Source organism: Orcinus orca, chromosome 13 (genome assembly GCF_937001465.1).
Source record: "Orcinus orca chromosome 13, mOrcOrc1.1, whole genome shotgun sequence".
Lineage (NCBI taxonomy): Eukaryota > Metazoa > Chordata > Mammalia > Artiodactyla > Delphinidae > Orcinus > Orcinus orca.
The window spans coordinates 79,875,203-79,947,291 of record NC_064571.1 but is presented as its reverse complement, the minus strand read 5'-3'; positions in this window follow the sequence as shown (position 1 = coordinate 79,947,291).

Genomic DNA, 72,089 nt, shown 5'->3' with positions numbered 1-72,089 from the left:
GTCGGCTTTTTACAGTGTCTTGGGGATGAGACCCTGCGCCGCCCAGGTGCCAGATTTGCTTCTCCGTAAAAGTAGACACAGTGATACCCTTCTGAGGGTGGCCGCATTGATTAAATGAGACAAAGGAGAACGCTTGGCCCATGGAGGTGCTCAAGAAGAGAATGATCTGTCTCTCTCTTCTTCGAATGACAGCAAAACAAAATGGAAATGAGATCTAGGATCTTTTTGCGTGTATGTTCCCGTGGAATTAGCTAACATTGCAAAACCAAGACAAGACTGCTAGCTGCCTGAGGGCAGGGACAGCCCTGTCTGGTTCAGATTTATTTGCTTAGTGGCTGATAAGGAATCTGGTCTGGAACATGGAGAATGTTTTCAGTAAATGTTTGATGAACAAAATAGGGAGGAAAGCAAGGAAAGGTGGGAGGGAAATAAAGTCAGTTTTCCTCTGGACTCAGTCTAGTAGTAGGAACCCAGAGGAAAGAAGGAAGTGACATTTTGCTGGTTCCCACTGTGCGCTAATACATCATAAAACTCCCTTCTCACAACCACCAGTAGGACCCCGAGGATAACTGCCCAAGCACCGCCAAGCACTGCCGTTTACTTGTTGACCAATAGCTAAATTTGCGTTAGGGGCATGTTGTTTACTCTGGTACAAATAACTTCTCTGTCCCCTGTTTTCTCCTCTCAGATGGTGAGAATTAAATGAGATAATATGCGTAGAGCTGTGAACACAGTTATTGACAAACAGTAAGTGCTCGATAAATGTTGGATATTATTAGGCTCCAGGATGGAGAACTTGGCTCAGAGCAGTTAGGTAACTTGGCCAATTCACAAAGCTGAGAAGTGTCACAGCCTGGATTCCCACTTGGCTCCTAAAGCTCCCGCCCTGGATTCTGCCAAGTTCTGGAGCTGATGAGACACCATAACGGGTGATGAAAGGAATCCCCACAACTAGGTGGCCTCAGACTTTTTTTATCAGATGTAACTACCGAAAAGAATTCTTTAGAGATGTAATGTATATGCTGCGGTCCTGAAAATAGTTGGGCCATTGGGATCCTTATCTTGGCGGGAGGAATACCTTCATTCATTAAGTAGCCACCAAACAGGTAAATAAACAAACAAGCCAAAAGGAGGCAAGATGTCAGGCAAACATTTCCAGAGCTCTTGCTGGGCCCGGGCCTGAACCAGGAAGTGCGGGGAGCTCCATGCTCCAAGACCTGGTCCTTCACCTCCTGCCTCCCAGGGGTCAGCGTTTGCTAATCACTGACTGTGGGAAGTGGATCGTCCTCAGTGTTGTGTGTTGGGGCGACATTAGTCTCACAAGATGCTTGACTCGAAGGGACTCTGGGTTCAGATAAATTTGGGACAAGCTGTGTTACACACACAATGACTTATGTCCTGTGGGATTTCCCTGAGCTTTTATAGTTGTCTGCATTGGAGACTCCAGTGGGGCTGAGCCAGCCTACGCAGCGCCCAAAGCGCAGATGACCAGGGAGGCCTTTTATTCTATTTTTTTCAGGAAGAACATATTAACATGCCACAGCCCTGGGCAGAAGTGGGGGGAGACCCAGCAGGAGGGAAAGATGGGGACACAGGCTTTCTGGGGTTCCCTCCTGCAGGCTGCATCCCTTTGGAATTGCCTGGAAGACAGTTTTCTTTCAGAAAACTCTTGAGGCCACCTGGGATGCCATACTGCCTTCCATCTCTGGGCACCCGTTTCTCATGTGTGTAACTGGGAGACAGGATGACATGTGACATTTCCCATCATCTGTAATTCTTTAATGATCCACAGTGAAAGGGATCTCAACCCAGGAATTACCAGGGTGCCTCTGCGTCTGAGAGCCTAGTCTGATTTTTGCTGTGGCTTTAGTGTTTTAAATGATTTGGGGATTTATCACATGCGTACATAGCTCTTACCACGTGCAATGTTTACAAATATTAACTCATTTGATCATCGCCCCAATGCCAGTATAGGAAGTCACCTATATATACTCATTCGCTTTTTACAGATGAGGAACTGAAACCCAGAAAGATTGGAGAATTTGAATCTGAGCAGCCTGCCTCCAGCACTGGCCCCAAGCGTTGTTGTCTCCCCTCAAAAACTGATCAAAGCAAAATGGGTTTCAGTTTCCCAAATGGCTTTCCATCTCCTGCGGAGGGATGGAATAAAGGAGGTAGAGAGGAAAGAAGGCTAATGTGGAGAAAAAGGAGGTGTGTCAGAGAGAAAGTGGGCTGGTGGATCTGGGGATCTCGGCTCTCTTTTTGTTTGGGCAAAAAAGAGGGTGTTTGCGCACCTTTGCTATGATGGGCCCAGTCCCTGAATCACCGATGATGCTGGTTTCTCCCTGCCTGCGGCGCTTTCCAGTACTCACCTGCCACCGCCCACGACTTCCTAGCGATCCATCTAACAATTGCACGCACCTCTCATTCTGTTCGTCTTGGGAAATATCGGGCAGAGGCACACACCCCGGACTCCTGTTCTGGGTCTCACATCAGCAGAGAAAACTTCAGGGAGATGCTCTCACCTGTGCCTGGGCCGTACCTGCCACATTCCATTCTTCAGGTCTTAAAAGCCGCCTATTCTTTTACAAATCACTGGTTCAGGCCTAAATTATCCAGATAATGGAGCCTCCTGGCCCTTCATTTTGTTGGCATAGACAATATTTATGTGTAATCTGAGGATATTCTATCTGCCGCGCGCGGAGTTTCTTCCAAAGACATTATTTCTACCTTCTTTAAGAAACAAATTTCCTGTTGCCATGGAGATCACTTTTCGGCTAATTTGCTCGGGCTCAGAAGCCAGGGCTGGAAGCTGGTCTCTCCTGTTCCCAGGTTGTCTACCCTGGAGAGTCCTGGAACATCTTCATCCAAGAGGCGCCCAGACCTCAGCGTCCTTTGAACAAGACAATTCAGGTGATGGTCCCATTTTGGTTTTGAATTTTAAAAGCCTTGACATCATCTCTATAGATGCTGTTGATTTGTCTTAACTTCATTAGGGATGGTGCCTTCTGGAAACTGTTTGTGAAGGAACTGCTAAAATGAGAGATTTCCCAGCTAGAAAAGACTAGAACATTCCGCAAGCAGAAAAGATGTTTCTTGGGCATAAACCTGGCCGCCTCTGAGGTGGACCAGGGAAGGCAGAGGAACAGAACACACACCTTACCTCCAGGGAGGTTGCAATCTGGTGAGAATTAAATTGCTTCAGAGCTCAGAGGGATCTCAGCGATCATCGCTTGTAATACTCTAATTTTACAAATTGGAAAATTAATCTAAATTCTTGGAGCTGATACTCAGGAGAGGTTTTAAAACCAGAGTCTCTTAGCTCGCAGTCACTTGTGACGAAGCCTTCTTTGAGCCGGACCGCACGTCTCACCCTCCAGCACGCTCTGCTCGCTCTGTGTCCCCTCAACACTCTATGCTCTCTGCAGACCCTCTGTGCCCTGTTTCTCACCTCTGTGTCTTTGCACCTTGAGGTCCTGCTCCCTGAAATGTACTTTTACCCCTCTGGGCATTTTTGCTATCCTTCAAGCCTCACCTCAAGTGTTGCCTTTTCTGGAATTCTCTAGGCTGGGTCAGGCTCTCTTCTGGAGGCCATCACACTGCTCCAATTACTTGTGTGTTTGTACCCTCTTGTCCAGTGGAGATCGTGTTCTATTCACCTCTGTGTTACAATGCCTCGGGCAGAACCCAGAACGGAGGAAGCACTTATGAGTGATTGAAGAAATCAGTAATCCCAACAGCCAACTTATGTGAGCCTCCCATGTACCAGGCACTGTGTTTATGTATTCGCTCTGTCTTAGCCCATTTAGACTCTATAACAAACTGCAACAAAGTGAGTGGCTTATAAACAGCAGAAATCAATTGCTCAGTTCTGGAGGCTGAAGGTTGATCAGCCTGACAGCATGGTCGGGTGAGGGCCCTCTTCCAGGTTGCAGACTGCTGACTTCTGGCTGTATCCTCACATGGTTAAAGGGACAAGGGCACTCTGTGGGGTCTCTTTTATAAGGGCACTAATCCCCTTCATGAGGGCTCCATCCACCCTCATTGGCTTAAGCACCTCCCAAAGGCCCCAATTACTAATACCATCAACTTCGGGGGTTAGGATTTCAACATATAAGTGCTGGGGGAACATAGGCATTCAGACCACAGCAGATTCACTTAATACTCTCCCTGATCCTAGAAGGCGGTACGCTTATCACTCTGTTTTGTTGTGGAGGACACTGACACTGTGAAACGACCTGCCTAAGCTGCCCAGCTGGAGAGTGCTGGAGTCAGGATCCAAACCCTGGCAAGTCGCCTCCAGATATTTTATTTAGCAGCTACTCTGGATGCCTTTCTGATCAATGCACAGCCCTCTGCTGTAGGTATAAACCTCATTTTGTAGCTGAGGAAATGGACTCTTAACAACTGATAAAAGACTCTTCCAAGGTCACGCAAGTGTGGAATGGTGAACCTGAGATTGAAGTTGGGACGTCTGGCTTTGAAGCCAATGTTATTGTCGCTTCATTATACTGCATCTAAATTTAAGTGTGAAAGGACATGGCACTGACCATAAGTATTTTATTTTATTATTGTTTTATTTTTTTGAAATCAGTAATGCATTTTTTTTACATCTTTATTGGAGTATAATTGCTTCACAATGGTGTGTTAGTTTCTGCTTTATAACAAAGTGAATCAGTTATACATATACATATGTTCCCATATCTCTTCCCTCTTGCATCTCCCTCCCTCCCACCCTCCCTATCCCACCCCTCCAGGCGGTTACAAAGCACCGAGCTGATCTCCCTGTGCTATGCTGCTGCTTCCCACTAGCTATCTACCTTACGTCTGGTAGTGTATATATGTCCATGCCTCTCTCTCGCTTTGTCACAGCTTACCCTTCCCCCTCCCCATATCCTCAAGTCCATTCTCTAGTAGGTCTGTGTCTTTATTCCCGTCTTGCCCCTAGGTTCTTCATGACCTTTTTTTCCCCCCTAAATTCCATATATATGTGTTAGCATACGGTATTTGTCTTTCTCTTTCTGACTTACTTCACTCTGTATGACAGACTCTAGGTCCATCCACCTCATTACAAATAGCTCAATTTCGTTTCTTTTTATGGCTGAGTAATATTCCACTGTATATATGTGCCACATCTTCTTTATCCATTCATCCGATGATGGACACTTAGGTTGCTTCCATGTCCTGGCTATTGTAAATAGAGCTGCAATGAACATTTTGGTACATGACTCTTTCTGAATTATGGTTTTTTCAGGGTATATGCCCAGTAGTGAGATTGCTGGGTCATATGGTAGTTCTATTTGTAGTTTTTTAAGGAACCTCCATACTGTTCTCCATGGTTGCTTTACCAATTCACATTCCCACCAGCAGTGCAAGAGGGTTCCCTTTTCTCCACACCCTCTCCAGCATTTATTGTTTCTAGATTTTTTGATGATGGCCATTCTGACCGGTGTGAGATGATACCTCACTGTAGTTTTGATGACCATAAGTATTTTAGAGGCAAATTTAGATAATTTTCTCTAACAATCTCTGCTTTAAGTACTTCAATTCAGAGCTAGTTTGTACTCTATAGTACAGCAAACCCCAAGGCTTTTCTATTCTTTGTGTGTCTGAGATACAGAACTAGCGTGAGTGAGAGGGAGGTCAGCTCTTTCCGTTAGAGGGGAACTTCCCTAGTACCAAGATCAAGAACACGTGGTTTTATCTTGGTTCTGTTACTGCTATTTAAATAATACCCGAATGTGGTCCTTTAACTTGAACTTTTCAATCAAAGGCATGAATGGAAAGGAATCAATCATCTCCACTTGAGAGAGGAAGATGCTGGTACCTGTCTGTGTGGCGGTCCCTATGAAGACCCAGCTACCTGCAGTATGTCCTGGGTGTGTGATATTCATTTTAATTGTCTTTCTTCCTCACTTGGGGATTAGGAAATTCCTCTAGCTTAGGAGAGGGGTGCTGGCCAGAGGAGCTGTTAACCTGGTCTTGCTGTGGGTGCCACCCTCTCCTGGGGGCTCTGCTTGTCCAGGTCAGGCTGGTCACCAGGTGTGGCAATAATGGCTTCAGAAGAGAGCTGGCCATCAGGAATCTCCCACTCTGCTGCTCTCACTTTGTGAATATACAGCTGCAACATTAAGGAAATATCAACATGCTGATGACCTTGGAGCTACAATGACCAGCGGGTCTTCCTGGAAAGCCCTTGCTTTGCCTTGATGGTCACATTTGGCCCTGTTTGTTTCAGCCTTCAGCCCTCCTTATTGGGCTCCTGGAGGCCCATCAATTTATTAGTTCAAATCGTCACATAACCACCGGCACTGCCTGCAGTGGGCTTCAGGTGGCCTCTAGTTAATGCCCACAAGTCCTTTCTGAGCAAAGTGGCCCCAATCCATGCTATAACATAGTACCCGGCAGATGGTTTCACCGGTGCTGGTCTAGGCCTAGACGAATCAGGAGACCGCAAATGGTCACCATAATAGTTTATCAGAGCATCGCCGCAGACCACACAGACAGCTGCCCAGAAACTCGCTGCTGTCTGCTTTGCTACCTAATCAGTCACCGTGACCTCCCTCAGCTGTTCTGACATTCCATTCTCAAGGCCTAAGGAATGCTTCATGGTCAAGCCAGATGTTACATCGTCCAGTGGCTTCCTTGTACATGAAATGGAAACACACACGGTGCTGTAGCCTCCGTCTCAGGGATGCAGGGAGCGCAGTCCTGTTTGCGGCGAGACTTGGCATTTGCAAAGGAGGCAGGGGGGAGGTGGTGTGAGAGGAGGGCGCAGCACCACCCCCAAAGCATCAACAAAACTACTATTTAGAGGTTACTTGAAGCCAGCAACTGTGGAATAGTCATTTCTTTCGTTCCCTCATTCCCAATGAACAGATGAAGAAACTGAGATCCAGGGAGCCTGCCGCCTCACGATGAGCGACAGGATGAGCTAAGTCGGATTCCCAAGCCAGGATTCTTTCCACTGTACAATCCCATCAGAATCAGCCCCTAAACAAGGTTCACGTTCCCAGTCGTTCATTATACATGGAAAGAACTTCTGAGGCCTGTTGAGGTTGATTTGCATAATTCATTTTTAGAACATTAATTAGCCGGGATGTGTAATAGTTCTTGTGCCAATTTGTGTTTCAATTTCAAATGCAAATACAAATTAACAAATGTTATTCCTGTGGTACCTTAAGGATGAAACATTTGCTGCTCCTTGTATTAAGTTTTACGTTTCTGAAACTATGGATGATAGAAGCAATAGTAGCCTTTCGTTTGCAGGATTGAGAAAAAAAATCTAGTCCGGTTGGGGGTGAGATGGGTAAGAAGTCATTCTTTTTCAGCAAAACTGCAGTTAGGCATCCATCCATCCACCCATTCATCCATCCATCCACGCATGTATTTAATAGTATTGAGCACCAACTTTGTGGAAGGAGACAGAAATTGTACCAGGAAGTGCACACTTAGTGGGAGAGAGATTTAGGTAAATAAACAAGTGCACTATATTGTCATAGGTTTTAGAATTGAGCTACGCTGTTCGGAATGGAAAGATTGGAAGGTCCCAGAAATGCTTTCCAGGGATTGGGACACTGAGCAAGATGAGTCTTGACGTGGAAGTTGGAGAAAGCCAGATAGAGGTGGACTGGTGGTGGTAGGGGTGATGGTGGCAGTGAGAATACGGTGAGAGGAGACCTTTATGTGAGAGCTGGTGTATTCGGGGAACTCCAAGCCATTCTGCCCAGCTGGAACTTAGGGGTATTCGGGGTGTGATAGCAGGGGTAATATTACCAAACTTGTCTGCAGGCTAAGTTGTTTGGAATTCACCCTGCTGACCTTTGAGAGCCATTGACTGAAGGAGTTGGTCAGACTGACATTTGAGAAAGCTTGCCCTGGAGCCCGTGTGGAGAATGTTTCTGGGAAGGAGGCTTTAGACGCGGAGTTAAGAGACCATTGGAATAACCCTTCAGAAGGGAAGTGATGCTTATGTCTTTGCAAAAATTAAATCATACTTAGGACCATTTGTGTAGCTGTTATGTGCCAGCCTCTTCAGTAAGACCTTATCTACACGATTTCATCCTTGCAACAACCCTTCAAGGCAGGTGTTGCCATCCCTCCAAGGAAACTGAGGTTCTATAAGTAGATCGTGGCCACAGAGTTAGTAAATGGTCTAAACCAGATGTGAATATAGATCCTTTGACCATAAAGCTAATACTTTCCTTACCCGGAAGGCCACTTTCGTGACTGATCCTGTAAACTATCCTTAGAAGCCCAGGGGATAGCACCTAGCCCCGTTTAGTGGCAAGTAGGTGTATTTCACGGTTGTGGTGACACTTCATCTCTAAGCTTCCTCCCAGACCTAATACAGACCTAATATTTCAAGTAAGTCATTTATAGTCTAGTGTAAATGAGGTTCCCTTGGGCGTTAGCTTTCCGAAGGATAAGGCAAAATTACTTTGGGGCTCTGGGACCCAGGCTAGAACTACAGGCTTTTATGACTGACCAAAAATGTTCTTCATACTTAAATAGTGCATAGCTGGAAACCATTATACAACACATCATGCATGCAAAGTGTGCTATACCAACCTCCAGGCTTCTGATATGGAGGCATGAAACGCCAGCAGCCCCTTGGTACAGGAAGCTTGTTCGTAAGTGAGGGATGTCAAGTTCAGCAGTGGCTAAAATTCCTACCTCATATTGCCATGGAAAATATACTGAGTCTGAGAAAATCAAAGAAGAAGTGAAGCTTTAGCATCCTGTGGAGGGATGATGTGCCAGGGAGATAGTTGAGAAAACATATGCTTTTGTCCAAGTAACAGCTACTCAGTTCCTGAAACATCTGCATGGTCAAGGCCAACCTTCCCTGAGAAAATTCAAGTTGAATGATGTAATTCTCCACAGAGAGTGTTTGTCTGCCTTCTAAGGTCATATACACAAGGCTTGCGGGATCTTCGTTCCCCAACCAGGCATTGATCCTGTGCCCTCTGCAGTGGAAGCTTGGAGTCCTAACCACTGGACGGCCAGGGAATTCTTTATATCAGAATTTATAACCATCTTTAGAAAGCCACACTGGCGTATATGTTAGTAAACTGCAGCAGTTACTAATGCCTTTTGACAAGCTAACGTCACATTCCTATGGAATATTTTGTAGGGAGGACTCTCTGAGAAATGAACATCAGAGAACCTGCCTTGAGGAGACCCAGTACAGTAACCTCAGCTTGAGCTTGCAAACGTTCAGCTTCCCTTTCATTTGGAGAGCACGATGGGAAGGGATTAGGCTTCGGATCATAGCTTCCCCGGGATTCAGATTACATACCTGTAACTAAGGAGGTTAGATGGGATGACTTTTTTAAGGCCCAGTCTGCTTTCTCTACAATTTCTTTGAGTCTTTTCTTGTGAAGATTCTATTAGTTAAAAATTATTTTATGTATTATCTCGTGATAGTCATTTTGCATTACAGGGTTTGCTCACAGATGGAAGGACAGGGTGCTTATACCAAAAAAAAAAAAAGTCCCAAGAGTATTTGCTGGATATAGATTCTCACATTTATCTAAAGCCATCTAAATTTACTTGTTCTAATGTTCAGAATTCCACTTGTTCCCAATCAATGTCATATACCTGGCAAGGCTGTGAATTCAATTTATATTGTTATTCTGCAATTTGTAGGATTAAATTTTGGTTCTGACTTTCATCTGTATTCACCCTGAGGATGTAAGAAATTGGAGATTCTTTTAGGGCTGACATAGGAGTTTTCTGGTTTTCAGGTTGTGTCTTAAGCTAAGTATTTAAGTATGATCTTGTCATTATCATGGAAACTCTCTAGTAGAGTCAGAAACAGCATCTCTCCACCCATCCAACTTTCCCTAATCATTCTTCTCCCCCTTTCCTCCCTCTTTCCTTCTTTCCTACCTTCCTTCCTTTCCTCCTTCCCTCCTTCCTTGCTTCCCTCCCTCCTTCCCCCCTTCCCTCTCTCCTTCCCTTCCTTCCACTGACTGCAACATTATTTATTTATTTAAAATTATTTTTCAGTTTTATTGTGATATAACTGACATACGGCACAGTGTAAGTTTAAGGTATACAGCATCCTGACTTGATGTACATATGTTGCAAAATGTCATAATCATTTCCAGCACCACCCATAGCTTCATCTCTGAGCACTTCATCACAGACAATTGCAGGTAATAACTTAAATAACTGTTTTATCCCTATGCAGCTACTAGTCATTGTCTACTAGATCCAGATAACCAAACTTGGGTTGCCGATTTTGAGAGTTAGCTGCCCGGAGCCCATGACTATTTGTGTCACTGAGCTGCCGGAGTGACCGCTGCCACTGATGCAGAAGTGCTGCTTTCCCGGAAGCCAGGAGACAATGGCACCACAGGATCTTGGAGGCCACCATCTCCTGCTTCTCTTCTGTTCTTCCAGAGTCATAACCCTCAGGTTCCACGCCACCGAGGCAGCTGACACGCTGCTGCCACTCCCAAAGCCAGGTCCCATGAGTGCTGCGCGGCTAGCACATACCCTACCACCGGTAATGACCAATGGAGTTGTGTGTCCTGAGCAGAGACCCTGTACCCCATATCGCCTGCTGCTTCTCTTGCTGCCGCTGGAAGCAAAAGTAGCAAAACCAAAGTGGTTTCTCTCTTCTTCCCGGCTTTCAATCTCCTGGCAGTGCCTCCCATTGGCAGAACTAAATCTGAAGCCATCTGGCAAGAGAATCTGGGCTTGCATATAGTTTCCAGGCTTCCAACCTCCTGCGATTCAGAACAGAGCAAAAAAAGTGGGGCTGGAACTGTTAGCAATCAGCAAAATGGTTGGTGCACATGTTACACACGAGACAAGTCACTAGGCACAATATAGAACTGAAAAAAATGGAATCTCCATGGCAACAATGGTCCCAATTATTTCCCTATATCCATGTGATTTAACTTTTTAGCTCTTCTCATTAAGAAATGGGGTCTGTTTCTCCATCTCTTGAATCTAGCCTTGCCTTGCGATTTGCTTTGGCCAATAAAATATAGCAGAAGTGACAATATGCAAATTCTGAGCCCGGGCCTCAAAAGGCCCTGAGTACTGCCACGTGCTATCTTTGAACCTTGCCTCCTCCATGAGCAAAAGCCCAGGTTAACCTGTGGGAGGGTAAGAGATGACATGGAGCTGAGACCAGGTGTGACAACTGAGACCTCTCTAGACCAGTTAGTCAACCTGGCAGCTAACCATAGATACATGAGTGAACCCAGCCAAGAACAACCAATTCCAGCCTCCCAGGCAAATCACAGATTTGTGATTCTGAGTCACTAAGTTTTAAGAGTGGTTTGTTATGCAGTTATAGCTAGCTGATACATCTGCTCCCAGGAGTTCAAAATCTAGCGAAGGGAGGAAGTATGCACACACACACACAGAATGGAGACAAAAATGACAGGGCATCATTGAATTGTATGGTATGTCACACCCAAAAGGTTTGCAAGGAGGATGCAGATTCTTTGGACTGAGTTTTCATGGAGTCTTCCAGCAAGAGGTGAAACCTGAGCTGGGCCTTGAAAAATAAGCAATATTTTGGTTGACCCTGATTCAGCACCATTTAGAAAGATGGTGATGCCAATCAACAATTTAATACAAAGAAGTCTGGTATATTGAGTGCAAATGTGAAGGAGTCATCACTGTCTTCTCTTCTACCTACATACATATTCTTTTGGCTTATAACAGAGTCCTGTCAGAGTATTTAAACATATTAACATACATGTATATATCTTAAAATAAGTTAAAGGACTACAGATATTTTGCAAAGTAGAGCAATAACCTATAGTTTCTGAAGAAAATTTGGAAATTATAGAAAAGAAAAAATTTTCGTCTAATCTATAATCCCACCCACATACTGTCACTGCTATTGTTCTAGTGTGTTTATTTCCAGTCTTTTAAAAATCCATATTTACATAGTTAATGTCAAATGGGAGATGTAGTTTTATGCTATTCTTTTCACTTTCTCTTTTAACATAAATATTTTCTCATTTAATAAATTGCCTCAAAATGTAATTTTTAATGGCTTTATATTTCATTTTCTGAAGATACCATTATTTATTTATTTTTTCCCATTTTGTTGGACATTTATGTTGTTTCCTATTTTGTTCTGTTTTAGGTAGCTCTACGCGTACCACCTTTCTATACAAAACACATTTGAATTGTTTCTATAAGATAGCTTGCTAGAGGTGAGACAAAGCTTTACATTTTTGAAGGGTTTTGGTATATATTGCCAAATTTCTTCTTTTGCCAGAGAGAGTGATCTAACTTTTTCTCATTCCATTGCATCTTTCTTGCATTGAGTATCATCATACATTTTTTGCTATTTTAATAAATACAAATTGTTAACCCATTGCTGCTTTAAATTACATTTCCTTGAGTTTGAGATAGATTGAACATTTTTCATGCACTTATTGGCTCTTTGTTTCCCATTTTGTGAACTGACTGTTCATGGTCTAGAGAATTGATATTGACATCAAAGTCCTTTTGTGGTTGACCAGCTGCTCCTTGCCTCCCATGGGATACGGGCTGTGCAGTAGGAAAGCTGTCATCTTCTATAAAAATGCCTATAGGATGGGCTGCCGCACATGACCATTGCTACAGCTGTCACCTGGGTGGCATTGCCAGGGCTCTGCTCTATGTGGTCCTTCCCTACAGGGTGATATGGAATCTCAAACCTGAGGCTCCATTTTATATAGTCACCTCCAGGGTCCTGCAGTCTTGTGCCCTGGGGGTGGTTTGCTCTGAATAATAGAGGGGTTTTCAGAGCTTTCAATTTCTTAGTGGTACCCGGACCTGCTGTGACCAAGAGGGAAGAGGACACCATAAGGCTGTGTTGCTTGGGTGGTTTTCAGGGCCACCATAGGCTGCTTGGCTGGACTCTTCCCTTTCATCTCTGGCTCCATGGTGTGAAAAGCTGAAGGCTCTGGTAGAGAGCTTTCCAGCCTCATTACCCATCCGGAGTACCATACGATTCCTCAGTAAGCCACCTGTTATTGCCAAATGAAAACTCAGATTTGCATGTGTTTACTGGAGGCAATACATCTATTTCGGGTGGATGGAGAGCTTGGTAAGGTGAATGATAAAGGTGACTTGGAGATCAGCTTGTTGCTCTTTTGTACCCTGTGGCATCCAGGACACCGTTTATTACAACATTTATCACTTGAGGGTGTGACTATCCATTTACTCAAATGCTTTGCCTCTGGAGTTTGAGCTCTACGTGGGAGTGGACAGCATCTTATTAATTCCTGTATCTCCAGGGCTCCACTGAGGGGCTGACACAGAGTAGTTGCTCAGTAAATACTTACTGTATCAAAAGAATGTCATCATTTGGATTCTGAGGAAAAGAAAACCTTATAAAACCTTGTGTGAGTAAGGTATTTGCCAACAAGGTTCTCCAAAGCAGCTGGTGATGGGATGGGTTTTGTCCTGTGCTTGCTGCAGACTCTGCCTGCTGTTCTTTCTTTCTCCCTCACTCCTCAGCCCAAGGGCTGTTGCTACAAAGAGGCTACCATGGTCCCTGGCGGTGGGAAGAGGAGACCTGGGTAAATTGATTCTTTTTTTTTTTTTAAATAAATTTATTTATTTATGGCTGTGTTGGGTCTTTGTTGCTGTGCGCGGGCTTTCTCTAGTTGCGGTGAGCAGGGGCTACTCTTCGTTGCAGAGCGTGGGCTTCTCATTGTCGTGGTTTCTCTTGTTGCAAAGCACGGGCTGTAGGCATGCAGGCTTCAGTAGTTGTGGCACGTGGGCTCAGTAGTTGTGGTGCACGGGCTTAATTGCTCCATGGCATGTGGGATCTTCCCGGACCAGGGCTCGAACCTGTGTCCCCTGCATTGGCAGGTGGATTCTTAACCACTGTGCCACCGGGGCAGCCCCATGTTAATTGATTCTTGTGCAACCCTTATAATCAACATTTTCCCACCTGGTGTGGTGTTACAGGTTAAATTATTTTGCTCAGAAAGATATATTAAAGCCCAAACCCCCAGCACACTAGAGTGTGGTCTTCCTCGTGACAGAGTCATTGCTGATGTCATTAGCTAAGTTGAGGTCATGCAGGTGTAGGTGGGCCCCTAATCCATATATAATGCCCTTATCAGAAGAGGGAAATTTGGACACAGAGACACACAGAGAAGATGGCCACAGGAAGATGAGGTACAGATTGGAGTTTCACTGAAGACGAGGTAGAGATTGGAGTTTCACTGAAGATGAGGTAGAGATTGGAGTTGCACTGCCATAAACGAAGGAACGCCTGTGGCTACTAGAAGCTGGGGTGAGGCCAGGAAAAGCCTCCTAGAGGCTTCGAAGTGAGCATGGCCAGCTGACACGTTGATTTTGAACCTCCTACCTTCAGAACGACGAGATGATAATTTCCATTGTTTCCAGGCCCACCACTTGTGGTCCTTGGCTAAGCAAACCTAGAAACTAACACGTGAGGTTTGGGGGAGCTGAGCCTCCTGAGACAGCGTGCAGGGTGAGCGCACATGAGCACACACCCCAACATTCTCCTCCAGCGCTGACCTAGTTTCTGAGACATGATCGATAAACCTGGGGCGTGTCTTTGTAGCCTGCACTCGCCTGCATCTACCCTGGAGCTGCATTTTATTTCCCTTGTGTGGGTCGGACAGAGAGCTTGCTTTTCAGCTGGAGCTGTATTTTTATCATCCAACTCAGTGCGGGGGCATCTGGGACTGCCCCTGCTGCACTGGTTTTGCGTGGGGCACTGGGGGGGATATTCTTGGGCTCCTTGGAGGCACAGAGGTCCTAGCCATTGATCCTTTGGGCAGAAGCATGACCAACTGTCCTTCCAAATTGGGTGTTTTAGATATCAGCCCCAAGGCCGTGCCTGGTGTCTGACACCAGAGGCAGCATCTGAAAAAGGAAGGGAGCTGGAATCTAAAGTCCTGGCTGCTGGATTCCATTCTCTTTCTTTCCATGGGATCTTGGGCATGTCCTCCTTTTCTCGGGAACTCAGGCTGTCCATGGGCACAACTGGTTACAACCTGCGAACTCTTAGTGTTTTAACAACTGCGTCCCAATAGGCTACAGCCCCTCCAGTGGATCCAGACAAGGCAGGAATACCTGGGCCCAGGTACAGACGGCTGCACGAAGGTAGAAGCAAAGGATCTGGTCTCATGCAGGAATCTGCCCGAGAATAATAAGAATTGAGAAAAAGGAACCAGGCTCTTGATTTCTTAGTGAAATCCCTCTGCTTAAAAGATGTACTCACTATCAGAAGACCAGGCCTGAGCTGTGATTTGAATGCAATTCAAATTCAAATGCAGTGCAGCCTGTGGTGAGTTCCTCACCCTTTCTGAGCCTCGTTTTCCTCACCTGGAAAATGCAAGTAACCATGAAGAGCCTGTGGGGCCGTGGTGAACTCAGATGAGAGGCGGGCATGAGCGCACCTGGCAACCCTGAAGCCATGGGAGGCCGGGGACGCTTGTTCGTCCGTATGTGTTTCCCTTCCGTGTCCCCTTCCCCCATCAGCAGGGCCTCTAATGGCTTTGGCATCTCCACGGTCCATTTCCTGGAGTGTGTAAATTATTTAGTGGATGCACACATCTGCCAGCAGGCAGAGGGCTGGCCTCGGTGCGTGCCCACCAGGGAGGCTGCGAGGTGGCCCGGCCGCTGCCTGCTGGGGCTGTGTCCCCAGGCTTCCTTTCCTGGCCTGGCCACTGCGCTCTGAGCCCTGGGTCCCTCCTTTGGAAGGAAGTTAGGCCTCTTAATGGCCATGAATAATCGATGAGCTCTTAGTAGAAGGTTCTGGTGAGAAACACTCCTCCCCATTAGTGACCCCGCTGTAACCCCTCTGACGTCCCTGCCCAGCACACAGCCTCTGCCTGAGCTGGGCCTGGCAAGCAGGGTTCGCTCGGAGAGTTGATAGAAGGGGCAAAAGGAGGCTCTGAGAGCAGTCTGGCTGCTCCTTCCACAAGGGAGGGGCCAGAGTGCCCTGTTTACCCGTCTGGGGATAGTGGTGGATAGTTACCCAGCCTTGGATGTGTGCAAATATCCGAGTGAGTTGTTCTTGACTTTGGGGGTTGTGGTCCTTCTAGTGTCCAGGAGACCTCACACATGCACAAACACAGAGACTCGAGAAACCATCTTGGTTGGTCCCCAGGGGCTGCCTGCTCTCCCCACTAGTGGCCCCTTGTACTGGATGAGCTCAGGTTCTGAATTCAGACAGCTGTCCATCTGCCGGAAACATTTCCCTCCTTTCTAGGCCTCTTTCCGGCACAACCCTCATCCTTCAAATGCCCCAAGATGAGTTTAGGTCCAGGTGTTCTGTACCTTGTTTCCCTGACGTTTGTCACACTGGTTCTTGTGGTGCCATTGCCGGTCTTCTCCATGAGGGTAGCAGTGACTGTTTTCTCCTCCATGACATCCCATGTGCTCAGTACCAGTCCTAGCACGTAGTGATCTTGGGTAAGTCACTCAACCTTTCATACTACTCTACTCGTGGAAGGACAGATCAGAATCTACTTCCTAAAATACAGCTAGGTTATACACGAGGAGGAGATTTCCTTTTATCCTGTAATTATTTAGGGTTTTAGGTGTGCACTGATATTTTTTTCTGGGCTTCTAAGCCTGGGGGCTTAAGGACCAGATGGGACTTGTAATGTCTTAACCTCTGGTGTAAGACTGTAGAAAGATCCCTCTCAAGTCACTTACCAGCTGGGTATTTCAGCTTTTGTATAGGAGCAGGAGAACAGTTTCTAGCCATAGCTTTTTACCAGTTGGGACAGGATTAAATCCTAGATAAAGGAGATTGAAGAACTTTGTCAGGTGGACTTTTAGTTTACCAAGGATTTGGGGAAGCCAGTTAAGGACTGAAAGCATCCTGGGGGCAGAGTAGGGGACAGGACTGAGAGCGGAGAGAGAAGGAAGTCACGACTTAAAAAACACCCACCACACGGCAGAGATGGGCTGAGCCCTCGTTTATCCGTTTATTTGTTTCTTATGTGGCTGCAAAGCATTAAGTACTTCCAATATCCACGTATGGAAGGTGAAACTGAGGCTCAGAGTGGTCACAACTCGCCTGAGTGCACGTGGTTCATAGGGGAGCCTGGGCCAGGGGTCATGTTCTAACATGTGATGTGTGCTAGGCACGCGTGCATCTTCTGAAAGGTCATGGCCACAACCTCCCTGGTGGACAGAACCGACATAGTGGGCCTCTTTATATAGGTGGGGAGAGGGGTGCTCAGAGACTTACTCAAGATCACATGTCTGGGAACGTGGTGGAGACACAGAATGCCTGGGCGGCTAGGGAGGGAGGGGCAACGTGGGGCCAGGACCACTGGAATTCCAGCCCTCCTCTCCCTCAATGCGCCAGCCCTGGACAGTTTAGTGGGGGGCAGGGGAACCACTACTAAAAGGCTAGTATTCCAAAGAGCCAGTTGTCATCAAGGTAAGGTCTCTTGTAGGGGCAACATTTTAAAATTTCCAAAGCACATTTTTTTTTAAACATCTTTATTGGAGTATAATTGCCCTACAATGGTGTGTTAGTTTCTGCTTGGTAACGAAGTGAATCAGCTATACATATTCATATATCCCCGTATCTCCTCCGTCTTTCATCTCCCTCCCACCCTCCCTATCCCACCCCTCTAGGTGGTCACAAAGCACCGAGCTGATCTCCCTGTCCAAATCACTTTTTTTTTTTTCGGTACGTGGACCTCTCACTGTTGCGGCCTCTCCTGTTGCGGAGCACAGGCTCCGGACGCGCAGGCTCAGCGGCCATGGCTCACAGGACCAGCCGCTCCGTGGCATGTGGAATCTTCCCGGACCGGGGCACGAACCCGCGTCCCCTGCATCGGCAGGCGGACTCTCAACGACTGCGCCACTAGGGAAGCCCCAAAACACTTTTGAATCTACTATTTCCTTTAATCTTCCAAACAGCCCTTGAGGAGGTACTATCATGCCCATTTTTCAGATGAGGAAACTGAGGCTCTGCAATGTGGTACAACCTGCTCAAGATCACGCTATTAAGAGGCTGAGGAGCTAAGATTCCCATCTGTCCAGCTTCTGATTGTTCACACCCAAGGTCAGCCCTTGGCCTTCCAAGCCAGTGACCTCGGTTGCCCTTTGATTTCCTGCTGCCACCATGCATATTTTCCTGGGTGGAGGGACTGCCCTGTTATTTTGTAAGCCTGGCTGACAAAAGAGAGCTCTTTCTTGACAAACTGAGAGACCCCCTCGGGGTCCTACGAAGGAAACATCGATTCCCCGGGACATCTCAAGGAGCCTGTGGGACTGGGTGGCTGCCCTGTGTCTGAATAGCGGCTGTCTGGAAGTGTCTAGCTGGCTGCCTGCATCATGCCGGGGCATGGCGTCAGCAGCTAGTCACAGTGACGAAAACACGTTCAAGCCACTGGTCCCTCACATGGTACGTAAGATCTTCAACCCAGAACAGATTTGTTCCTAGCATATTTTTTTCAGTTTTCTTTCTGCCACAAGATCCAACAGGAGTAAGTTCGGAATGTAAATGACTCCTAGATTCTGTTACCTTTTGATTCGTTCTCTTCAAGATTTGCTAACGAGAATCTGCATTTGGTATGCAACAGAAGGCGTGTCATCCAGGCTTGGAAACGCAAAGGCAGGAGGGTGATTGCTGAACCCACCAACACACCTAGTCGTACACCTTTGGGCAAAGATATTCCCCTCCTAGTTTTCCCATTTGTGAAAAGAGAGGGAAGAGAGCTCGCAGGCATGGGCGCTGTTCTGAGTGAAACACAAAATTGCTTTTAATCCTCACAACAAGCGACAACCCTAGGGGCTCAGAGACTTTGCCCAAAGTCCCATGAATAGCAATGGCGGCAAATGGGGAAGGAAGCATTGGGGTCCGTCTGATTTTGCAGCCGTGTTCTCATGGGGGACGCCACCACACTCTCTCTGGTAGATGCTGGGTTTTAGCACCACGCACAACTATCTCTTGCCTCTCTGATCCCTCTTCCCTGCCCTGGGTCAGGACTTCAACAGCTGCCGCTTGCAAATTGGTCTCATGTCTCCCCAGTCCACCCACCACCGGGCCTCCAGAAGGTCCCTCCCAAGCCATAGTGTGACCTCGCCCAGCCTCCTGCTGGAGCCCTGAGATGGCTCCTAATTGACCAGGGATACACTTCTGAGTCGGGCACTTGAAGCTTCTCTCTTGGCCCCTGCTGGCCTTTCCAGCCTTTAAACAACACCTACCAGTTGCAAAATTAATGCCCTTTATAAAGAAGATTTCACATATGTTAACCCCAACAGCTTATCATACTTCTTACTTTCTAGCCAGTAGGTCTAAGCAGCATCCTCTAAAAATATTTTATGTGTGTTCCTGTCTCATGGCTTTTCTCCCTGAGCTTTCTTCTGCCTGGAATGTATTTTTACTCATGTTCACACGTTCTTTTTCCTTTCATGTCCGTTTTATTATTATTTTTATTATTTATTTTTTTGCATTACTTGGGCCTCTCACTGTTGTGGCCTCTCCCGTTGCGGAGCACAGGCTCCAGACGCGCAGGCTCAGCGGCCATGGCTCACGGGCCCAGCCGCTCCGCGGCATGTGGGATCCTCCCGGACCGGGGCACGAACCCGTGTCCCCTGCATCGGCAGGCGGACTCTCAACCACTGCGCCACCAGGGAAGCCCTCATGTCCATTTTAAAGGCTACCTCCCTCAGAAGTATTTTATGATCCTGCGTCAGACCAGAGTCCACTGTTGAATTTCCACAGAATCATAGAACGCTGAGCTTTTAGAGGTGAAGATCCGTGTCTAAGCCATCGCTCTGCTCCACAAGACTCAGAAATGCCTCACGACAGGTTTGTTCAACAAAAACACTAAACGACACTGAATTAATCACTACCGATCAATGAATGTTACTGCCTTCTGAATGAATGTCAGTTGGATTTGTTGAATTATTATTAATAATCCAAGGCTGCAAAATACAAAGGAAAACAAAGGGATAGGATCCTGGGAAAAAGAGGGCCATGGAGAGGTCCCACCTGGGCGGACCCTTGGTGAGGTGTGGGGCAGGGGTGGCCATGCTCTCTATTTGAACCATGCGTTTCCAGGGGCAGTTCTCAGGCTTACTTCCCAGAGCCAGCCCTGCTTCTCCCGCAAGAACCTCCCAGAATACCCATTAGCCCATATCGTTCCCCCATTCAAAATGTATACTCGTGCTCGTTGAAATTAACAGCAGAAGAATCACTGGGATAATAGTAGGAAGAGTAGAAATTCTTGCTGCTCGTGGGTGACCATGATTTATAGTTGCTCTGTGTTTTCACCGACTGGGTGCTTCTGTGCGATCTGTTTTCTTTTTCACTTTCTGGTTAAACAATGGAGATGTTCCATGGTCTATCTTTGGCATCCTATGTGCCAGAGATTACAATGACTAAAGGACGGAGCCGCTCTATTTACAATAGCCAAGACATGGACACAACCTAAGTGTCCATCAACAAATGAATGGATAAAGAAGATATGCCGTACACACTCACACACGTGCACGCGTGCATGCGCGCGCACACACACACACACACACACACACACACACAGAGGAATACTACTCAGCCATAAAAAAGAATGGAATAATGCCATTTGCAGCAACATGGATGGATCTAGAGATTATCATACTACGTAAAGTAAGTCAGACGGAGATAGACAAATATCATATGATGTCACTGATACGTGGAATCTTAAAAAAATGATACAAATGAACTTATTTACGAAACAGACTCACAGACATAGAAAACAAACTTATGGTTACCAAAGGGGAAAGGGTAGGGGAGGGATAAATTGGCAGTATGGGGTTAACAGATACATATTACTATATTATAAAATAGATAAAAAACAAGGATCTACTGTATAGTACAGGAAACTATATTCAATATCTTGTAATAACCTATAATGGAAAAAATCTGAAAAAGAATATAAGTATATATATATAAAACTGGATCACTTTGCTGTATGCTAGAAACATTGTAGATCAACTATACTTCAAAAAAAAAAGATGGAGAAAGCAGTGGGGAAACAGGAAGATAAAAGGAATGGGAGGGGTGTTTGCACACACAAGCACATGTACAAGCGCACACACACACACACGCTCATCTGTCTGGTACCCTGCAGTCACCTGCAGGCTATCTTGGGAGATTATGCTGACAGGTAGGTGAAAAAATGAAAAACAATGCACTGCAATTAAGCAGGACATGCAAGGCTCGGTCACTGGGGCTTTGCACACACTGGGGGCTCCTCGGGGTTTAGGGTGGGATTTAGGCAAGCCAGTCACTGGCCATAGATCCCTTGAACAGCGGGGCTCCTGGCAGGCTTTCATTCTTGGATCATCAAGCCCAGCGCGCCTCTCCATCGGCCAATCGGCACAGCTCGGCTCTGCCAAGTCTGGGGTGTGAGCAAAGCCGAGCCCGTCCTCAGATGCTGGGCTGGCTGGACCCCATGCCTGCTTCGGACACATGGGGATACCGGGAGGGACTCTGGGTGCCTTCATGCAAAAACATAGGAGCAAAGCCTCCGGAAGAGACCTCTGTCCTTGTCATCCCCGCAGGTTTAGTTTGAGCCTCTGCTCTGAACTGCGTGTATGTGGTACTCGTGTGTCAGGGGCCCTGCTGGTGACGAGGGCTGTGAGCATGGGGACCCTTTTTCAACCTTATCTTCACAGATTTACTCTATTCAGGTCTCAGCTCAATTGTCACCTCCTCAGAAAGACCTTCACTGACCGTTCATCTACTAGAGCCCCATCTAAAATAGCTCACCTTGCTTGATTTTAAAATATTTAAAAATTGTCTCTCCATAATTGACAACATCTCCAGCATTAGGATATGTGTGTCATGGGGTCAGGGATTCTGTCTTGTTGTTCCCTGATGGGACCCTGGCCTATAGAATAGTACCTGACACTTAGTAGATCCGAGATGACAGATAATAATTATTCCATATTATAACTTATAATCAACAATTATAGGAAAGGGACAAGGCAGCTGTCTTCTTCTAACTACCCACTAAATGTTCGACATACACTTTTACATCTAATTATCAAGACAAAGTAGGATATTGGTGACTTTTTTTACAGATGAGAGGAATTTAAGGCTCAGTGAAGTTAAGTAACTTGCTCAAAGCCACACAGATAATATTTGGCGGAATGGATACAAGGGATTGGATTAACTCTTCAAATTCCCTGGGGAAGAAGACCCAACACATGCCTTCTTCTGAGACAGGGGATCTGGTTTATGGGATGAGGGGAGACAGAGGGACCGGAAAGAATCTGGGGTGCCGTGGAGTCTGGGAGGGAGGAGGGAGACAGCATTGTTTGCAGGGACAGCTCGAGACTGGGAGGCAAAGGCTCTGGTGGGAGACTTACCCCTCCTCCACCCCCCGTGTGACTTTGGTCAGGCCTTGTCCTCTCAGGGCTACCTGCGAGGTGTCTCATCTGTAAAAGAGGAGGGCAGGGTTAGACGGATTGTTCTCAGAGTGTTTTCTACATCCCCAGACTGTTTTTGAGGCCTCACGAGGGAGTGGGGATTCTCAGTATCCCTGAATACAAGGACCACCATCTGCGCTGGAAAGAGGATGTTAGCAGGAGACTGGCCTCGGGGATGCGGAAGGGCTGGAGCGTGGAGCCAGGGCACCTGAGTTGCCAGGAGTCCTTCACTGGCTTAGCCTCAGTTTCTTCATCTGCAAAATGGGGCCGACCATCTCTGGCCCCGTGTCCTTCATGGCTCTGCTGTGAGGCTCTGATGGCACGAGACAGTGACGGTACTTGGGAGCGGAGAGAGCTGGGCACTCGGATTCAGGCACTCTAGGAGGAGTGTGGGGCAGCTCTGGGAGCAGCTGGATGTGCGTGGCCTGGCGGAGGGGGATTCAAGGAGCCAGGCCCATAGTGTCCTGTGACAGCAGCCTGTGGATCCGCTCTCCTACCTGTAAAGTGGAATTATTATGACCGCCCTGCCTGTATAGATTCTAAAGAGAAAACTTACCAGGTATGGACACCGGCTTCACACATGCAGGGCTGATGGGGGTCATGCAATGTCAGAGGGACCTCGGATCTAATCCTGGCTCCACCACTCACGGACAGGGTGGCTCAGAGCCTCAGTGATCTCAGCTGTAAAACGGGGATGATAAGAATAATAACCGCCACGTGTAAGTGTTATGGCCACACATTCTATCTATATGCAGCCATTGTAGGGATGGGTGGATATGTATTCGTTTAATCCTCCCAAGAACTCAATGGATTCAGAGCTATTACATTTCCATTTTACAAATGGGGAAACCAAGGCACGCAGAGGTGGAGTAACTTGACACACGGCTAGAGAGGGGTGGGTGTGCGATTCAAACTGGGCAGTCTGGCTGTGCATGGCACCTGTCTCCCAGGGTTTGGGTTCAGAAAGGAGATAAGGTGTGGAAGACCGCAAGCACTGCTGGGGATCATAAATTTGACTGCCTTTATGCCACACTTGCCGATTTTGCTGTGGAGCTAGAGCTCATTTTAGAAAAGCGTGGACCCCCGAAGGCATGGTAGTGACCTGAGTTTCCAAATTACATTCCGTCTTCTCTTAAACCATCTTTCATGCTGACATTGTTCTTTACAGTTTTGGGGTAATTGTAATGCGCTTGAAATGGATGGATCACAAAGTTTAGTGTCTACTTCAACCTGGCCTCTCCTACATGACATTTAAAGACCCAGAGAAATGGATAGAACTCGACCAGGTACAGCAGTGACCACGCTGCCTTGGGATGCTGTGTGCACGTGGTGGGCTGTTATTAACTCCGCGCATATGTGGACGTGCCTTTCTTACTAAAAGTGCGATAGGATGGGGTGTTCTTTGCCTACCTCCATGGCTTACTCTACTCAACCCCGATGGGGACAGGTCTTTAGATGGTAACTTATTGGGGTGATTCAATGAGAAGGGGTCAATATTGTCAAGGAAATGAATGCTGGATGCTTCACTCGGAAGGGTCTGGAAGATGGGAGCCAGCTCTCAGGGCAGATGGAAGCAGGGTGGGATGGGGGAGGCAAGTGAGGTCCCTAGTGCTCCCCTAGGGTCTGGCTCTACCCTAAGAGTGATGTCTCCTTGAATTTCACACCCTAGATGCTTTCTGGCCTCACCCTAGTCCCTGGGTTTCAGCACCCACTGGTTATGGGACATGTGGTCACCTCTCAACACTGAAGATCTTTGTGACTTTGATTTCAGAGAACTCCGGGAGCGGGTGCTCCGTCAGGGAGGGCAGAGGAGACGAAAAACAAGAGGTCGTCTTTGTGTGGACTGTAGGGTGACTCAGTGGACAGGACACTGTTTGTCTATGAGACTCTGGTCTTTGTGAGTCTGCATGGGCCAGTAATTCTTCCTGATGATGTTATACTTGCATTCACTCTCAGACCTAGCAGGATATCATGGAAGGGTCTCTGACTAAAGTGAAACGAATGAAATAAAATGAAATGAAACAGAACAAAACAAAACAAAATGAAATAAAATATCCAAGCCACACTTGGCCCCGGCTGCCCGCTGCAATGGCAGCCTGGGCTCTGTGCAGGCCAGTCACCTCCGTAGGGTTGAGCATCACTTAGTGACCCCATGAGATGCTTAGTGGGGAGGGAACGAGAGAGGAAGAGAAGGTAAAAGTTGGACATCCCACTCCTGCTGGAACTCTAGTCCTTCAGTTTCATCAAGTTTTATATACACTGGAATTCAGAACGTTGGATTTAATTTTTCATGTGCTAAGAAAACAGGTTGAAAATCACTGCCTTAAGAGATACCTTCCAGTCCCCTTTGAGGACACCTCTTGGCCTACAGTTAGCCCATTTCTTCTTTATTTCTCTGACCTATTGAGGACAAACAACTTTTTCCCCAAGCTATCAGGGGACAAGGCTGTCACAATCAGACACTTTACTAAATGTCTCTGGGAGAACACTAAGGAAATAAACATTCAAAACTTGTATCAAGGTAGCCTGGTACATGAGACCCAGATCATTCCCTAGTACTAGAAAGTTCCATCTCTCCTCCTGGACACTGTCTCAGTGCCTACCCAGGAGCTCATCCCACTCAAAATATGGCCCTGAGAAATCAAGGCCTGGAGAAGTTTGAGCTTCATGGAAAGCAATTCCCTCTGCTTTGCACTCAGGACTTGGAGCCTGTGTCAGAGTGTCCTGCGTGAGGTCTGCCTCTTATTAGGATGAATGACGTGGGGATGTCCACCCCTTTCAACAGAGACCCTTTCTATCCATGGGGGAATGGCCTTAGAGACCCCTACAGGGTAATCCTCAGAATACAACCCAGCCAAGCCCACTTTCAAATAGGAGGTCCCCCTTTTACTAGTTAATCGTCACTAGGGTGAACATAAATCTGGTTTGCCTGGGACAGTCCTATTTTATGCTTGTTGCCCCGGTGCAATTATTAATCACTCCCCTTTCATTCTCAAAGAGTCCGACTTTGGGCGATAAATTATCTGGTCACCCTAATTACCATGATCACGATCAGAGTGCTTCCGGCCCCTCAGTGCTCAGCTGATACTGACTTCCTTCCAGAAGGCCCTCCTGCCGGGCTCACTCCAGCTGATCTCCCCTTCCAGGCAACTAGCTATCAGAATGCTTAGGTGCCTTCCCCACCCTGACCCTGCCATGCGCACTGCCAGTCTCTTCCCCACGTCATTCATTCCGTAAGTATTTCACGCCCACCTGCGATGAAACAGAGAGTATGAAAGACTCTGGGGAAAGAGGGGCCAAAGCAGACAGACAATATGTAGACAGAGATTTACGATGTTCCCTAATGACAAAGACTCCGGATCCCTTAGAGCCGGGCTGGGGTGGAGGTGGGGAGGGACGGGAATGCGTGTGTCCTGTGTTTTACAGGATGGGCAGAGCGTTCTCTAATAAGGTGATATTTATACAGAGGTCTTCGTGAAATGAGGGAGTGACCCCAGCGGGGAGAAAGAATTCCGGGCCAAAGGAACCACATGTGTAAAAACTCTAAGAGGAAGGAACAGCAAGGACGCCTAAGTAGTTGATGTCAGTGCCAGCGATGGTGGCAAGAGTGCCCATGGATTAGGAGTACCGAGGGCCATCTTCTTCTGTCTTCCCCACAGCTGGATCTGCACCGAGGCTCAGATCTCGACAGCCTTGGTGGGTGTTGATTGGTTAGGTCACACATCAGTGCGGTTTTCTTGGTCACAGTGGCTCTGGGTCAAAACTTCATAGGACAGCCTGGCTCCAGCCTTGGCAGTGTGGCCAGACTGCCAACCTTTTGCTATGAGCTTATGGGTTTCCCAAACAATCTGAAGCCCAAGCTACCTTTGCAGACAGCCACTGATTGCTCCAGCCTCTGAAGGGCTGCACGGCATCTCTCAGCGGCTCAGTTCGCTCCACAGAACTTGACCAAGTTGGATCTCCGGGCAATAACCTCTTCACTTGATACCATTCTGTATAATTTTATAAAGCCATTTCAGACGGTGTAACCAGAAGGCGAGGAGTTTGCCCTGCTCCCTGAGAGATGTCCCATATTAGCTGTTTGCTCCAGGTTATAATTGTTTATATTGTGTTCTTATTTTTAAGTTTATTTAAGTAGGTATTCTCCAGACGATATAGATTTTGCACTGATGCTGTTTCAATTTGCACTGGCAGCCAGGAAGGTCCTCATCAGCCCTGGGGAGCATCAGTTGTAACTGGGCAGGAATTCTCTGAATTAACTCACCCTAGGCATCAGCTTATCATTCGACTTTGCCTTTTCTTTCGTATTAATTTTTCATCTTAGTAAACCAGTTGGAATCTTTTTGAAGTGATCTGGGTCTTAAATTAATCCCTAAGCAAATCACTGTCTCAGACACCTTCCTGTATAAATAAGTTTTAAGCACCTACTACGTGAAAAGAAGCATGTTAAGATCATAGAGGATGGAGGGAACTGAAAACAGGGCTGCAGCGTCCCTGCCCTCCAGCTGAAGTCCCGACTCTATTTGCCCATCATTTTCTCATGGGTCAGATCTCAGTGAATGTCGGCATTCTATAGAACGAAGAAACTGACCCCCAAATTCCATCCCTCTAAAGGATTAATTATTTGCATAATTTACTTTGTTCATAATGGTGTTGGACCTAGTACCTACAGAGAGGAAATCAGTTTTTAAAAAAGAAGATGGTTGGGTCGTCATGACTTCACCGTGTCTGTGTTGGTGTCTTTGTCTTGAACGTAATTAAGAGCCTTGGTGTGAGTTTTTAAATGTCTGATCCACCATCCCTCACCCTTTCACCCAACATGGCTACAAAGGGAGGTTGAGACTCATTCAAACTAGAACTTAGCAGCCTCATACAGTCCTATGCATGAGGGGGGAGGGACGGGGCTTGGAGGGAGAATATATTGAGATCTGCCCTTTGATCGTGCTCAATGCGACTTTGCATTTACCTGAGGGATTAAAAGTTCTCATTGACCAAGGCTCCCGGTTTCCTACTCAGCCTTTGACGGGACAAGTGTTAATTGGACGATATAATGGGGACAATGTTAATTCCCCTCTTAGAGTTCCTTTTCTTGTTCAGTCAAATAGAAAGGCCCTTTTAAATGGCAGAAAGAGGAAGAAAGGAGCCTGTTTATAAGGGTAATAGACTGCACATCTTCCCCCTTGTCTCAGAACAAGTGCAATGGAGTCAGCATAAAGCGAGCCCTAAACAGCGACAGAAAGGGACCGACGTGGTGGTTTGCCTGGAATGTCACCCTGGATTTAGGAATGGGGAAATATGGTCAGGAGGCTCTGTCTCTGTAACAATGTGGGGGTTGGGAGCCTGGAAGGGTAGAAGCCATGAGACTCAGGGGTGAGAAAAGGGCAGGCTGCTGAGGGTAGGAAATGGGGGTGACAGGGGGTGATAAGGGCAATGGACCCTAGACAGTCAGGAAGCCTGGAGGGATCCTGAGCAATTGGACTGAGCCTGATATTCCCAAACCTGGAAGAGTTCATGACTGTACAGGGCGATGGGCAAGAAGAGGGGGTTCTAGAAGCAGCAGCCAGTTTTTAGGGGGTTCCTGTAATTAGAATATTCCTCCTGCCCCATCTTAAAATATGCTGACGTTCTTGGAGCCCCCTCCTCGCCTTCGCACCCGTAGAAACAAACATTATCCTCCCAAGTTCCATCTCCTCACACCTCCATTTGTTTCTCTCCTAAAAAACTCTTCCTCTTGTTGAACTAATACATCTTCCAGCCCTGCTTTTTATGAATGATGACCATGGTGCATTCAGATTCTCATTTGTTAACTTATTCAACAGGCATTTTCTGAGCATTGACTGGCTAGCAGGTCCTCCGCTGTGCGCTCTTGAATAAGTCACTTCACCTTGCTGTGCGTCACACATACAGAGATGAGAATAATTGCCCTGGATTTAAGTCTACAAGGTTCTCTTTGGGATCCGTGGAGATAAAAGAAGTAAAAATGCCTTATAAACTATACCATATGGAAAATGAATTCTTCTTACTTTTTATTCACTGGGGAGATGAAAAGGATGTGTAAGAAATGGCAAGGAACAAAGACAAGACCATCTCTTGTTTTTGTCATTGAAAGACAAGCTTGCCAGACACAGACAGGGTGCAATGCAGGGCACCTCCAGCCTGAGCAATCAGAGCGGGCTTCGGTGGTCTAAGTCGAGTCACCTGTGGGAAGTCCCAAGCCCTTTCTGGCATCTGGTCTTCCTATCAGCAAACCGATGGGTGGAGGTATCTTACCGATAGCTCAGCACCTTTATAGCTCAGGCTTCTATGATCCTACTTGGACTGGCCTCTTTCCAAGTTTTTTTTGTTTGTATGTTTGTTTTGCAAATTTTATAATCATACCGATTTGGGATAATTTGAGAACTCTCAACAAAAAAGGAATCTGCAACTTTTAACCCAATTAAACATTCTCTTGTTTTTAGAGTGGATTAAGAAAAGAGAAGTAGCTGACCATCCGTATTTAAGACCAACCCTGGAGAAACTCCTGGACTCATGAGGGTCTCATTTCATTGTGGAACAGCAGAGAAAGGTGGGGAGGCCAACCTTCGCTTGCATGACTCTGCAGTTCTTCCCCTCAGGCAGCAACGGGTCTGTGCCTGATATTTACTCTTGTTTCCTAGTTCTATACCCACCTGTTTAAAGCTGGAAACCTGCAAACTACATTTGTTAGTTTCCCTTGGAGGCGGGCTTTCTGTCTGCTTCTGCCAATAGGAGACGCTGGTGGGAGCCTGACCGGAGGGTGGAAAGAAGGGAGGATTCTGCTCCCCCTCGGACAAGGTGGCAGGTGGTGCTGACTCTCGTAGCGGCACAGGAGTGGAGCCGATTTTGGGCTCTAGCAGGCTGGCAGGAAGAAGAATTTTTTCGAGCAGCAGCAGCTCTAGTTGAGAAGACCCTTCTCTGGCGGATCCAGTACCAACCGAAACACGACCTCCAAGAACTCAGCAGCAGGAACAGACTTCCAAGTCTTGGTCTGGGAATGTGTGTGCAGCATCAGATCTCTAACTGTTACTCCCTGTTCTTTTCATTTTTTTTCCTTTTTAAAAAAATTATTTATTTATTTTTTTGTACTGCAGGTTCTCATTAGTTACGTATACATATTAGTGCATATATATCAATCCCAATCTCCCAATTCATCCCCCCCCCCGCACACTCTCCCCCCTTGGTGTCCATACATTTGTTCACCACATCTGTGTCTCTATTTCTGCCCTGCACACCAGTTCATCTGTACATTTTTCTAGATTCCACATATATGCGTTAAAATACGATATTAGTTTTTCTCTTTCTGACTTACTTTCTGTATGACAGTCTCTAGGTCCATCCACATCTCTACAAATGACCCAATTTTGTTCCTTTTTATGGCTGAGTAATATTCCATTGTATATATGTACCACATCTTCTTTATCCATTTGTCTGTCAATGGGCAGTTAGGTAGCTTCCATGACCTGGCTATTGTAAATAGTGCTGCAATGAATATTGGGGTGCATGTGTCTTTTTGAATTATGGGTTTTGCTGGGTATATGCCCAGTAGTGGGATTGCTGGGTCATATGGTAATTCTGTTTTTAGTTTTTTAAGGAACCTCCATACTGTTCTCCATAGTGGCTCTATCAATATACATTCCCACCAACAGTGCAAGAGGGTTCCCTTTTCTCCACACCCTCTCCAGCATTTGTTGTTTGTAGATTTTCTGATGATGCCCATTCTAGCCGGTGTGAGGTGAAACCTCACTGTAGTTTTGATTTGCATTTCTCTAATAGTTAATGATGTTGTGCATCTTTTCATGTGCCTCTTGGCCATCTGTATGTCTTCTTTGGAGAAATGGCTATTTAGGTCTTCTGCCCATTTTTGGATTGGGTTGCTTGTTTTTTTAATATTGAGCTGCATGAGCTGTTTATATATTTTGGAGATTAATCCTTTGTCCGTTGATTCATTGGCAAATATTTTCTCCCATTCTGAGTGTTGTCTTTTCGTTTTTTATAGTTTCCTTTGCTGTGCAAAAGCTTTTAAGTTTCATTAGGTCCCATTTGTTTATTTTTATTTCCATTACTCTAGTAGGTGGGTCAAAAAAGATCTTGCTGTGATTTATGTCAAAGAGGGTTCTTCCTCTGTTTTCCTCTAGGAGTTTTATAGTGTCCGGTCTTACATTTAGATCTTTAATCCACTTTGAGTTTATTTTTGTGTATGGTGTTAGGGAGTGTTCTAATTTCATTCTTTTACATGTAGCTGTCCAGTTTTCCCAGCACCACTTATTGAAGAAACTGTCCTTTCTCCATTGTGTATCCTTGTCTCCTTTGTCATAGATTAGTTGACCATAGGTGCATGGGTTTATCTCTGGGCTTTCTATCCTGTTCCATTGGTCTTCTGTTTTTGTGCCAGTACCATACTGTCTTGATTACTGTAGCTTTGTAGTATAGTCTGAAGTCAGGGAGTCTGATTCCTCCAGCTCTGTTTCTTTCCCTCAAGATTTCTTTGGCTATTTGGGGTCTTTTGTGCCTCCATAAAAATTTTAAGATTTTTTTGTTCTAGTTCTGTAAAAAATGTCATTAGTAATTTAGGGATTACTAGGGATAAGGATCACACTGAATCGGTAGATTGCTTTGGGTAGTATACTCATTTTCACAATATTGATAATTCCAGTCCAATAACATGGTATATCTCTCCATCTGTTTGTGTCATCTTTGATTTCTTTCATCAGTGCCTTATAGTTTTCTGAGTACAGATCTTTTACCTCCTTAGGTAGGTTTATTCCTAGGTATTTTATTCTTTTTGTTGCAATGGTGAATGGGAGTGTTTCCTTAATTTCTCTTTCTGATCTTTTGCTGTTAGCATATAGGAATGCAAGAGATTTCTGTGCATTAATTTTGTAGCCTACAACTTTACCAAATTCATTGATTAGCTCTAGTAGTTTTCTGATGGCATCTTTAGGATTATCTATGTATAGTATCATGGCATCCACAAACAGTGACAGTTTTACTTCTTCTTTTCCAATTTGTATTCCTTTGATTTCTTTTTCTTTTCTGATTGCCATGGCTAGGACTTCCAAAACTATGTTGAATAATAGTGGCGAGAGTGGACGTCCTTGTCTTGTTCCTGACCTTGGAGGAAATGCTTTCAGTTTTTCACCATTGAGAATGATGTTTGCTGTGGGTTTGTCATATATGGTCTTTATTATGTTGAGGTAGGTTCCCTCTATGCCCATTTTCTGGAGGGTTTTTACCATAAATGGGTGTTGAATTTTGTCAAAAGCTTTTTCTGCATCTATTGAGATGATCATATGGTTTTTGTTCTTCAATTTGTTAAGATGGTGTATCACATTGATTTACGTATATTAAAGATCCTGCAATCCTGAGGTAAATCCCACTTGATCATGGTGTATGATCCTTTTAATATGTTGTTGGATTCTGTTTGCTAGTATTTTGTTGAGGATTTTTGCATCTATATTCACCAATGATATTGGTCTGTGATTTTCTTTTTTTGTAGTATCTTTATTTGGCTTTGGTATCAGGGTGATGGTGGCCTTGTAGAATGAGTTTGGAAGTGTTCTTCCCTCTGCTATATTTTGGAAGAGTTGGAGAAGGATGGGTGTTAGCTCTTCTCTAAATGTTAGATAGAATTCACCTGTGAAGCCATCTGTCCTGGGCTTTTGTTAGTTGGAAGATTTTTAATCACAGTTTCAATGGCATTACTTGTGATTGGTCTGTTCATATTTTCTGTGTCTTCCTGGTTCAGTCTTGGAAGGTTATACCTTTCTAAGAATTTGTCCATTTCTTCCAGGTTGTCCATTTTATTGGCATAGAGTTGCTGATAGTAGTCTCTTATGAGGCTTTGTATTTCTGCAGTGTCCGTTGTAACTTCTCCTTTTTCATTTCTAATTTTATTGATTTGAGTTCTCTCCCTCTTTTTCTTGATGTGTCTGGCTAAAGGTTAAACAATTTCGTTTATCTTCTCAAAGAACCAGCTTTTAGTTTTATTGATCTTTATTATTGTTTTCTTTGTTTCTATTTCATTTATTTCTGCTCCGATCTTTATGGTTTCTTTCTTTCCTTCTACTAACTTTGGGTTTTGTTTGTTCTTCTTTCTCTAGTTCCTTTAGGTGTAAGATTAGATTGTTTGTTTGAGATTTTTCTTGTTTCTTGAGATAGGATTGTATTGTCATACACTTCCCTCTTAGAACTGCTTTCGCTGCATCCCATAAGCTTTGGATCATCAATTTTCATTGTCATTTGTCTCTAGGTATTATTTGATTTCCTCTTTGTTGATTTCTTCAGTGATCTCTTGGTAATTTAGTAACATATTCTTTAGCCTCCGTGTGTTTGTGTTTTCCATATTTTTTCCCCTGTCATTTGTTTCTAATCTCATAGCATTTTTTAGGGAAAGATGCTTGATATGATTTCAATCTTCTTAAATTTACCAGGGCTTGATTTGTGACCTAAGATGTGATCTATCCTGGAGAATGTTCATGTGCACTTCAGAAGAAAGTGTAATCTGCTGTTTTTGGATGGAATGTCCTATAAATATCAATTAAATCTATCTGGTCTATTGTGTCATTTAGCTGTTAGCATTTGCCTTATGTACTGAGGTGCTCCTATGTTGCGTGCATAAATATTTATAATTGTTACATCTTCTTCTTGGATTGATCCCTTCATCATTATGTAGTGTCCTTCCTTGTGTCTTGTAACATTCTTTATTTTAAAGTCTATTTTATCTGATAGGAGTATGGCTACTCCAGCCTTCTTTTGATTTCCATTTGCATGGAATATCTTTTTCCATTCCCTCACTTTCAGTCTGTATGTGTCCCTAGGTCTGAATTGGGTCTCTTGTAGACAGCATATATATGGGTCTTGTTTTTGTATCCACTCAGCCAGCCTGTGTCTTTTGGTTGGAGCATTTAATCCATTCACATTTAAGGTAATTATTGATATGTATGTTCCTATTACCATTTTCTTAATTGGGGTTTGTTTTTGTAGGTCCTTTTCTTCTCTTGTGTTTTCCACTTAAAGATGTTCCTTTAGCATTTGTTGTAGGGCTGGTTTTGTGGTGCTGAATTCTTTTAGCTTTTGCTTGTCTGTAAAGCTTTTGATTTCTCTGTTGAATCTGAATGAGACCCTTGCCGAGTAGAGTAATCTTGGTTGTATGTTCTTCCCTTTCATCACTTTAAATATATCCCTTCTGGCTTGTAGAGTTTCTGCTGAGAAATCAGCTGTTAACCTTATGGGAGTTGCCTTGTATGTTATTTGTTGTTTTTCCCTTGTTGCTTTTAATAATTTTTCTTTGTCTTTAATTTTTGCCAGTTTGATCACTATGTGTCTCGGCATGTTTCTCCTTGGGTTTATCCTGCCTGGGACCCTCTGTGGTTCCTGGACTTGGGTGGCTATTTCCTTTCCCATGTCAGGGAATTTTTTGACTATAATCTCTTCAAATATTTTCTCGGGTCCTTTCTCTCTCTCTTTTCCTTCTGGGACCCCTACAATGTGAATGTTGTTGCGTTTAATGTTGTACCAGAGGTCTTTTAGGCTGTCTTCATTTCTTTTCATTCTTTTTTCTTTATTCTATTCCGTGGCAGTGATTTCCACCATTCTGTCTTCCAGATCACTTATCTGTTCTTCTGCCTCAGTTATTCTGCTATTAATTCCTTCTAATGTATTTTTCATTTCAGTTATTGTATTGTTCATCTCTGTTTGTTTGTTCTTTAATTTTTCTAGGTCTTTGTTAAATATTTATTGCATCTTCTCCATCTTTGCCTCCATTCTTTTTCTGAGGTCCTGGATCATCTTCACTATCATTATTCTAAATTCTTTTTCTGGAAGGTTGCCCATCTCCACTTCATTTAGTTTTTTTGTGTGTGTTTTATCTTGTTCCTTCATCTGGTACATAGTCCTCTGCCTGTTCATTTTGGCTATATTTCTGTGAATGTGGTTTTTGTCCCACAGGCTGCAGGATTGTAGTTCTTCTTGCCTCTGCTGTCTGCCCTCTGGCAGATGAGGCTATCTAAGAGGCTTCTGCAAACTTCCTGATGGGAGGGACTGGTGGTGGGTAGAGCTGGGTGTTGCTCTGGTGGGCAGAGCTCAGTAAAACTTTAATTTGCTTGTCTGCTGATGGGTGGGGATGAGTTCCCTCTCTGTTGGTTGTTTGGCCTGAGGCGAACCAGCACTGGAGGCTACAGGCTCTTTGGTGGGGCTAATGGCAGACTCCGGGAGGGCTCACGCCAAGGAGTACTTGGCAGAACTTCTGCTGCCAGTGTCCTTGTCCCCACTGTGAGCCACTGCCACCTCCCACTTCTGCAGGAGACCGTCCAACACTAGCAGGTAGGTCTGGTTCAGTCTCCTATGGGGTCACTGCTCCTTCCCCCTGGGTCCCGATTCGCACACTACTTTGTGTGTGCCCTCCAAGAGTGGAGTCTCTGTTTCTCCCAGACATGTTGAAGTCCTGCAATCAAATCCCGCTAGTCTTCAAAGTCTGATTCTCTAGGAATTCCTCCTCTCATTGGGGGACCCTCAGGTTGGGAAGCCTGATGTGGGGCTCAGAACCTTCACTCCAATGGGTGGACTTCTGTGGTCTAAGTGTTCTCCAGTCTGTGAGTCACCCACCCAGCCGTTATGGGATTTGGTTTTATTGTGATTGCGCCCCTCCTACTGTCTCACTGTGGCTTCTCCTTTGTCTTTGGATGTGGGGTATCTTTTTTGGTGAGTTCTAGTGTCTTCCTGTCAATGATTATTCAGCAGTTAGTTGTGAATCCGGTGCTCTCGCAAGAGGAAGTGAGTGTACGTTCTTCTACTCGCCATCTTGAAACAATCTCCCCCTGTTCTTTTTAGTTCCACTAACTTTCTCTTTTTTTAGTTTCCCCTCTGTCTCTTATTTGGCCTTCCGGCCCTTCTGACTCTTTTGTAACCAATTTCCCATATTAAATTCCCTCCACTTGAAACACCAGAGAAAATGATTTCTTACCCATACAAAGACTGTATAAGAATTTTTGTCCGTGGTTCTCCTGGGGCTGGAGAGAAAATAATTCCTGCTCAAAGGTGAAAAACTTTGTTAACTTTGCTCCTTGCTGACCCTGAAACCAGGGGTGATTCCTTCCACTTCTCTGAGCCTCAGTTTTGCCATCTCTGAAATGCCCATAATAAGTTCAGGTTGGCCTTCCTCGTGGGGGTGAATTGTCACTCACAAACAGACCAGCCCGATGTGACCATGCACAGCCTCAGTGCTGTGTAGCCAGGGCGTCTGGGTGCGCTTGGACCTGACACGTTTCCCATCAACTCATCTTTGTGCATCTGTTCCATCATCTAGCGTCTGACCTTGGACGGGGCTCTTCTTGCTCTGAGCTGAAAGCTGCACACTTCTGACTCACCGGCCCTTAAATATTTCATAGCAGACTGGCTGGAAATTAATATTTTATCACAGACACCTTGGCACTTAAATATTTAATCACGGATGTGGCTGATGAGTAATGAATCAGCACCAGGAAAACTTTTGGTCTCTTGTACCAGTTTTAAAGGATCTTTGGATATGGTCTCAGAGGACAGAGGGACCAATGGCAAGTCTATTTCTACACCAAGTTTAGTATTTGTAAGGGCTCAAAAAATGGCCTCAGTACCCATCTGAGGCTCTGGATCAGAGAATCTCATCCACAAAGACCGTAAGCAAATTGGAAATAACCATAGTTTGAGAAGAATTGGCTGGATGGCTAAAGTAATAAGCATTTATGTCAGTTTACATCCTAAGAAAACAACAGGTTCTGTGTATGCAGAAGAGATATCTTTACAGGCACAAGGGTGGAGCTCAGGGTGGTAAATTGGAAGGCTTTATGTTTCCAGTGGAGATTTGGAGTGTGATGTGAAGAGAAGGTTGCAGGAAAAGGTTAGAAAAACTTTGAATATGAAGAGTAGGTTTAGAAAGGAGAAAAAATTTTGAGGTTGGAAGAATTCATGGAACTCCATGTTTAAAAAGTAAGAGTAGGGACTTCCCTTGTGGTCCAGTGGTTAAGACTCCGTGCTTCCACTGCACGGGGTGTGGGTTCAATCCCTGGTTGGGGAATGAAGATCCGCATGCCGCGTGCAGCTAAAAAAAAAAAAGAAAAGAAAGTAAGAGTAGTAAAAATTTCTTGAGTTGGAATTCAAAGAAACTACTGATGTCCTCATGCTGGGATAAGTGCACCTTCATCACCAGAATAAAGGATGTTTCTAGAACTTAGCCTTAAAGGACTTCATCTCTCTCTCTCTCTTTCTGGCTGTGCTGCATGTCTTGTGGGACCTTAGTTCCCAGACCAGGGATTGAACCTGTGCCCTCAGCAGTGAAACCTCAGAGTCCTAACCACTGGACCACCAGGGAATTTCCTAGACTTCATTTCTCAACTTTGTTGGACATTTGTTTGTGCCACCCAAAAGCCATTGTCCCTATTCTTCTTTATTGTTAGAAGAGCTCTGAATTCATTTGGGGGGGGTCACCCTCTGACATGCTTAGAGGAGGGGGACTGGTCTACCCCAAGGGTGACTGTCTAAACTGACCATGGAAATTCTATTCCCCTTTTTTGTCATCGTTTCAGTCATGGGTACATAAAATAATCCCCGCCAATATGGTATAAAGGGAAATCAGGGGCATTTGGTCAAGGGGCTTCTGGGAAAGGCATTGCTCAGTGAAGAAAAGAGACACAGAAGGAGGAGCAACCTGCCCGCCTTTGGAAGCTGTTGTGTGATGTCGTGGGGCAGTGACCTTGCCACCATGATGAGAAGACAGGCTAAAGACCAAAGCTGAAGATGAGAGAGAAGAAAAATGAAAGCCCCTGGTCCTAGCACCACTAAGTTGACCAAATCTGGAAGCACTTTATCAACAGGCTTCTTATGATATGTGTAAGCTGCTTTTAGTTGAGTGTTTTGTTACTCAAAGCCAGGAGCATCCTAATTAATGTACCACGTGAACAGTAGAGGTAGAGTCAACAGTTAGCGAGATAAAGATTAGAGACAAATGACAGGTAACTGGAAAGTAAAAGAATAATGGGAAACTTTTCCACTCCCATTTGATGGGCTAATAATCAAGGCTGATACACACTGACCTTTGGTGAAGATGTGGAGTCTTGGGACCTCTCCTATGCTTCCGGGGGTACGTGGAGGTCAAACTTGCTCCATCACTTTGGGGAACAAGTTGGCAGCATCTGGTAGTGCACAAGATGCACATAATCCATCATCTAACAATTCTCCTCTTCGGCAAATACCTAGAGACACTCTTGTACACATACGGAGAGAAACATATATGAAAGTGTTCCTGGTAGCATTTTTCTAATAAAGGAAGTTGGAAACAAACCCTAACGACCATCACCTTGAAAACCAATAAGTCACCTCTCCAGACTTTGGTCCAATGAATAAATTACGGCTACATTTATTAACATAATTAAATATCAAAAGAAGAATTTAGAGTGAAAAAAAAAAGCAAGTTTCAGAGGGATATATAAATTTTCATATGAAGTTTAAAAACACAAGGAGTATGATGTAGTAAAAATGTAAAGAAATGCATTGGGATGATAAACAATATGTTTAAAATGGTGGCTTCCTTTAAGGAAATGGAGAGGGGGAAGTGTCCACAGGGGGCTCCAATCAGACTTAAATTATTTTCTTTCTTAAAAAAGGAGTGTGAGGAAATGGGTGGCCATTATATAATTATATATACTTGTTTATACGTCTGAAGTATTTCATTAAAACATTTCTTGAGACTGAGATTATGGGCTTATTTAAGTGAAGTTGACACAGATGAATATATGGTCCTGAATCATTTCCCCATTGTAAGTTTTCTAAAGTCTGGTGGTGGTACATAGACTAACAGTAGTTTATATGAAAAGAAGCCAGAGGGGTTTTGTTTTATTTTTACCAGTAGATTATTGTAAACCAACAGGGTGATGTAATTTCCAAATAAGCAGGCGTAACCTGGGTTGTAACAATAGAATTACAGTGATAAATTTAAAGGAAATGAGAGTCCAGCTTTATTTATTTTCCTTTTTTTAAATTGAATGAAAGATTCTTTAAGTTCTACAGTGCTTTATAATTTTCAAAAGTTTCACACACATGATTTCATATAATCCCCTAATAACCCCTTTTTTCATGCCATACCCCGATATTGCCCCTCCCCCCTTCCCTCTCCCCACCGGTAACCACTAGTTTGTTCTCTATATTTGTGAATCTGCTTCTTTTTTGTTTTATTCACGTGTTTGTTGTATTTTTTAGATTCCACATATAAGTGATATCATACAGTATTTGTCTTTCTCTGTCTGGCTTATTTTACTTAGAATAATGCCCTCTAAGTCCATCCATGTTGCTGCAAATGGCATTCTTTCTTTCTTTTTTATGGCCGAGTAGTATTTCATTGTATATCTGTACCACATCTTCTTTATCCATTCCTCTGTTGGAGTCCAGCTTTATTTTGCCCTGGCCAGACCTTCAGGTCTAGATTTGTCATATTATGAGGGATATTGTCAGAATAGAATACAATGACAGTGAATAGTTTGATGACAGCACTGACACTTTCAGTTCATATAAGGAGTGGTTGGTGAAGAGACAATGTAGGGGCAGCAACTCACTCATTACATCTTTGATGGGCTGTCATGAAGCAGAGGGAGAAGATATGTCACCTGGGGCCCAAAGGCAGAGTCACGCCCAATACTGGAAGGTACTGGGACATGTGTCACGTGGGGGGATACTTTTAGCTCAGTATGAACCAGAGTTGTCTAATGTTGGAGGTGTCCTGTAATGGGGTTGGTGGCCTTGGGAGGTAGTAGGCCGCCTGTCACTTGCAGTGTCCAAGAAGGTTTTGCAGTGTGGTGGGAGCTGGACTGGACAACCTCTGAGGTCCCCGTCCTGAGGTTGTACAGTTGTGGGACAGAGCACACAACACAGCTATTCTTGGGAGACATTAGTGTGCTTTGTGACTAGAGATGAACGTTTCAGGCCCACCAGGGAGAGGTCCTAGAGGTAACTCCAGGACTGGCTTGGCCATCAGCTCTGATCAGGAGTACCGGCTAACCTTTGGCCTTTCTAAATGAATGGTGGAGGCAAAAGCCTTGGACAGAGGTGAGGAGTTGCTTCTCCTGAGTAGAGCTGGCTGATACAGAGGTTATGGGGAACATGGCCCATTTTCTGTTACCACAAGAATGCAGCCCTCAAAAGCATGTTAGGGTGATATTGGGGTATCGAGGATGGCTGATATCTATGAGCTGCAGCCTGTGGGATGCAAGTCTTGCCTTATGGACTGGTCATTTTTAGTGTTGATGAGTAAAGGAAGCTGTGGGTGCTTAGTTAGCAGTGGGTATCTACGTAGGCAGGAGATGCGACTGAGGGAGCATTTTTTTCGATCATAATTTTGAGGAATTGAGAGCTCTACCCTGGTCCTCTAAGATTCTGTGTTCTGGAAGATACAAGGAGGCAGATAGGATGGTAAGAACGAAACACTCCTCCCAGTGTGAAGAAAAATATGTCTTTCTTTGTAAAGAAAATTTTCTCAGGGAGTGGTATTCTATATTTTTTGTTGTTTTCCCAAGGCCTTTAGTAAAGTTTTGTGTCACTGCTCTAGTCAGGTCTCAGCTGTGCTTGGTAGAGTGTTAAAAGCAGAGTGCCGAGTAACAAAAAGCACTAAGAATCAATGAAAGAAGATAACTGCCCTCCACCCCCGTCCCCCCACAAATGCACTGTGAAATGTCTGCAGCAGAGGGAAAGCCCACAGTCCAGTAGGACCTTCCGCTGTCCAATGTGGATACTCTGGGTGCTACTTTTTTGAAGGAATGATAGAAATCCTCTTAGAGGCATCTTATATACACTCAGCATCTTAGTCTGCTCCTACAAGGTCATTTTCTTCTAGCCAAAGGTCTCAGAGATCACGGCTGGGGTTTACAGTCACCTCAGTAGGAGCGTATTAGTTATCTATTACTGTGTAACAAATTACCCCCAAACTTAGCTGTTTAGAACAACCACCATTTATCATCTCCCACAGTTTCTGAGTGTCTTAGCTGGATGTTTCTGGCTCAAGATCTCTCATGAAATTGCAGTCGAGCTGGGGCTGAAGTCTCTGAAGCCTTGGGTGGGTCTGAGAATCCACTTCCAAGGTCACTTACATGACTGTTGGCAGGAGAATCCAGTCCTTACCATGTGGGTCTTTGCTTAGGGCTCCTCATGACCTGGCTTCCCCAAGAGCAAGTGATATCAGAACAAGAGAGTGGCAGAGCAATGGAGCAACAAGAATGGAAAGTGCAGCCTCTTACAACCTAATATTGGAAGTGACTTACCATCATGTCTGCCATGTTCTACTGGTCATGCAGACCAAAGCTGGTTCAAAGCATAAGGGGTGAATACCAGGAAGTAGCACTCATGGTTGGAACTCTAATTGCAAACATACAAATGTAAATTCACTCTAGAGAGATCCATATCTGGGTACAAGAAACATTAACATTTCTTCCTTCATTCAAGAGGCTCTTATTAAGCACATCCTTTGTGCCAGTCACTGTTCTAGGTGCTGAAAGTACCATGATTAGCAAGACATTCAAAGTTCCTGATTTCAGGGATTTTACGTTTCAGTGAGAGAGACAGAGAATGAACAAATTTCAAAAAAATGGCTTTTTACTTCCAACTCAATCTTTCTTCACGACAACCCTTGGGGACAGTGTTACCCGCATCCCTATTTTCCATGTGAGGAGGTCAAGTCTCAGAGAGGTGATGGGATTTTCCCGGGATCCCACTTAGTAAGAGCCATGGCTGGGCTTTGACCCCAAGTCCATTGCCTCTTTCCCAAGCTGAGGTACATCACTTTGGGGTGGCCCAATCTACCATAAGAAGAGGCCCCGCTGGCTGGGTCTGTACTTTAGAGGATCTGCTGAAGGTCCCAATCCTCGCCAGACTGTGGGTTCCTTGAAGGCAGGCCAGGTGCTTTATTCGTCCCTGCATCCCTTAGACATCCAGATATTGTAAGACGGACTGGACCCCAGCCCTTAGCATATTCTTTCCTGCGCTCTGTTCTGCCCGTGCCCAACCCCCTCTGGAGTTGGTTCCTGTGAGGGAGGCCATTCCCTGGGAGATTTGCTGGCTGTCTGCCCTGGACAGAGCCTGGCAGAGCCAATGTTGGGAGCTGTAGGTGCACAGAATCTACATTTTCAACAAGGGCACATCGAGAGAGAAATGTGTCGGCCATAGGTCAGCAAAACTAGGCACTCAGAACGGACATGCTTTCACATGTGTTATCTCGCTGCCTCTCAAAAAACAGACTTGTGAGGTAGGCAGGATGGAACGTATGGACAAGTTTTATAGATGAAGACACCAAGATTCAGAGAGAGAAACCACTCTTCCTAGCGTCTCAGAGCTATGACTAGAGGAGTGAGGGTTTTCTGATTTTGTTTCCCCCCAGCCTCCCACCCCGTGGCTGTCCCTAGATTATGTTCTGCACCATAAAACTCCATGTGGTCTAGTCTGGAGTAGTGCTTCCGCGTGCAAACCACCTAGGGATCTTACTCACTTGCAAATTCTGATTCTGTAGGTCTGGGGTGGTTCCTAACGTTCTGTATTTCTTTCTTTTTAAAAAAATTTTAAAATTTTTAATTGAAGTATAGTTGACTTACAGCATTTCAGGTGTACGGCAAAGTGATTCAGTTATACATATATATATATGTCCTTTTTAAGATTTTTTCCATTATGCGTTATTACAAGCTATTGAATATCTTTCCCCCTGCTATACAGTAGGTCCTTATTGTTTATCTATTTTATATATAGTAGTTTGTATCTGTTAATCCCAAACTCTTAATTTACCCCTCTCCTCCTTTCCTCTTTGGTAACCATAAGTTTGTTTTCTGTGTCTGCTTCTGCTTTGTAAGTTCATTTGTATCATTCTCTTAGATTCTACATATAAGCGATATCATATGATATTTGTCTTTCTCTGACTTACTTCACTTAGTATGATAATCTCCAGGTCCGTCCATGTTGCTGTAAACGGCATTATTTAATTCTTTTTTATGGCCGAATAGTATTCCATTGTGTGTGTGTATATATATTCATATATATATATATACCATGAGATTCTGCATTTCTAACAGGTTTCTAGGGAATGCCCAGTTGCTGCTCCACAGAATACACTTTGAATCCTAACAGCCATTCTGCTCTGTTTCCATACAGCAGAACCCCAGCTGTCCTTTAAAATACAGGCCAACGATGATCCCGGCACCCAGGAAGCTTTCTGGACATCTCCTGCTGGAAGTGCCTCTTCCCTCCTGAATGTATCCTCAGGGATCTGCTCCCCTCTGGGGCACTGGTCACAGCTCCTTCCACTAAAGTGACCTGTGATCTCAAAGGCTTCTCCGTGGGCTTGGCCCACACTGGGTTGGACCCACAGTGCCTCTGAATTTATTTATTGTTTTATCATTGACCTTTTGCCAAATGTAGGCAGAATCAGCGGTGGGAAAGTAGGCATTGGGGTGCGCAGCTGCCCTGAATATCTTAATACTCCATTCCTTTTCTGTGGGGACACTTCACTGGCCGATCTAATCTTCCACTATTATTGATAAGGCCATGCTTTCAGTCTTTTGGGCTGGACTGTAAGTTTCAATTGATAAGACAGCTGACAAACAGACAGTGGGATGTAAGCTTTCACATAATCGTCATCACTGGCAAATTCTGAGTCAGTTGCAGCTGACCTTGACTTAGGGAAAGATCTCTTCTCCAAAAATGAAAAACGTAGATGTACGTGGAAGACTTCCCTGGCCCAGGCTCTGGTCTGCAGCAGATGCAAGCTCCTTGGGGGCAGACACCAGCTGATATCTATATCTAAATCCCCATGATCTAGAACATGTAGACAGATTCAATAAATTCTCAAGTACCAACTGTGCTGGGCCATGCACATACATTGTTACTTTGAAAAAACCCAGGAAGGCATTTTAACACAGCCTCAGAGGATCTCAATCTTTTGAGCCTCTCATTTGAAAGTTTAGGATCAGGAAATCTTCTAGGTGAGGAAGTTGATTATCCCTTTTTACTGGACAGATGGGCACGCAGATGCTCTGGGGAGTTCATTAACCCCACCCTGACATTTTTGCAGTCCTGGCTTTGTCTTACAGTGGATCTTGGAACACGTCCAAAATATACTTAGACATACTTCTCTGGGAGAAAAGCTTTAACACTTCAGAAAAACACACACACACACACACACACAGGCACACACTCTTAATTTGAGGTTGAATTTTTCTGCTCTAATTAGCTGCGTCTTTGAGCTTCAAGAGCTGGTTTTACTGTGGTTATTAACGAGGCCAATCTCTGATCGCTGGCCTTTTTCAAAAGCATTCCAGCCTGCTAAACAGTGGCCTTTCGTGATTTACAAGTTTGGAATCTTTGGGGGTTTTCAACAATTAAGGTGCTAACTTTTCGCACTCCCCTTGTCTCCAAGCTTCTTAATCACAAAACCTTGAAAGTGGGCTGTGGCGAGGGGAGCTTGGTGCTCCTGTAGGTTGCCTCTTAGACGTGGGAGAGTCCATCATCCAGTCCAGTGGGCATCGTTTCCAGACAGGATGCTGGCAGGAAGTCACGGGTACTGCTCATCAGAGTGAAGTCATGGTCCAGAGTGAGTACCCTCAGATGGTGACTCCAAAAGACACGAGAGTAAACAACCCCGTCCTTGAACTTCGCGTGTCACTGTTTTCAAAGTACTTCCAAACTTGAAACCTCACTTGATCTTTACAACAAGGCTGTGTGGTGCACAAACAAATACCATTATTACTGAATGGGCAAACTGAGGATCAGAGAGGTGAAGTGACTTGCCTGAAAACACACAGTCAGTGGCAGAACTGGGTCTCAAGGATGCTCTGGTTTCTAGTCCACAGCTCATTCCAAAAGGTGTGTCAACTCCTTCAGTCTAAAACTGTACCCCTTCCGTGGTGAAAATGTAAAACGCTGGCTTATAACTTCTCTACCATGATCAACGGACCACATTTGACTTTCGCAGGACATTTATGCATTCTCTGGACATCCTCTGGCCCCATTTGATCTACTGATGACTCCTGATGCTCAACATCAGTTCAAAAGTTAAAAGATTGACCTCCCAATGTTTAAGGACATCTTTTTCTTCACAGGGAAAACTTGTTGCTAGTTAGTATTGAAAAACAAACACATCGATGACATGTTATGGAAATAGGAAAGATAAAAAGAGGGGACTGCATAGCAGCAGCAGGACCCACAAGCTGTGTAAGGAATGTGGGAGGGGGTATGTTTTATCAAGATAGAGAAACGTCCAGAAGTCCACTGCTGTGTAGTTTTTATTTATCTGAAATAAAGCAGGTGAAGACGACTCCTACTCTGTAAAGTACCGGGTATATTTTAGCTGTTTATTTATTTATTTACTTAAGCTGTTTTCTTAACATGATCATAGTTATTGGTGCCTGTCAAGTTCTCAATACACTTGAGTAAGTGTTATTAACTGACTAAAGAGTGTTGTTCCTGGACATGTGAAAGATGACGTCTGGACGTTTAACTTGAATTCTTCACATCTCCTCAAATCCACCTCCAAGTTATCTTCGTATCTACCCACTTCTCACCACATCCAACTGGTCCAAGCCTCCATCATTTCTTGCCCAGGAGCCTTCCCAGGAGTCCACCTGCTCCCCTCTTCCTCAGCCCATCTATTCTCCACGCATCAGCCAGAGCTATTTTCCATGTCACCCTCTTGTTTAACACCTGGCAGTGGCTTCCCATCACGTTTAAAAGAAAACCCAACCTCTTGCTGGGGCCTGTGAAGTCCCCCATGATCTAGCCTCCGTCTACCTGGCATCCTCACCTTCCACCTCTTGACTCCTAGCTTACTGCCCCCTGCACTGCAGCTCCTGGAGTGCGCCCATCTCATCCCCAGGCTTTCACTGGCCTGCCATGAGCTGTCCCTAGATCACTGCAGGGCTGGGTCCTCCTGAACACGCAGACCTCTGTGACCTTCTCAGAGTGGCCTTCCCTGACCACGCTGTTGGGAGTAACCCCGCATCTCATCTTGTTCCAGGCACTCTTATAAGATTACCCTGTCCTTTCTTTCTATAGAGCACTTATCCTCCCTTGAAACATACCTTCTTCGTTGTCTTTTTTCTCCCACTGGAATGTAAGTGCTGAGAAAGCAGGTTTGTTTTATTCGCTTCGGTACCACCCATGCCTAAAACAGAGGCTAGTGTAGGGCAGGTGTTCAATAATTGCTTGTGACTTGGTGAAACTTGGACAAAGGTAAGAGCGAAGACGAGGCATATTTGTTGAGCATCTACTGTCTGTGAGGTCTCTTTCACCTTTTTAATCTTTTATTATCGGGGGGTGGTGGTGGTGGGATGAATTGGGAGATTGGGATTGACATATATACACCAATATGTAAAAAATAGATAACTAATAAGAATCTGCTGTGTAAAAATAAATAAATTTAAAAATCTTTTATTTGCCAAAAATACTAGGTAATATTAGTTCACTGGGCACAGAGGAGTAAACTGAGACTCAGAGAAACTTACTAACATGTATACAAGGATCTGCAGTTATTAACAAACCCATAGGAATGAACATCGAGGTAAGTGACACTCCAGAGCTTGTGGCGCTTCCACTGCACCCTACAGCATCACTTCTTTTCTTTTTGTTTTTGGCCGTGCCACATGGCACGCAGGATCTTAGCTTCCTGACCAGAAATGAAACCCTTGCCCCCTGCAGTGGAAGCGTGGAGTCTTAACCACTGGACCACCAGGGAAGGCCCCAGCATCTTTTCTAATGTACATTGTAGCCAGGCATCTGCTGCCTCTACCCCTCAGCAGCATGTATTGGTTAGAACTCATTAACAGAGAGTATGTGTAAAGGGGAAATGTTACTGTGTTGTCTGTGGGAGGACCACCGAGGACTCATAATTCACGCAAACACACCATAAGAGTAAAATTCCTTAAGAATTTATACTTAGTGTTATGGATTAAATTCTGTACCTCCCACTCGCCAAGACATGCTGAAGCCCTAGTCCCTAGTACCTCGGAACGCAACCTTATTTGAAAATAAGGTCATTGCAGATATGATTAAGTTAACATGAGTTCATACTGGAGTAGGCTGGCTCTGTAATCCAATATGACTGGTATCCTTCTGAGAAAAGGGACATTCGGACCTGGAGACTCACACGGAAGATGGCCATAGGAAGACATAGGTGGAGATGGGAGTGATGTTGCCACAAGCCAAGGAACACGTGGGGCTATGCCTGGGGCTGGGAGTGGAAAGGACGGATCCTCCCCCGGAGGCTTTGGAGGAAGTGTGGCCCTACCAACTCTCTCCTCCAGAACTGTGAGACAGTAAGTTTCTGCTGTTTTCAACCACCCAGTTGGTGGATTTGTTCTGGCAGCCCTAAGAAACGAATATACCTAGATATCAAAATCTAGGGAGAAATATAACCACGGGCTGCTCTGATGCTTCTAGGTAAGCCAGGTAATTCATATGAAGTGAATGAACAAGAGAAAAGGGAGACAAAGAAGGAAGGATCCGTTGCCTGCAGATCTCTCATCCAGTGTGCTCAAAGACGAGTCATTTCTGTGCACTGTTGCTAGATCTGGAGAGTCATGAAGAATGTAACACGGCCTTCCGTAGGGGCCGAGCTCACTGGTGTGGGCTCCATGGACTTTGTGCCCAGAATGGCTGCACCGTCTCCCTTAAGTGTGGCTGAATTGCAGACCTTGACGCACAGTTTTTCATGTTTGATATGATCCTCTCTTTCATTTGCTTGTCTAGCTGCTCCAGCGTGGCCTTTGCCTCCATCATGCCTCCAAGTCATCCAAATCATTAACCAAAGATAAGAATTTTTCTAATTTTCTTCCAGTCTTTTTTCTAGGAATATTTATGACTGGGTTTACAAAGCATACATAATTCTATATTTATGGAGCCATTCCCATATGAATGGACCAATGCAATTTCTATTTTCAATTAATGTATTATTTATCTACTTTTTACTTACAAGTAACACTGTGATAAACATCCTTATGCATAAAAACATGTCCCTCTTTCAGACTGCGTTCTTGGATGACAGGAGCAAAGGACGTGATGGATTTTTTGTTTGTTTGTTTGTTTTGTGGTACGCAGGCCTCTCACTGTCGTGGCCTCTCCCCTTGCGGAGCACAGGCTCCAGACGCGCAGGCTCAGCGGCCAGGGCTCACGGGCCCAGCCGCTCCGCGGCATGTGGGGTCTTCCCAGACCGGGGCATGAACCGCGTCCCCTGCATCGGCAGGCGGACTCTCAACCACTGCACCACCAGGGAAGCCCCTGGACATGATGGATTTTAAACTCTTTCTGCAAATGCTAGTCATGTTACTGCTGTGTGAATCATACTCAGCAAAACTATGTTTTTGGTCATAATATGGACCCAACATTTATTTGCTAAGTGAAGTGAAACTGGCCTTCAAGAAAAGATATATATCTTATAGTATATATATAATGTATGATATATATAAGATTTAATATATATAATATGTATATTTAACCTTTGTCCAGCAGTAATAGTGAGAAACACATTCCTTATACTTGGGAAGGATCACATTCATTACCAGATTACACAAATCTGGGACTATTCATTCTGAGATGCCCTGGGAACATTGGACGATGTAGCTATTCTTTATAATAATGCTAAAAATATAGTTTCTGTGCTCTTGTCTTTCTTTTTTAATCTTCCTCATCATCTTCATGACTTCCAAACCCCCGAATTCTTTCACTCTACTTCTTTAACTTTCCCTTTTTTCCCTTCCTTTTCTTCCATCCGTTGTGATAAAACCATGGACTCCTGAGGGCACAGGCGGCATTCTGACTGACACAAAATTTGGGCTAATTTCTCAAAAAAAAGAGATAAAAGCCGATTTTTCCTCTAGAACAGATTGGCACTTTGTGGGGCTCTGAATCTGAAACTGGATGAGAACTTTCATTTTTCTTTTAGTTTTTCTTCCCCTCCCCAGCAAGTGGGGCCGTGATAGTGTCCCCTTTGTCCCCTTGTGATGTCTTCCAAGTAGGGCTTCAGGACTACATGGGTGTGTGCCAAGGAATTATTTTTCTCAGAGAAATTTCCAAAATATACATCCCTCATGTTGCACAAAAGTCATTCAACCTTTCATTCTTTCAAGAATGTTTAGTATGGATATGCTGTTGGCTAGGGTCCAGTCTGGGCACTGAAATACAAATACGAAAGATCAGTCGTGCCGTCAGGGAGCCTGCAATCTAGCAGGAAGCAGAGAAGCTTGTGATTGGGAATCGCCACAAATGGGATAGGAAGCTGGCACAGGGCTGCCCAGGGCAGAGGAAATCAGGGTGAGATCCTGAAGGAAGTGGCTGGTACCTGCGGGAGGTCTCAGAAGTTGTGGGAATCCCAGACACAGAAGAGCAGTTGTGTTCTCTGACATCTCTGGTCACTTGCGCCTCCGGGCTGCATCGGTTCAAACACAAAATTCTTACCACCTCATTCAGAAGCCCGGCCCAGGGTCTTCTGATCAAAACTTCAGAGAGCTGCAGAGAAGACCCAAAGGAGCCCAGGACTAGGGGTCCGGGAGCGCTGGGTTAGAAGTTCAGCTTTGCGGTCTCCTTGCCTTGTGGCCTCAAATACCTCCTGGAAACTCACAGAGCCTCATAACCCTCACCTGGGAGTGGGAGGCTCGAGTGGGACGGTGCATACACAAAGTGCTCAGGGCAGCGCATTGCGCCACGTCTCACCCTGGGCTGAGTTTTCAAAGCTGCAAGTCTGAACTCCGCCCAAGGGGTGGGTGGCGACACATAATCCCGCCCTCTGTGAACCGCTGACCTTCCTGGCCACGGAAGCAGACAGGTCATTTAAAAAATGTAATTTTCGCATTGACATTCTTCATGCTAAGCCCGGGGGCAGGCATGTCCATTCTGCTCGGGGAGAGCTCCGGGGCAGTAACCCAGAAAGAAGAGGCAGCCCTCACTTGGCCATTCCGCGCCTGGGCTGCTGACAAAAGAATTGTGCAAATGAACCTTTAAATCCGTAAATAGTGCCCTCACAATGCCGGGAAGAATGCAGCGGCGACAAAGGGCAATATTCACAGTTTATCTCAGGGTGATGGATCTGAATGGACGCATGAACACGGGTTTGTTAGAGAAAGCGCGGGCCACAGCCCCCCGCCGGGAACCCAGTGGCCGCAGTCTGCAGTGCAAACAGTCAGTCTAAATCCCGAACAATTAGGGGAAACCAAGCTGCCATTATCTGAACTTCAACTTGTTCTCATGATTGATATGGGAAATGAAAAGTTGTACACGGCTCGGGGCAGGCTCTGTGCGCCCTCACCGCACGCAGGGCCTCCGTGAAGGTGCAGAATGTATATTTCATACCCACGGCGGGAGTGGCCCGCATGCTGCCCGGGGCAGCACACGGACGGGCGCGGCCCTGCACGTCAGGTCATCCCCATGTGGTATCTGTCTCTGACCAAATATCCCTCCGCCATCTGAGTCCTCGGAGAATCCCCACTCAGTGACCTCAGTAGAGGTTAGCTTGGTACCTAACAGGCTGTTTTAAACTTTTCAAGGGCAGGGCTGTAGCTTCTTCTCTTTTGAGTCTCTGGTTTCTTAGCCCAGAGTGGGAGTTCCACGGTGTTTGTTGAGCTGGGGTGAGCCCAGTGCTATGGGAGAGGGACATGGCCCAAGGAGGATGAAGCATTTGAGCTGAGCCTCCAAGGGTGATGGGATTTGAGAGGCTTGATATGAAGAAGGGCCTCATTCCAATTTGCATAAACAACCCCAGCAGAGGCTGGGAAGAGGGGCGGCGTCCCGCCGGTAGCTGGAGTGTGGGCTTCTCTGAAGGGAAAGGTAGGAGTGGAGGCTGGAAAAACAGGCTGTTCATCAAGGGTCTTGAAAGCAAAGAGAACATTTCCCTTTTACCCCGTAGACAGTGGGCGTGATGGAATGTTCTGGAGCAAGGGAATACCACCTGACTGGGAAGGGTCCTCTGAGGATGCGGGCCTGCCTGAGGCGCTGCAGTGAGACAGGAGTGGCCTGCGGAAAGCAGGGTCAACCGGACTTGGATGCAGGGGGAGAGGTCAAAGGTGACGGAGGTTGTGAGCCTTTGGTTCCTTCTGCCCCAATCCATTCATTAATGAAACTCTTCTGATTTCTTTCTATCCAAGAGGAACGTCAGAATGCCACACGCTGGCTCAGTTGCCAGCAACTTATAAAGTCAATCAGTCTATTAATTGCACACACGTATATTTTCAGAACGGGAAGCAGAAGGTGTACTTTTCATAAAAATGCAATTCTTGTCATCACAAACTCACGTGGGAACCGTTGTCGCTTTAATTCCACAGATGGGAAAACTGAGGCCCAGAGGGTTAGAAGGATGATACGCTCAAGTCTGAGCTGGGATTTGAACCTTGGTCTTTCTGATGAGAAAGCCTTCCGCTTTGCTTTATGCTAAACCACCTATAGTGCAACTGGCCTGGAGGCATGCATGCAATCTCACAGAAAGACCTGAGCTCGGGCCACCGGGACAGCGGCTGAAACAGAGACTTCCAAGAACCCTCTTCAAAGCGCTCAGAGGCATTCAGCAAGGCCCAGCTTTCAGGCTGCAAAGATTTCTCCATTGTCTCCACCATCAGAGGTAAGTGACATCTTGAACGCCTCAAGAAGATTAAATAGCCCGGCTCCGTCGGAAAGCTTAAAAAAAAAAAAGAGTGAGAGAGAGGGAGAAGAAAGGGCCCAAGTTGGCTATTATAGAGCTGGTGCTTTTTTGTCGGAGAAAGAGCTTTCAAGGAGCAGTATTGGAAGAAGCGGGCCAGATAGAAAGACAATGACAGGGAGCCGGAGGGACCTCGGAGAGGAGTCCGGGGCTGGGCGCCTTGAATACGGATTACTGCGGCTCTGCGCCGCCAAAGAAGAGGGGAGCCCTGGTCAGGATGAAAACGAGGAATTACCTTTTTTCCCTTCCCCTCTGAGACTCCAGTTCACTGCGCAGTGACAATGCGTGATGGGGGGCACTTGACACGTCCCTCGGCCAGGCCAGGTTGGCGCCCCACGTGGAGCCCCTGGGGAACAAGGGCGGCGTAAACCCAAACAAAGCCAATTTTAACCTAATAAACTCACCCCACATTCTCGGATAGGAACGACGGACGTTTGGGCTGCTGAGTATCTGTTGTCAGCCCAGACACATGGGGCGCATCAGAAGTTTGAATGTGGGGATGTTTGAACATATGTCACCTTCATCTTTTTAAGAGGTTTTCTGTTTGTTTGTTTTTTGTTCTTTTTTTAAAGATGAGGGATGCTAGTGGCGCTGTTTGCAACCCCGAAAGAGTGGGTTTCTAGCAGGTGATGAAGGTGACTGAGAAACAGAAAGGGACCTAATTTGCTCAGTTCCTGGGAACACGATTTGCTTTTTAAATGTACGTTGTCCTAATCCACGTCCCAGTAGCTGTCCTGCGTGTTCCCCGTTCATTTGGGAAATGTCTTCAGAGACGTGGGAGTGAACGAGCTTTAGGCTACAAGTCAGGAGATCTGGGTTCGAGCCTGTCACCAGCTGGCTGACAGTTTTATAAGTCACTTGGCTCCTCGGAGTTTCGTTTCTCGCCTGCAGTGCGCTGAGCGGTCTGCTGTTTGGGTGAGGCAGCTAGGAGTTTCCACAGGGCATCCCCCCAGGGCAGATGGTGCCCAGTGTGTGCTTTGTAAACACCTGTGTGGATGACCAGTGCCCTATTCTGCTTTCTCCTCTGAGAAAAACTGAGTAAGATGATCATTGCAAACTTGGTTTTGAAACTGCAAGTACATTTTACGAATGTGAGATATTTATTCTTTTTCTATTTTTTCCTTGGGAAAATCAATCATCCAAAAAACGTTTAATAGTTATGAGCAGTTACAGAGCCCAAGTTCCTGTATGAAATTCAGCCTAACGAAACTTCAAAATTATTTTCACGTACCTAGGGTCATGAATGGTTTTCAAACCTGATACTATGTTAAAAAGAAGCACATGGCAGGTGTTGAAATCAGAAATGTAACAGAAGCTTGAATAATGAACTTGGTGAATCTTCATTCCTTCTAGATCCTAAGCCAGTGTCTGGTCATTTGGTACCTCATGTGTACTGGAGTTATATCAGCCTTTTATATCTGGTTTTAACTTATCATTTCACACTTGGTGTTTGGTTCTGTGTGTGTGCGTGCACGTGTGTGTGAATTATGAGACTTGGTATGTCTATCAGAACTTAAGGTCACGATGGAAAGGGTATTTGGCACCTTTAAGTGGAGAAAGGATGTTTATGTCACTTTGGAATCCCTCCTTCTTGGAAATGTGAACACACCTGCGTGAAGGGTCACGCCTCACTTCGAGGGTCTCCTTGCCGAGAATGTCTGTCCTTCCCAAATGGAGGAGAAAAGCCTCCTTGCTCACAGATGCTTCATTGGGCCCTGGGTGCACCTTGGATGAATTCAGGGCAGGTGTCAACCTTAAACAGGAAGCCACGACTAGTGGAAAGAGTGGTGGGCGTTGGCATACGGCACACCTGCAACTGACTCCTTGCTACACCCCTTTCGAGCTGTGGACCCTCGAGTGAGCCATTGAACTGCGCTGGGGCTCAGTTTCCTAAGAGAATAACACCAATGCGTCAGAGCGTCAGAAGAGCGTCAGAAGAGGTGGGTGTCACTGAAACTCTGAGCGGTGCTCAAGGTAAGAGGAGCGTGTGGGCCGGGCGGGGTTGCCAATAGCTTAGGCTGGTGGTCAAGCAAAGGGTGAATCCCTTACTAGGTACAGGGGCTCCTATGCCTTGGGTGATGCATCTGTAAAGTGGAAGCTTCTTCACGGATTGCTGTAACATGGAAGGATCTTAGAACGGTGAGGGAAGTGGGGGAAAGGGCGATATCCAGGAGAGAAGATTAGCTGGAAAAGTTTGCGTGCTCTCACTTCCATTCACTTCTTCTAAAGACTTACTCCAGGAAACCAGTATGTGAGTGGCTCTCCAGTGATGAGGGCGAGGGGAAGCTGAATATCTGACCTTCTGCTCTGCTTCCCCTCTCTTGACCTGCACCCCTGTCCTCTGGGATTACAGGTGGAATCACTCACTGGAGAGAGATTTTGTGCCCATTCCTGGCTAAGATGTGGTGTGACTGGGTGTAGGAGTCTTGGGAGGGGAACAAGAAGCTTATTATCCTTAACATTTAAAAGTGTCTCAGAAAACAGTATGGAGGTTCCCTTAAAAGTGAAAAATAGAGTTATCATATGACCCAGCAATCCCACTCCTGGATATATGTCTGGAGAAAACTCTAATTCGAAAAGATACATGCACCCCAGTGTTCATTGCAGCACTATTTACAGTAGCCAAGACATGGATGCAACCTAAGTGTCCATGGACAGATGAATGGATAAAGAACATGCACTCTATATATACAATGGAATATTACTCAGCCATAAAAAAGAATGAAATAATGCCATTTGCAGCAACATGGATGGACTTAGAGATTATCATACTAAGTGAAGTAAGTAAGAGAAAGACAAATATCATATGATGTCACATATGTGGAATCTAAAATATGATACAGATGAACTTATTTACAAAACAGAAACAGATTCACAGACATAGAGAACAAACTTATGGTTACCAAAAGGGAAAGGAGTGGGTTTAGATAAATTAGGAGTTTGGGATTAGCAGATACAAACTACTATACATAAAATAGATAAACAACAAGTTCCTACTGTATAGCACAGGGCTCAGTATCTTGTAACAACCTATCACAAAAAAGAATATATATATATATATCTGAATCACTTTGCTGTACACCAGAAACTACCACAACGTTGTAAATCAACTATACTTCAATTAAAAAAGATGTCTCAGCATGGTAGTTGTGAGAACTTCCTTCACTGTGGTGTGGAGCACGTTGTGGTTGTTGACTTTCCCTACGTAACACATTAGAGACAAACGCCGCGCCTTCCCCCAATCCCAGGGGCTTGTACCAGCCAAGACTTACCACTCACTCAAGCTGCCCTTGACAGGACAGCAGGTTTACCAGGGCTCTGCTTTGCTCCATGTCTCGTTTTGTTGGTTTTTTTTTTAAAGCTTTTTTGATTAACCCAAATGTATAATGGTAAATAACATTAATCTTATAACCAGTCGGTATTGAGCACTCCTTATACAGAAATAAGCCTTGGGTTTCAAATATTTCCACTGGTGAAACTTCTCCTGTAAAACTTATCACAGTTGATGTTATGGGGGTGCATGTTAAATAGCAAGAACCAATATTCTGTGTTTCTGGATAATTTTTTTTTTTTTTTTGCGGTACGCAGGCCTCTCACCGTCACAGCCTCTCCCTCTGCAGAGCACAGGCTCTGGACGCGCAGGCTCAGCGGCCATGGCTCACGGGCCCAGCCGCTCTGTGGCACGTGGGATCCTCCCAGACCGGGGCACGAACCCGCATCCCCTGCATTGGCAGGCGGATTCCCAACCACTGCGCCACCAGAGAAGCCCATTTCTGGATAATTTTAGTTAACAATAACAAAAATACTCTGAATACACTACCTACACATGGAATAAAATGGAAGCAGCTAACTTGTAAGGTTTATATTATAGATTCCACAGTTTCAACCCATTTATGCTAACAATGATAGCCTGTCACGTTTCCTTTGAGCCATTGTATAATCCCTCCATAGAATAATACTAAAAGAGACAAATCAAAAATATTTTGAAAGACAAAAATACCTTGCTGTTATTTGAGATCTTCAAGTAGATTCAGTGGAGGGTGGATCAATTAGGAAGGTGACCCCCTTCTGTTTGCAAGTTACGTGGACAGGAGAACAAATCACGTGGTGGTGGTGAGATGTTCCTTGTTGCCAGGAGAGACCGGTGCTGGGTCAGGGAGGAACCTTGGGGGGGACTCTTGGGGGGCTTATCTGTGTTCTCAGAATAAGGGGAAGCACAGGGTGTCCTCGTCTCAGGACCCTCCTCCTGGGAAATGTCGTCAGCATCTGACCTCTGGTGGGAGAACGAAGAGAAGCTCTATCTTCTTCTTGTGGAGGAGAAGACATCCTGCTGACTCAGGATGGAGTTGGCCAGACTGGGGCAACCCGCATACGGCAACTAGTCAACACTGGGCAACGGGCCCTGCATGCCCGGCCATCACAGCTTGATCCTTTCCTTTCCTTGGAGATCTGTTTGTTGGGGAGATTCCCAGTTATGCTCTCTGGCCTCTGCGAAATGCCTCATTTGGAACATCAAAAACAGTAGAATACTTTTCCGGGCTTCCCTGGTGGCGCAGTGGTTGAAAGTCCGCCTGCCGAGGCAGGGGACTTGGGTTCGTGCCCCGGTCCGGGAAGATCCCACATGCCGCGGAGCGGCTGGGCCCGTGGGCCGTGGCCACTAAGCCTGCGTGTCCGGAGCCTGTGCTCCACAACGGTAGAGGCCACAACAGTGAGAGGCCCGCGTACGACAAAAAAAAAAAAAAAAACACCAGTAGGATACTTTTCCAAACCTTTACATTCTTCCTCAATCAATTTTTCGTGTTGTATATCCATTTTCTTACATTACAGAGGTTTCTCTCAGCTAACAGAGTTCTCATCCCAATATTATGAAATTTTCTCTTTTGAGAAGTAGGTGGCTTTGATAATACCCAGTGATTCTTCTGAAATTTTCTGAAATAATTTTGGCTTGAATGTTATAGGTATGTCACTCTTTGCGTGCATTGCTGATGCTTTCATCTACGCTGGAAAGGGTCTCCTCTATCTTTACAGTGTGAATTCTCTGTAAATCAGACATGGGGTAAAAATTTCTTTTTGTTGATGCGGTCCACAAAGGACTTGGTGTTTCTGAGGGAGCGTGCATGCCCCTTTCTGACTGGGTTGTTTTCTGGCTACAGTGAAGCTTTTTGGTTCAGAGAGTTTCCATGTGATCTTTAAGTGCATTGGTTATTTTAGCTTCTTCTTTTATATAATTTTGCATTCACTGGGTTTCTTTATCTTGGAGAGTTTTTGTTTTACTTTTGGCTGCATTGGGTCTTCATTGCGGTGCGCAGGCTTCTCATTGCGGTGCCTTCTCTTGTTACGGAGCACGGGCTCTAGGCGTGTGGGCCCAGTACTTGTGGCTCGCGGGCTCTAGAGCGCAGGCTCAGTAGTTGTGGCGCCCGGCTTAGTTGCTCCGCAGCATGTGGGATCTTCTCGGACCAGGGCTCGAACCCGTGTCCCCTACATTGGCAGGCGGACTCTTAACCACTGCACCACCAGGGAAACCCATCTTGGAGAGTTTTTGAATAAGTATTGAATTCTGCTGCATAAATTAATTTCTTCCCAACTCGTCTGATTCATCTTGTAAGAGATCTCCGTGAGATGCCTCCAATATATCAATTCCAAGTTCTCACGTTCCCTGTTGACTGCCACCAACAGCAGCCCAATAGCGCATTTTTAGCAGGTGCTCACGTGGAGGTTCGATCTGATTCTCTTCACTGTTAAGAACTTGCTCCATAGGCAGTGTAGGGTTTTCTGAGATTTCGTTTTCTTTAATAAGTGTGTCCACTCTTCCCATCCATCTTTGAGATTCGGGCAGAAGCAGCTTTATACTTCCAGGAAGATTGAAAGTTTCCTCCAACATCTCTGTCAGTGTCCTTAAAGCTATTCTCCCTACTTTTGTGGGTTTTGAAGGATGTTTTGGTTGCCGCCACTTACTGGATTTGCTTAGTTGAGTCTTTTAAGGACTGAGACTTGCTTGGAATGTCGGTCATCAGCCAAACTTGTTGGAAGCATTAGAATTTATCTTCTTTTCATGCTTTTCTGTAAGAATCTCTTATGAAACCAAGTAGAGAATTGCTGCTTTCCAGCTCATCGTTCATGGCTTTCATATTTGCTATTTCTGACAGTTCCTTCTTGAGTCTGGCTTCGAAGAGAGTTGATTTAAGGTCTCTGCATTCCCTTCCTATGTGGCTAACTCTTGCAGAAATTTGATATCTTTCCTCCAGAAACTCCAAAGGCCAGTTCTTTGTCCCTGCAGAGTAATACAAAATCTTAAGCATTAAAAACTCCCCCGTGACTGTAGAAGTCCCCATCTTCCCCACGGTTTCAGGGGATCTGGGCCTGGGCTAAGCTCCCCTGGCAGTACAGCCACTGCCTGGCACAGGGGTCTCCAGCATCAGCACCATGCAGAGAATCAAGGCCATCAGGGGACCCTCTGTGGCTCCCACGGCCTCTGCAGTACCCCTGGCTTGCCAGGACCCTGCTGCCCACAACAGATGTCAGAGCTCCATGGTGAGCATCCTGCCCAGAACCTCCTCTGCGTCTGGCAATCAGGGGCAACTGCAGTGGATGGGGGGACACAAAAAACAGTGTCTCCCAGCCATCCCACATCTTTCACAAGGAAAATGATCACATATCATGACCTTGGGGATACAGACAAGGCTCTGCAGACCTGAGGGACTAGCTGGTGGGCTCTGGTCATGTATGGTCCTTCCTGGCTACCCCAGGAACTAAGGAGATCGATCTCTTTCCACATCTGTAACCATCCTAGGTCAAGAGGTTCAACCATCTCAACTAGTCAAGAGGTTCCAAGTTGGAGCACTTGCAGACCCTCAGCACTGGCTACTGCTCCTTTTGCCTCCCTTTCTTTTTAAAATTGAGATGACATTCATATAACGTAGTATTTTAACTATTTGAAAGTGAACAATTCAGTGGTATTTCACACATTTACGAGGCTGTGCAATTGTTCCTACAGTCTGGGAATCAGCCTTCTCTCAGGGCTTAAAAGGCAGCAGACACCTGTTTCTGCGATCTTCAAGGGAATCTTCCAGACGAATGCTCTCTCTCTGCCTGGTTATGAGTCAGGTTCCCCCTCCCTGTTACCTACGTCACCTTCAGACCTGCAGAAGCCTTTGAATTTTGAAAATTGCCTTATAGAACCAAAGCCATGAAAGGATCAACTCTAGTGGGAGACAGATTAGGAAAGACAAATCCATCAGCATTCACGGGGCCTCCCTGAGCGCCTGCTACGTACTGGGTTCTAAAGAATATTCGAGGAGCTAAAAGGCATACTTGACTGCCCTTGATTTGCTCTCTTGTTGGGTAAGCAAGATGTTCTAGAAACATTTATCGAGTCCCTGCCGTGGGCTGAGCCCTCTCCAACGTGATTGGCATACATGACCAAAAATAATTGTTAAATGACTGGTTTAGCATCTTTGGTACAATTTTGGAGAATTTTGAACAATTTAAGATCCAAGAAATCTGCTTGAAGGAAGAGGGTTTGGGACCAGATGATAAAGATGGGATAAGAGAGCTGGCTCCCGCCATGGGGTTGGTAGGTGGTGGAACTGAGCTGACTTTGATCTCCTTGACCGTGAGTCTGGGCTCTGATCTTCCACCAGGATTTCCAAAGAAGAGGAACCAGGGCATGGAGAATCCTGTCTCCTTACTTGGGCGTTCCTAATCTTTACATACTCTGTTTCTTCTGCTTACAGCCCTCCTCTGCCTTCTCTCTCTAAAGGACTCTTGGAATAAATAACCTCTTTCCTGAAGGTTTCTGCAAAGACTTGCAGGCAGTGTAGGGGACCTCTGGGCTCCACAGGGCTGGCTGCACACGAGTCTGTTCACGTCCTTCTATTGCTTGTCTCTCCTGCTAGACTTTGAGCTTCCTGGGGCAGCTCAGGCACACAAGCCCGGTGCTGGGCACAGAGAGGGGCTCAGCAACTGGGGGTGCACCCAGCACGCCCTGTCGCTGTAAATCATTGTCTATTAGTGAGAGATCGTGGGGCCTGGCTCCCAGGTGTAAGGGTCTGTGATGCCCTGGTTCTCCACGAGGCTGCCCAGTGCGGGGAAGCCAAGTGTGGCCTGGTCTAGGGGACTGGGTTCGTGTTCTGAATGGCAGCATTCTGGATGGAGAGGGACCCTTCAGCCTCCTCTCCCACACTGCGGCTGGAAAGGAGAATGAAGGGAGATTGCAGTTGGGTGTCTGGGATGGGGTAGAATTCCCCAGGAGGTATCCCCAGACAGGACTGGCAGGGATGGGAGCTCCCTTCGGGAGGGCTGAGAGCAAAGGCAACAATGCTGGGGAAGTCTGGGCAGCAGGAAGGGCCTAGGCCAGGCCTCGGGGTGGGGCGGAAATCCCCGACCCAGGAGCGAGTGGGGTCCCGAGGCCCCAGCCCCAGCCCCAGTCAGACTCCTCATTGGCTTCTGAGAGTTTCCTGTCTGCATCTCATCCCTGCGGAGGACGTGGCTGCCAGAGGGCTCTTCTTAAGGAACAGAACGTGCTGCTCTCCTGTTCACAATCCATCAATGGCTGCCCATTGTCTGCTGGGTACAGTGCGATCTCAAAGCGAAAAGCCCAATCCAGCTGTGGGAGGCTTTGCTGGGCTGAGTCCTGAGTCAGCAGATGTCTGGAAGGCAGTCAGCAGGGAGAGGTGGTGGCAGCTCAGGCGCTCCGAGGAATCACTGTGTGCCCATTACTTGTGCAAACTGGGGACGAATCAAACAGCAAAGCATGGTAAGGGAGAGCCACAGATTGGAGGGCAGCTAAAATCCAAGAGTGGGCAGGTAGGGAACGAGGAGAAGGTGCAGACTGGAGTGGTGACAGGCTGGTCTTGTGTAATAAGTTCAGATGTCAGTGGGACACCCCGAAGGTCATTTTTTTTTTTTCTGATATGATGTTGTGTATCAAGTACAAATTTAAAAAACAAAACCAAAGTAAGCATCTTGCTGTATTTACTTTTCTAAGGGCTTTTTCATTCAACATGACACGGTGAGCGTTTTCACTTATTATCAACAAACCCGTCACAAAGGTTTTTGTGACCGTAGAATAGTCCATCCGATGGATACATCACAGTGTGTTTACATTTCCTTATTTTGGGATATTTAGGTTGTTTTCATTTTTTAATACTAAAAATAAAGTGGTAATAAACACCCTATGCTTATGTCTTTGATTTACATCTCTAATTATTTCCATAGTACTGATTGATTCTTAGAAGGGAAGTTCCTGGATGAAAAGGTATGGATATATATTTTTAAAGTTTTTATTAATTAACTTATTTATTTTTGTCTGTGTTGGGTCTTCGTTTCTGTGCGAGGGCTTTCTCTAGTTGTGGCGAGCGGGGGCCACTCTTCATCGCGGTGCGCGGGCCTCTCACTGTCGCGGCCTCTCTTGTTGCGGAGCACAGGCTCCAGACGCGCAGGCTCAGTAGTTGTGGCTCACGGGCCTAGTTGCTCCGCGGCATGTGGGATCCTCCCAGAGCAGGGCTCGAACCCGTGTCCCCTGCATTAGCAGGCAGATTCTCAACCACTGCGCCACCAGGGAAGCCCCAGGTATGGATATTTTTAAAGCTCTTGATACTTGTTAAACTGCTTCCCCAAAATGTTGTGCACATTTTATATTTCCTACCCACAAGACATCAGAATGCCTGTCTCGTAACCCTCATGGGCAATGAGAATGATCATTTGGAAAAAAATCGATGTTTTGAGAGGAAAAAAAAAATAGCTACATTCATTGGGTTTTCCTTGATACTTGGAGAAAAGAAATTTGGATGTTTATTTGCCTTTTGTGTGTTGCCAGTTTCTGCTGAAATTGTTCATTTCCTTTGCCCAGTTTTTATGGGATCATTTTCCTTCATTACTTAGAAAAAGGCTTTATGTATTAAGCATGCAAACTCTTTATAGTTGTTTTAAAATTTTTTGCAGTTCTATATTTGTTTTTTTTCATTTCATGAATGTTGTATCAATAATTTAATATCTAGATGCTGCCCTTAACAGGACTTAAAGGCTGCAGATTGATGGAGTAAGGGAGGCTGGGGAGGGATCGGCGAACCCAAGATGGCTTGTAGGTTTCTGGCTTGGCCACTAGGGAGATGCTGGAGACCTCAGGGGGTCCAGGGAGCTCAGGAAGAGGGAGGATGTGATGGACTTCACGGACTCTGCCTGTGGCACACCCAGGTTGAAATACCTGAGAGAGAGTTGGGGATAAGGTCTGAAGCTCATTCCTAGATGTGGTCTAGGAGTGTTTGCTGAAGGCATGATAAGAGAGCTCAATTTAGAGCCCAGCGGAGTTCTGGGAGGAGATACAAACTCTGAGTTGGGGTTCAGATCAGAGCTAGAGCTCGAGGCTACTGACTCCTGGCCCAGGGCTCCTCGCTGAGCATCAGGTGGGTCTGGGGGTCGTGTGGTGGGGTTGCAGTGTGATGTTTGAGGTGGTCAGATTTATGAAGTAACAGGTTTTTCAACTTCACCGTACTTTTTTTTTTTTTTTTGTAAATGAACATCTTATCATCCCACTCTTTTCCAATCTGTAGTTGGCTTCTCCTTTCCCATGGGGAGGGGGGCTATGTTTTGGATACCTCAAGCCAAATTACTCTTGGAGGCCGACATGGGAACCCATCAAATGTTTGTCATAATGGATCTGCTGTCCATTTGCATTCATTAATTTAGTCTTTTCTACAAGTGGCATTAATATAGCATAATTGACTTTTCCATTACACTGGATTAATTAATAGGAATCAATATGGTAGGAACATTAACAAGGTACAGAGCAATTCAAACCTTCCGCAATTCGTTCCCATTGCCTTGTGTTTCTATCATGGAAAGAGAAACTCCAGCTCCACCACCGCCAACACGCTCCCGAACGCTTCCTGTGCGAGCAGAGCTTCTGTCTGTTTTTCTTCTTCTTCTTCTTCTGCTTTGTGACTTGACAAAATCGGATAAAGCCGTAGTATTTTACTTTCCAGCGTGCCCATCATTTGGCGTCACCGGCATAAAAATGCCCTCTACCAGCTCAGTGGTGCAATAATGGTTTTTCCTTGGGGCTGGATCGTTTTTAGAGGTATTTGTAACGGAGGATTTGCAGCCTTGTGCGGTGGAGCCAGGAATGTGCCTACGCAGGTTGCCAAGCGAGTGTCAATCTCTTTGTCACCCCGCTGTCCTGCCACCTCCCGCTCCTCCGGAGGCGGCTGCCCCGTGCTGGCACTGTGCTGGCGAACCCAGGCTAGGAACCCCGAGTGGCGCTGCCCTTGCTGGTAGCACTTTGCACACTGCAGCATCACACGGAGGTGCAGCGCCGGGCACAGACCTTCATGCAGAGGGAATCAGAACCTGCGCTTAGCTGCCTGCCTGTCGCCATCTGATAAAGTCCCTCAATTGTTTCCCCTCCTCGCTTCCTCCCTGCTGGTGTTGAGCCTCCTGGTAGGGATGGAGGGGGGAGAAACTGAGGTGCAGAGAGGAAAAGGACCAGTCTGAGGTCCCCCAGCAATCGGGGACAGATCCTTGGGAAGAACCCAAGCCTCCTCCAGTGCAAAACCATCATCTGAAAATAAGTACCCGGAGGGTCCATTGGCAGCAGTGTCTACATAATCCCAATTTTTGGTTGAAGATCAGCTTCAGAAAGCAAGACTGATCCTGGGCTTGCAAATAACTATTATCAATTTTTTTAGTGCACTGTGTATGGTTGAATTTCTTATGTGTTGATTGCCTCTGTTGGATTTTTCGCAGTTATTCCAAATGGTGGGATTGCATTTTGAGACTCGAAGGTACACAGACATGAAGAAAGAAGGCATGAAGGAACACCGCCTATGCCCACAGGCCCACGTATCCTGGCCTGGGCGGCCTTGGCTGGCGCTGCCGCCGGGTGAGGCTGGGCCAGCTGGCTGCTTCGGGGACCGCCAGCCCCGCTGGGGCCTCCCGGCGTTGCCTGGAAACCATGCAACAATGCCTCCAGAGCGGCCCCGCGATGATCTTTTCTGAAGTGGCGGTCCCTTCAATTATTTTATTTCCATTATATTATGTTAATTAAATCAGCAAAAAGAACAGAGCACATGCATGTCCCAAGTGGAGTGGCTGTGAAGGGTTAATCGGAATGGCCCTGGCAGCCACTGGGTGAGCAGAGCAGCGGGCGAAGAGAGTTAAGATGGACACTTCTCCAACCGGCCCGGTCTCTGGGGTCCAGCGGAAGCTCCCAGGTCTCACCTCTGCCTACTTTTTGGTGTCTGTTTTTTCAGCTCTTTCGAACCATGGGCTGCCCTTGGTGGGCGCAAGGGCAGGTGGAAAGGGGTTGGGGGGTGTGCAGAAGGGACCCTTTGAAGAACCCCTTAGAGCTCACAGCCAGACTTTGTAGAAGCCACCATGCCCCAGTTAACTGGCAGTGATGAAAGATCTCGTAGATACATCATACGAATACTCTTAGGCAGAGGTTTTGACAACATCGGAATGCTTTGCGGCAGTAAACTCTTACATCAAATTCTCAAAATATAAGCCAGTTAATAGTGGGGGCACTTTGATTAGAGTCGGAGCTGGGATGGGGGCAACATTCCCCGTGCCCACTGTTTGCTACGTGGCTGGAGCACAGTTTGAAAACCCGTGCCTTAAGGCCCCCCGAGGGGCACTGGAACTGTGGGTTGTATCTGGGCTGTCTGGTGTTGGACGTCTCAGGACCACACAGCTTTCCCATCCTCATGTTCCCATGCCTGTAGAAATGGGAATTTCTGAGGTTGGAAACAGAGGGCATTCCCCTGCCTCAATTTACTTGTTCTCGTAATGGACATAAAACTTCTGCGTGGCCTCCCAGCCTCATGAGCTTTAAGAACCAATACACAATGGCTAGTTCCAGGCCTGTGCTCATCACTCCTGGAAAGCGATGGCCTTTCGCTAAGGGGCGTTTCTTGAGGGGTGTCTTCGTAAATGCCCAGAGCTCATCTGCCCGCCTCTTCTTCTCCGGTGGGGTAGTGAGGCTGCTGTTTCCGGCTATTATTTGACTCTTGTGGCTTTCTGCATTCCGCAGAGGCCTGTCCAGTGGGCCTGGGACCTGCGACCTGCTTCTGGTCTTCTTTGTCTTTCTGTGGGCAGGAGACAGAGCCTCCCCTCTCCGGCCTGTGGTCTCTCCCTCGGCCAAGCCGAGGCCCCGCCATCAATGATCCCTTAGATCCCCCGCAGCTGTGGCATCCTCTCATTTGAATACCACGACAAAAATAGCAGTGCAACACCTTCAGTTTAAAAGATGATGGAGCAATTACTCTAAAGCTTATTTCCTGCTCCCTTGCGTTTCCAATATTGCAGATCTCCTCCGTTTCAAAATGAAGTTGTAAATGAGACTTGAGTTCCACATCACTTACTTTCTTCTCTCCAAGAGAAAGAGTTGGATAACCAGTTCAAAGAAAACACACACATAACCGAAATTCAAAGAGGTCGGAGGGATTTTCTTTCTCCTAATCTTGGTTACTGGGCTGGCCATCTGATGAAGCGTTCCCAGGCACCACTGTGATGGTGTGATTCTCCATCCATCACACTTAGTAACTTCCCTCTTATTTACAAAATGAAGTCCAAGGTGAGCACCAACACCATTATCATACAAATAATAGAAAGTAGTTATAAAGTGCTTCCTGTGGGCCAAGCATTTCATATATATTAAAAAAGAATTCTTTCAAACACACTCTGAAGCTGATATATTTATACCCACTTTACTGATCAGGAAACTGAGGCACAGATAGGTGAAGTAACTCACTCAAGATTTTACAGCTGGTAAGTGATGGACCATGATTCCAGCCTGAGCTGTCTGCTTCCAAAGGTGTTTGTTTTTAATCCCTGACCTTGACTTACATAGAACCTCTTGGTCACAAAGGAGAGCCTCAGATTTCTTCTGGTCAAACTTCCTTTGTGATGCTCAAATCTCCTGCAAGCCTGGCTGACTGGTGGTTATCCAGCTTGGTGATATTCCTGGTGATGGGAAATTTCTTCCCTTGGAGGGCAATCTGTCATTCATTCACTCGACAAACATAGATAAGCCCCATCTAAGTGCAAGGCCTGGCGCTCAATGCTGGGCCATAGGGATGAATACATCACAGTTCCTTCTGCTGAGGGACTTGCAGACCAGAGCCCAACGTGTAGGTCCTTGAACAGCTCTGATTGCTAGAAAACTCTGCCTTTACTGAACTGGAAAAGATCTCCGTGTAACTAACGTGATCATATAATTATTGTCCAAACGAGGATGCTGTTGAGAGCGAACGGAGTCTGTTCTAACGATTATGCTATAAACACTTTTAAACTGGGCCTGTCTCTGCAAAACAGGGATGCGCACCCTCAACCTACAATCCGTGTCCTGGGTGCTTGGTTGGCCTCGGAGTCCACATCAGCCCTTCTGACGTTTGGAGACCAGGGTCTGGCCGGCTCTGAGCCTCCACTTCTCCAGCACATGCCCAGTGATCACAAGCGGCCTCATCTCCTTAGTTTGCCGCCCTGCCTCAGGATCCTTGGTCCTCTCTGCGTGTGTCTGAGATTCTGAGTTTGGCTTTCTGGAGCTGACCTGACCTGGCTTCACTTCCATTGGGAGGGGAGCGTGCCCGGGGCTGCAGTCGAGGAGGAACCGAGAAGGCTGAATGTGTACCAGACATGTTTTGAAAGCCTGGAATTCAGACAAAAAGGGGAGAACAGAGGTGAGAGCTGTGTCAGGGTGGCTCTGTGGTGGACTGGAGGGCAGGGCTTAGAAATCCAGACAAAACAGTTTAGGGAGAGAGGTAAGAAAAATATGTTTCACCAGTATTTCTCAGGCTTAGAAAACTTTGGACAAACATATTTGAGATCTTTGAACCTATCAGCCTAGACACCAGACATCTCTGTTTATCACTCAGTCAATCAACAAACATTTATGAACCGGCCGTTATTTGCAGGGCACACAGGTGACACAGCCCCTGCTCTCCTGGAACTTAGAGTTTAGATGGAGGCAGGGTGCTCAGGTAATACACACCACAAGGTGGGCAGAGAGGATGGGGCATCTAACTCATCCCCCATCCTCCCCAGAGGGGTGTGGGGACACCTTCACAGAGCAGAGCCTGAGCAGAAATTTTCCTGGCAGAGAAGGGAAGTGAGTGAGATGCCAGGCCCAGGGGACAGCACGTGCCAGAGAAAAGAGGCACAGAAGAGTATTGTGTGTTCAGTGGCTCCGTGGGGCTGATTGGGGTAGGACTGACAGGAGATGGGCAGGACCTGTCGGTGGGACTTGGATGCCATTGGAATCATGTGGATCTGCACCGGGAGAGACGTGGACATCCGGGGACCGCTCTGCAAGATGGAACCCTGGTGGGTGGCTTCAGATGTCCTTGCAATGAATTCAAGTGAAGCACACACGAGAAAGTGCTTTTAATTGAGGGCCGTGTTTTTCAAACGTGGCTTGCCTGGCAGCTGACTGTGCACTCTGGCAGGAGTGGCAAGTGACACTTAGCTTTCTTCAAGCTCCATTAATCTGCCCTTTTCTTTCTGCTTCAAATTCCACTTCAAACACGCAAGAGCTCCTCAAATGCATGACGGTATAAATGATATATAACCCTGTTGGGAGCGGCGGAGCCTCCCGTCGGGTGGTTGGGATGGCTTGGGTTGATTCTGTTGACCTTGCAAGGCTTGTAGAGAAAGAGAGTGTCTCTTCCCTCCTCCTCGCACATGCACACGTGCACACGCACACGCACATACGTGCACACGCGTGAATGCACACCCAGCTGCGCAGCCCTTCTCCGTGTCTTCAGCCCCTCCTTGTGAGCACGTGGGGACTCCTGGAGGAGCCCAGCAACGCTGCACAACGGCCGGGGTTCCTGGTGCCTTCCGCAGGGGGACCCAAGCATCCCCCCCGTCATCTCTCCTGTGTCTGGTGACACCAACGGCACTGTTTACTGAGCATTACTCTGTGCCTAGTACTTGACATGCATCATCATCTAAGTTAGTAGTATTATGCAAGTCAAGAATGTGCTACCTCCATCTCCCTTTTTGCTGATGGAAAACCGAGGTACGGAGACGTTAAGTGACAGGCACTGATTTACGCTGAGCCAGCAAGTGGCGGGACAGGGATTCGAACCTGTGACTGCGGGGCGCTTTCGTTCTATCCCAAGAGCTAGTGAACGGTTGCTGCCAATCCGCCTCCTCTCGTCCAGACTTGGAGTTGGGATGAAGAGGCGGAATCACTGCCATTGCCTGTGAGAAGGGCTTTGGGATGGATGCATTGGCGGTAGAATTCACGAATTCACTTGTCGACCAGACTTTCTGGGGGGTCTGCTGGAGTGCTGGATTCAGCGGGGGGCGGGGGGGTGGAGGGGGCATGCAGAGATACCCTGCGTGATGATAGGGCCGCGGCTCGCACAATGGTAGTTGGGAGAGGGAATTACGGAGACGACGCAGGCAACACGGTGAGCTAAGTGCCGGGCTCCAGCAAGTGAGCAGGGCCCTGGGGCTCGGGGTCAGGCCTCGCTCGGCTCAGGGCGGCTTCCCCGAAGAGGCCACGAGCAGACTTGAGCGCTGGGTTCCTCCACTGGCCAAGGAGGGAAGGCGTTGCAGCGGAGGGAACAGCTGTGCAGAGGCCGAGCGCTCATACGGAGCGGGGGGCCTGGGGAGAGGGGGCGGCCCTGTAGTTTATTGTTCAAATTGGGACTTTTTTCTCCCCAAGTTTTTATTTAAAAAAATTTCATACTACATAAAAGTTGAAAGAATGTACAATGAAACTTGCATACCTTGTACCTAAATCCATCAGTTGTTAACATTGTTCCATCTCTCTCTATATATATACATATATATGTATATGTTTATATGTATGTATGTATATATGTATATATGATATGTGTACATGCTTTTATATAAATATATACCTTCTCTTTGCTAAACTATTTGAAGGTAAGTTGCAAACATAGCATTTTGCCCCTACAATTTATCTCTCTATAAAATGACAATAGTGTCATTTTGGTGTTGTTAAAAAGATTAATGCAATGCAGTATGTGCAAAGAGCCTGCCATGATGCCTTAAATATAGCAGGTGCTCTAAGTTAGCCCTTCCATTCTTTCCTTGAGAGTTTGGGCCTCATGTAAACGGGGAAGGAAAATGCTCGCGGAGGTGCTGCCTGGTGGGAATGTGAGGTCCCTGGAGGAAGTGAGAGAAGGAACGATCTGAGATCAGAGCTTCCTGGTCACCTGACTTGGGAGTCTAGGTGTCTGAGATGAATTCTCCTCAGCTCTGTATCCGGTAGACCTCCAAGTTTCGGTGATTCTCCCTTGAAACGCCTTCTGAACCCGTGCTCTCCTTGTGTCTTTGGTTCCGGCCTCGTCTTGTCTGGTCTGTAATCGGCAGTAGATGCATCCATTTCTTGTCCCTGTGCCCCTCCACTTAGCTCCTCTGCTGACAGGTAAGCATCAGAGCTCTTCACAGGACCAACAGGTGAAAGGATGAGTGAAAGGTCAGGTGAGCAGCCTCCTCCCTGACCTCCCTGCCTCCATGTCCCCAGCTTGACCACGCTCCACATCTGGGTCAGAGAGGCTCAGCCATCTGAGGGATGGGGGGCTTCCTGGCCACCCCTGATGAGTGGAGGCCAAATGAGCCAGCCCAGAGGGAGGCAACAAGGGAAGCAGAGGAGTCGTGATGGAAGCCATCTCCTGCTCAGCAAGGTTTCCTTCTGCAGCTCCAGGCACATAGGGCCTGGTGCCACCCAGCAGGACGAAGTGAGAAGCCATCATAAGGACCCAGAGCAGGCGTCACACGCAGCAGGACCGGCAGAGCCCAGACCCCTTTCCCTGGGTGGGTGCAGCAGCTGCATTTCCCCATCCAAGTATCAAAGTGCAGTCAGTACCACGAGGAGAGCAGAACTTGAAAGACACTCTGCCTCTCGTTACTCCTGTGACTTTGAGTGAGGCTTAACTTTTTTGAAACCTCAGTTTTTCTCCTGTGAAATGGGTTTGCTTTACAATCTCACGGGGTCATGAGGCCCCACCGAGACTGGCAAAATTGCATACTTGGTGTGGAGCCCAGCTTGTTGGATGTACTTGATAAAAGACAGCTGTGGCTGATTCTGTCTGTCCTGACTTGAGGTTTTATTTTTCTGAAATACCCACTATAGGTCAGAATGTAGGAAAACAAAATGTTTGGTTCCTAAATCCATGAAGATGTTGCCCCTGGGACCAGAAAGACACCTTTAAGCATTAGCTTCTTTAAGGGAAGAGAACATTTCAGCCTGGTTGTAAGGAAATGCCCACCATTGATCCTTCAGATTTAGGGGGAGGTTGCCATGGAGGTTGAAGGATCCAGCTGGGTGATTCTGTGCCAACCCCTCAGAATTCCAGGTAGCCCTTGACCCCTAGCTCTCTGGGCTGTGGACTTCACTCTCAAGGTGGGAAAGGTGGAAGGTAATTGGACAGCGTGTGTGTGTGTGTGTGTGTGTGTGTGTGTGTGTGTGTGTGTGTGCGCCGTGTAGAGAGCCCTCCTTCACCTCACCGCCTGCTGCAAAAAGCATTTTTTTTTTTTTTTGCGGTACGCGGGCCTCTCACTGCTGTGGCCTCTCCCGTTGCGGAGCACAGGCTCCGGACGCGCAGGCTCAGCGGCCATGGCTCACGGGCCCAGCCGCTCCGCAGCATGTGGGATCTTCCCGGACCGGGGCACGAACCCGCGTCCCCTGCATCGGCAGGCGGACTCTCAACCACTGCGCCACCAGGGAAGCCTGAAAAAGCATTTTTTGATCCTCGGCAAAGGGATTGTTGAAGGACACAGCCTCATGTGTACTGTTAAATTGTCCCTTGAGCATCTAGCCTGGGCTTGCTATGATCAGCACTTCCCTTATAACATCTCGTTTCATTTACACACACCTCGTAGGGTAGGCGTTGTCATTCCTGTCGCAGAGGGAGAGGGTTTGAGGCTCAGAGAGGGAAAGCAACTTGCCCAAGGTCTTACAGCTATGAAGTCGTGAAGCCGCTGTTCCAGCCTCTTGATCTGACTCCAAAGCCTGTGCCCATTCTCGTGCTTCTGGATGGATGTGAATTCTCTCACTCTGAGCTTGGGATACAGTTTCCACATGGGTGAAATAGACATGAGCTGACTTTGGCTTAATTAGAGGTTTACACTTCATTTGAAGTCGATCTTTACATTGCAGTCGCTGAGAGGATTGGAAATGGCACAGGAAAAAGCAACAAAACATTGCTCCAGGACTCCCTCTAAAATCCTTTATGTGACAGTGAAAACTGCTCATAAACACCTACCATATTCTCATATCTTCCAGAAGATAGAGTGGAAAGGGTATTGGGCTGAGAATCAGGATACCAGCCGGGCTCACTGCTAATGGCCAAGGGAACTTATCCCTTTTCCTTTCTGAGCCTCAGTTGCCTGTTCTGTAAAATGGGGATGATAAATCCTAACTTGTCTACCTGGAGAGGGTGTTGAGAGAATCAGAACGAGTGACGAAGCCCAAAGCAGTGTGTAAACTGACATGCTATGCACATGAGAGGAATTATTCAGAGACTCTGAATTGTGTGAGGGATTTCCTTTAGCAGGCGTGCAGCTGTCATCTTAATCTGGAAAAATGTTGGCAACGTTTGAGATGTTGCTATTTATTTCCTTTAGGGAGGTGAGGGGAACATGACTTTTAGCTGCTGCTTTCTGGGTCCTAACCCTAACCCCAGCTCTCACCCTCACCCCAGCAGGACCGGCAGCCTCAGAACCCCCTGAACCTTACTCCCAGTCTCTCAGTTCCAGTGACTCTTTTCCTGCAGCCTCAGGACTTTCCCGGAGCCCGTTTGTCTGAATAAAGAAGTTCGGGCTTTGTCCCTCTCCAGGCTCCTTTCCCGCTGAGCCGGGAGCCCAGCTTCCCAGCAGCTGCCGTAGCGGTTGTGGTGTGAATGGGCCTCCCCGTTCCGTCCGCCTTTCTTGTTGGGCTATACGAAGAGCAGGCAGGCATGTTGCTAGGTGTGCGAATGCTTTATCATTTTTAAAGCCCGGTGCAAAATTAGCACCATTACTGGTCACACAATCCAGTCATTTTAAGCTCTTCCCCTTTAGAAGAACTACCAAAAAAAAACAGCTCAAATTATTAACAAAATGTTGAATGACAAGTTCTAAACTACAGATGCAATTGCCCGACGACATGCTGCAGGAGGCTGGAATGGGCCGGCCAGCGGAGGAGACCACGAAACTCATTTTCTAAAGTTCTTTAAGAACCAAAGACTTGCATCTTTCCGGACATTTCTGGGCCTGTGTGGCAACGGATCTCAAAGGCTTTGGAGGGCTGCTTCTGACCTTCTGCCCCCCCAGAATTGATATCAATTCCAAATTTTAAAAAAGACCCATTTTTCATTAAGAATAATAGTTTTGTAAGGCAGTTTCCCTCTGCAAACAGTATTATCAACAGTGTTTTCAAAACACTATGATCTTTATCTTGGCGGCCCTGAGGGAAAAAAGCAGTCTGTCACACGTTCAACATCTACGCTGGCCAGTCCCCTTTCTGAGACGTGAATTAAATTTGAGCGATGTTTGCTGTATGCCAGGCCTCTGCTAGGCTCAGAGGAAGATATTGAAATAAATCATGACAGTGCCTGCCTGTGGGGAATTCGCTGTCTAGTAAGAGACACAGGCTGTATCCGGAAATGGTTATAACAGAATTAAAAAGCACTTTGGGAGCAGTGGCTGGGGTAATGGGGGAGGCGTGGGTGGTTGATTATTTTTAATTAGAAGGTTTGGAAAAGTCTTCCTAGGGGAAGAAGCATTTGAGATGGGCCTTGAAAGATGCCAGGATTTCAGTAGGTAGACAGGGGCAAGGTGGGTGTGAAGGACAGTTCAAGAGGAGGAAAGTAACCACGAGGCAAAGACTGGGGACGGCCAGAGCACATGGGGTGAATGTTAGGCCTTCTGGGTGGGCGGGAGGGGTGACCCTTTAGGGGGCTGCAGGGGGGATGGAACCGGAAACATACACTGGGTGCAGCTTCTAGAAGGGCCTGTGGGTGTGGAATTAATCCACTCACTCACG